The 72,089-nt window shown below is 35.0% G+C and overlaps 1 protein-coding gene, 1 long non-coding RNA gene, 1 other non-coding gene and 1 pseudogene across 3 annotated transcripts; 2 read left to right on the top strand and 2 right to left on the bottom strand.

The window, feature by feature from the left end:
• LOC120113492 overlaps positions 1-10,160 on the bottom strand; it is a 10,750-nt pseudogene extending 590 nt beyond the window's left edge.
• Positions 10,161-13,457: 3,297 nt separating this feature from the next.
• LOC120113537 lies at positions 13,458-38,636 on the bottom strand. The gene is made up of 3 exons (XR_005515318.1): positions 38,490-38,636; positions 16,457-16,464; positions 13,458-13,470 (listed from the first exon to the last, which is right to left on the bottom strand). It is a non-coding gene; the product is annotated as an uncharacterized LOC120113537 (long non-coding RNA).
• A 469-nt stretch (positions 38,637-39,105) lies between these two features.
• Positions 39,106-44,566, top strand: LOC120113536 (kinesin-like protein KIN-7F). The gene is made up of 12 exons (XM_039134668.1): positions 39,106-39,319; positions 39,715-39,804; positions 39,896-39,996; positions 40,068-40,181; positions 40,275-40,356; positions 40,448-40,515; positions 40,596-40,661; positions 40,811-40,935; positions 41,040-41,376; positions 41,681-43,066; positions 43,374-43,636; positions 44,193-44,566. Exons 1-12 carry the CDS (start codon positions 39,133-39,135, stop codon positions 44,509-44,511), a joined length of 3,138 nt encoding a protein of 1,045 aa, XP_038990599.1. The 5' UTR covers positions 39,106-39,132; the 3' UTR covers positions 44,512-44,566.
• Positions 44,567-45,380: 814 nt separating this feature from the next.
• TRNAE-UUC lies at positions 45,381-45,453 on the top strand. The gene has a single exon. It is a non-coding gene; the product is annotated as a tRNA-Glu (tRNA).
• Positions 45,454-72,089: the final 26,636 nt, after the last annotated feature.

Raw genomic sequence — 72,089 nt, 5'->3', positions numbered from 1 at the left:
AGCAAACTATTTGTTGAGGCATGGTCGGTGACTGGTGAGCGTGATTAATTTCGGGTAAGTGTGATGGTGTCCCACATTAATGATTCGGGGGAAAATGAGCAGGATGTTGGTTTTGGTGAACTGGCTGATTATGGTTCTGGTGAATAGGATGATAATGGTGTTTTGAAGGAGTCTGCTGCTGATTCTGCAATAATTGAAACAGTTTTTCAAAGCAGTGTTATCTCCAAGTCACTTTGATCCTTGAATACCATAGAACATGAGATGCTCAATTTAAACATAGACACGCTTCTTTTCAATGCAAGAACCCATAAATTGATTATCATATTTAATTACTAAATACTAATATTCTTCAACAAACTGAATGTCTAAATTCAAAGAAAATAAAGGTCCAAGAACAGAAACCCTAAATAGAAAAATCTTCTTATTCATAGGAGAGCTCTTAGTTCATTGACAGGGTGAAACCCTTGAGGATTAGACAACGCGGAACTATCTGCGCCGGTGTAAGCCTGCAAAATTTTAAAATGATTACATCGTATCTCATTACGGTGAGAGATGGAGGGAGAGAGGAGAGGGGGACTTACATACATGTAATCCTCAAATAGATAATGCACCATTATGATATGTACTAAGTGGTTATGGTTTTATGTCATATTTAGTAATATGGATTTACACACTCATAAACTCTTATGTGTTCTAAGGCATATTGGATATTAGATTTCAAGGAACATCCAACTAGAATTATTGTTCAAAGATAAAGAATCGAGTCAGAAAAGAGGGTATGGATCTTACAGGCAAGGAAGGGATGTTGGACACTGTCTTTGATGATACGCGCCTGTACTATTGCCTTGGAGAATAGAACTTATAGTCTTGAGCGGAGATAGCAACCTTCAGCAAATAGAAACATAGACAGAAGGCAGGATGCTTATGGAAAAAATCTCTCTCAAAGTCAAAATCCTCAAAGTCCAAATGCCATGACTTGTCAGCAGTTAAGAAAGTGTTTAAAACAAACTATAATGCATGGAAAAAATATTTCTGCACTAACTCATGTCATGAGAATCCGGCTAATAAATGGAAACATAGATACAACCAAGTGGGCAAACTTCTGTATTTTGAATTACACGAAAAGCATCAAACTGATTCTTATGCAACCTCTCTAAGGGGCATACACAATGCTCCTTAGGGGAAATCAATTGGCCAAATAAGCAAGAAATAGTACACACATGGCACTGATAAAGTAGTAAGAAAAAGGAGCCACGCTGATAAAGACCAGGACATATAATCAATCATATGTAAAGAAAATAAATCCATGTGAATAACTTACCACTCGGCATCCTCAACAGGCACATTATTTGGTCTCTCAATGATATCCAAACCATTAACCACAAAACGAACTCTCTTTTCTTCTTGTATAACTAATTCTGGAAACCTTGTCCTTGTTTCAAGAGAAGTTGCAAGTTCTCTTCTTTTATACATATAAGAACCTATAATCAATTAAAGGGGCCAGATTAATTTTGGGTAAAGTATAATAATGGTCACTAAACTTTTCTAAATCTTTCATTTAGGTCTCCCAACTTTTAAAACTTGCAATACAATCCCCCAACATTTAGTTTGTTTTCAATATGGTCCCCCAACATTTAGTTTGTTTGCAATATGGTCCCCGAATAACTGTTGGGGGACCATATTACAAACGGACTAAATGTTGGGGGATTGTATTGCAAGTTTTAAAAGTTGGAGGACCTAAATGAAAGTTTTAGAAAAGTTTAGTGACCATTACTATACTTTACCCTAAAATTTATGATTATAAAAAATATTTTTTATCTGCATATATACATACACAGTAAAAAAACATACGCATATGGTCCGATTAAAATAAATAAGAAAAAGCAAAAGATTATTTAAAAATTAACCCAATTTATTTACATCATAACTCAATCAAAATGGTGACCAAAGGAAACATACGACAAACTTTGAGGAATCCAAAGCATAAATAAGTCTATTTTGGGCATTTATTATACAAAAGGACTAAAACGTAACAACCATAAAAAATCAATAGATCAAAACACAAATTTAACCAAAGCATGTTAATAACCCTGAAGTGACTAAAATATAAATCATATAAAATAAAAGCTCGAAGCTTAAAAATGTAAACTTGTATTTAAGTGATCAAAATAAAATTTTACAAAATCAGAACTCCTCTTTACATAGTTAGACCACGCGTCAGTTTTGAGGAATCCCTAAGCCGAAAAATAACACCATTTTAGGGGGTTAAATACCCCTCTTTTATCATTTTTTTCCTGAAACCCTTCCCCATTTCATTTCAGCCGTTTTCACCCTTTCTTTACTCCCCCCTCTCATTTTCTTTCTATTAACCGAGAAGTTGAGAGACTTTCTCTCCGACCACTTCTCGGATGGCCCTGATGAAGGGTCGATAACTCCCCGTAGTCTCCTACTCTTCCATTTTTAAAACCCTAAACAAACCAAACTCCCAAGCTATAGACTCACCCCCTTTTCTCTTAAAACAAAACCCGAAATAAAGAAACTACCTTTAGTGTCTTAGGGATCTAACAATGCGGACGAAGCAGGGTGATTTGACTCCAAACGGTGAGGTTTCTTCCTTTCGTTTTTTTCTCTGTTCTCTTATTTTTTTCGCACTAATTTTTATTTCTTCCCCTTTTTTGATTTGCTCTTATTTTCTCCCTTTATAGTTGCCCTTCTTGCAGGTTGATTTGATGAAGATAGGATATGATTACCCTACCTCAAGCCTTGATAGTCCCAGGTTTGCTTTTGGATTTTATTTTGTACAAATAGATTTTATTATTTGTGTTTTCTGACTGATTTACGATGGAACACTAAAATGAAGGCAACGTCAGTGGCGACAACAAGTCTGACGACGCTGATAGAGGGCTAGCGTAGCAGTAGAATAGGGGCTAGGGTTTAAAAACCCTAATTTCCTTAGGCTGACACATGAGGGCTTGGTAATTGGGTCTGGTTTTGATTTGTAATCTGGCCTGTAAAATGTACTAATAATAATAATAATAATAATAATAATAATAATAATAATAATAATAAATAATAATAAAACGTAAAACGATTTCGACTCGAACAAAAATGGGTGTCTGCAGCTGCCCCTCTTCGCACATTCTTGTGTTAACAATAATAGGGCTAAGACGACAAGACGACGAGTTTTTTTCCAATTCCATCTTTTGCATTGAAATTTGAAATTTTCTAATAAGAGACTAAAAATGATCCGAAAATAATTTGGTGTTGAAGACAACACTGCTCATCCACATTGAAGAGATCTAGCCACTTTTTAGTAAATTGAAGATGACATTGTTCCTTCTCTCCGTGGACGTCAAGTCAATCTTGGAAATGACACTGCTAATCCGCTTTGAAGAGATCTAGTAGCTTTCGGGTAAATTGGAGATGACACTGCTCCTCTCTGAGGACGTTGGATCAATCTGGAGATAATTTGGTATTGATACTGTTCATTCTCTATGAGGCAATCGGGTCAATCTGAAGATAATTTGGTGTTGAAACTGTTCATTCTCTATGAGAAAATCGGGTTAATATGAAGATAATTTGGTGTTGACACTGTTCATTCTCTATGAGGAAATTACGTTAATCTAGAGATAATTTGGTGTTGATAATGTTATTTCTCTCTGAGGAAATCGGGTCAATCTAGAGACAACACTGCTTATCCGCATTGAAGAGATCTGGTCATTTTAGGGTGATTATATTGTTCCTTCATTCTGAGGACGTCGGGTCAATCTGGAGACGACATTGCTCATCTGCATTGAAGAGATCTAGGCACTTTCGCGTGATGACACTGTTTCTTATCTATAAGGACGTCGAGTCAATCTAGAAATAATTTGGTGTTGACACTGTTTCTTCTCTTTGAGGAAATCAGGTTAATCTGAAGATAATTTGGTGTTAACATTGTTCATTCTCTATGAGGAAATCAGGTCAATCTGGACACAATACTGCTCATCCATATTGAAGAGATCTGGATGTTTTAGGGTGATGATAGTGTTCCTTCTCTCTGAGGACGTCAGGTCAATCTAAATACGATATTGCTCATCTGCATTAAAGAGATCTGACCATCACAATTTTTCCTAAAAGACTTATACAAAGATATGCATGTATGAATGCAACTATGTTAAGTGTTCTCATGGTTGTCGAGATGAAATTCGTTTATTTGGATTTCTTTGGAAATGATTTTTTCAAAAACATTTATGAGATGAGAAGATGGTCTCATGAAAATCAAAATTTTAATTAAATTTAAAAAATCATCGGATGAGGGAAATCAAAATTCATCATGTTTGTATGAAATAATGAATGTATGATTCAGAGATGCAAATTCATGTAACATGTATGAATAAATGTTTTCTTGATCTGTGATAGGAATGGTTGCATGAGAAGTCTTCATTTTATCCCTGATTCGGTTGTCTTCACTCTTTGTTTGCACCAGCGTGTATCCTTGCAATTCTTGACTCGTGTAAATTTCTTCTTGCCCAAAATTTTTTTTACCCCTGATAAATTTGGCTTCCCCTGTCTGGACTTCTGTAGAAACCCAATAGAGCTTTCATCCTTGCTTTGAAAAGAGAATCCATCATTTCAAGATTTGGAGACTGTGTACGTGTTGTTACCTTGTGACGAAAAATCAATAGTCACTGTCTGGAGCTAGGCACCGCAGTAATCGATGAGACACCCACGTCTCTGACAAGCCCTACTATACATCCATGACAAGGATGGTAGTTGGAGCCATAGAGGCAATCAAAATCGAAATTGAAGGTGTTTGATCAATTGCTAACATCGAATTCAATACACCATGCAGAGTTCTTAACTCTTCCATTGACCAAAAAATCATAATTTTGTCATGAAAAATTAACATAATAACACAACTGAATGTTGTGATGGTGGACAAAACAATTATTTATAGTAAGCTCCACTGTCTCTGCTTCATCATTTTCAATCTTAACGCATTTCTGCTTCATTGAAAATAAATTTTTGCTCAATTCTTAGATCTTGTACTCCTGGCTTGATACATGTCTTCAATAATTCCACAAATTTATCATTTCTTGCTCCACTTCTGATTCTAAGCATGAACTTCTATGTTTGGGAGACATGTGTCAATTACCAAGATCTACTCTAGAGAGATTGTCTTGTTTGAAAATATTTTTCTTCCTCTTTCTCTTTTTCAAAAGTTTTGATGAAGAAATTTTGAAAAATGATGCCCCTTACTTTGGGTTCACAATTGAGACAAATTATAAAACAAGATTTAATTTGATATCAAAGAATTAATAACACTTTTAATCCTTCAAAAATTATAACTATATGACAAGTGTCAACATTAATGCTTACTTTGAGGTAGGGTTAAGTATGGAAAGATAATGTGTCTTAAATTGTCTTATTTGGTCAAGATATGTTATTTTTGATTCTCTGGTATTCGTTGATTTGATGAAATAGCTTCTATGTTTATATTTTAGAAATGCTCTTTGATTCTTAGCTCTTATGAGCGCATTCGGGTTGTACGGTTCCTTATCAAAATATTTAAGTTCGCCTTTGAGGAAGTCAAAATGGCTCTTAGAAAGATGGGAAGGGAGAAAGCTGTCGGTCCTGATCAAATTCCTATCACTGTGTGGTTAGCCCTAGGAGAAGATGGAGTTAAGTGGTTGACCAACATCTTTAATATTATTTTAGAGACTGCCAAGATGCCAGAGGAGTGGAGAGAGTCTACGGTGATACCAATCTATAAAAATAAAAGAGATCCCCAACGTTGTGGTAACTACAGAGGTATTAAACTACTCAGCCATACCATGAAACTATGGGAAAGGGTGATAGAGGCTAGGTTGAGACAAGTTACTAGGGTTTCGGAAAACCAATTTGGCTTTATGCCAAGCAGGTCTACCACGGAGGCGATTCATCTACTTCGACGGCTTATGGAGAAATATAGGGAAAAGTCTAGAGATCTTCACATGGCGTTCATTGACCTTGAGAAGGCTTATGATAGCGTTCCTCGCGATACGATCTGGAAGACTTTGGAAACGAGACGGATACCAACTGCTTATATCCGGGCGATTCGTGATATGTACTGTAGATCTACTACTTACGTCAGGACTACAGTTGGCGACACCGAGGCATTCCCGGTGGAAATCGGACTCCACCAGGGGTCGGCTCTTAGCCCTTACATCTTCGCCTTGATTATGGACGACATCTATTGTGCTACACCAGACGGTGTACCTTGGTGTATGCTTTTCGCTGACGACATTGTTCTAGTTGCTGAAACAAAATCTGAGTTGAATAGTAGATTGGCTACCTGGCAGACTGCTTTGGAAGAAAAAGGTTTAAGGATCAATATTGAAAAGACAGAGTATTTATGTTCAAACTTCAATGGGAACCAAACGATGAAGATGTAGAAGTATGCATAGAAGGACATGTTCTTCCCTCAAAGGATTGTTTCAAGTACTTAGGGTCTATGATACATAAAGATGGGGGTGTAGATGATGACGTTACACACCGTATAAAGGCGGGATGGCTAAAGTGGAGGGCCGCTACTGGAGTTTTGTGTGACAATAAGGTGCCTCTAAAACTTAAGGGAAATTTTTATAGAATGGCAATAAGACCAGCTCTGTTGTATGGATCAGAATGTTGGGCAACCAAGAAGGATCACGTTATGAGGATAGAGGCCGCAGAAATGAGAATGCTTCGATGGACATGTGGTAGGACTATGTGGGATATGACGACAAACTCTGCTATTAGGATGTCCTTAGGGGTGGTGTCTGTTTCCGAAAAATTGAGGGAGGGAAGACTACGGTGGTTAGGGCATGTCCTTAGGCGACTACCGTCGGATGCGGTCAGGAGGGTAGAGTCGATTACAGTCGACGGTGCCAGAAGGAAAGGATGACCAAGGAGGAAGTGGGAAGACTGCTTGAGATCTGATTTGATGGATTTAGGCCTTACCGAAGACATGACCTATGATAGGAAATTATGGAGGCTTAAGACTAGGGTAGTCGAGTAGTGTGGGTCACATCTATAGGGTGTATCATCTTTGTCTTCTTTTAAATGAATTTGTAGTAATTTCCATGACTTTTACTTTTTATACTTTTCTGTTATTGGTATTTATGAAAGATTAGAACTGGGCTTGCTATAATTGTCTTCTGTGTATCATTCTCGTCATGTTTCCTCTGTTAAATTTAGCCGGTCTTATGTTTCTGTCTATATGCAGAGATTCTTTCGCAGGGATTATTTTGCAGGGATTACTCCCCATTACAGAAGCACATATGATATTAATGACTGTATATGAATACTGTTTAGCTATGTATTTATGTAATTATTTATACATGCATTGCATTTTATCTATATTTTTAATTTTCTGACTGCCGGAGGTCTTTCACGGAAGCTATCCTCAACCTGGCGTTGGGGGCAGCCTACTACCCTACCTCCCCCTTACCCCATACATATGGGAATTGGGTTTTGTTGTTGTTGTTGTCTTATGGTACAGATACACAATATTCATATTCGAGCCAGCCTTTCAGGTTTTCAACTCGAATCATCCTTTGGTTTCAAGACATTATTCAAAATTTTACGTCTTGAACCCCCTTGTCATTTTTCTTTGTCATGCGTTAAAGATTTTAGAAATCATTTTGCAAATAAAAGATTAATCCTGAAAGATGGAATGAAATCTGAAGATAATCTCTTCTACTTAGAAATCCATGTATGATTATAAGGGACTTTTTAGGTACATGATTCATTAATGCAATGAAACTCTAGAACTTGAAGAACTGGCCTTGATCAATCTTATGGTTTGAAGCTTGATGCGTTATTTGACTTGAGGGACTTTTTACACGTGCTTCTTGTCTTCTTTTTTTGATGAGTTTAAGACTTCAATAGATTTGAATGCATTCTTGTTCTCTTTATTTCTTTTAGTTGGAACTTCATTCGTTGTTCTCGACTGAATTTGGTCTTTGAACACATTGTATTTGATCCACCTCAATGTACCTTATTATATCTCATTTTATTTCACAATGACATGAATTGATTATTTCCACTCCTGCAAGAAGATTTCCTTTACCTCTGCCCCTAGTGTGGAAGGTGATCCTTGGTTAGGGTTGAATCAGGAAAAAATAATTTAGGCTCAAATAGGGACAACAAAGGATATATATTTTCTCCTTTTGTGAAGGGATAATGAAAGAAGGTCGTTCATTATTTCATATATGGAAGTCCTTACAGAAGAGGTATCCCCAAGTGGATAGATTTTCAGGATTAAATTTTATTCACATGAAAACAATGTAATTAACGCATGATAATTATTTCAAACACTTTTTTCTTTTTCTTGCTTCAAGCATGCCCCAATTGATTTGGGATCATCTTCAAAACTTGATCCAGGATGCCCCATCTTGTTTCTTCTTGCATGAAGGGTCACGAACAAAAGAACATATTGCACTCAATAACTTTAAGTTTTATTTGGTAGAAAAATATTGGTTTTGTGTCTAAGAAGACAAGGGTGTGACTTTATTGTCTCAACGAAAGGTAAGGGTATGACTTTTTGTGTTTCGAAAAAAATATAAAGGCAATATTTCAAAGTTTCAAAGAAAGATAATGTCAAAATTTGATTATTTGGTAATGACCATGAATTATTCTGGGTAAAGAATTGAGTGATCTTATTTTTGGCTTTGGACGGGATAAGAAAGCTCTAATCTTGTAATATGTAAAAAATCTACAATTCTTGAAGAATTAAAAGATTCTATAATTCAATCGATATTCAAAGAACTACAAGATTAAAACTTGTTTCATTATTCATAACCTTAGAAGGTAGCATAAGTTCAATAATCAAACGACTCATAAAATATTTAAGCAAATATTAAAGAAAGAACAAAAACGAGTTTAAACAAAACAATGTTTTTAATGCAAGTGCAAGAAAGCCTCATGAAAAAACCTCTTTTTGATTGCATCAGAATGCCTAAATTCTTCAAATGTCCATGCTCCTGAATCAATCAAATTCTGGACCTTGCGCTTTAGTGCCCCACAATTCTTAGTAGAATGCCATGAACTTCCTATGTGATAACTGCATATGGAGTCAACATCGTATCCCTAAGGGTATGTGGCTCTTTTTCCTTAGACTGAAATGGAGTCACAAGATTATTCTCAACCAATATTGGAAGTAATTCCTCATAGGTCATTGGAATTGGATCAAATTGACTCTTGTCTCATATCATGCTATGAGGTTTGGCCTTGTGGCTAGCTGAATAGGATTTCATCATACTAATTTCAGCTTCTTCCTCGGTGTTAGTGTTGCTTGTGCTCCTCGGTTTACCATTATTGATGGCCTTTTCAATCATCTCTCTATACATGACGATGTCAGATAATTTCTTTGCTGCAACCCTTAGCATATTGTTAATATAGGGAGGTTTTAGCGTGTCTATGAACATAGTGATAAACTCCCTTTCAATCATTGGTGGATGCACTTGGGATACGACGCCCCTCCATCATTGTGTATATTGTCGGAAGCTCTCGTTATGCTTCATTTCAATATTTTGCAATGTTGTTCGATCAGGGGCCATATCCATCATGTGTTTATATTGACACAAAAATACATGAGCCAGATCCTTCCAGGAATGAATCTGAGTGCAGTTTAGCTTATTGTACTATTTAGAAGTGGGTCCAATCAAACTGTATTGAAAACAATGAATTAACATTTGATCATTGTTGGTGTATCCAGTCATCCTTCGAATAAACATCGTGAGATGGTCAGAAAGGAAACTAGTTCCATCGTATTTTTCAAATTCGAGCATTTTGAATTTGGGTGGGAGCGCCAAATCAGGAACTAAGGATAACTCACTTGCATTCATTTCATATTGGGAGCTTTGTTCCTTCATTCCTTTAAAGTATTCTTTGCACCAGTCTTTTAAGTTATTGGGTATCTCATTCTTACCTTTCTGATTATTGGGAAGCTTCTGAGGTGAAATAGTTAGCTGTGGAGCATGTACCATCACACGTTTAGAGGTTTTCATAGATGAAAAAGCATGCTCTTTGCCTTTTTCCTGTTTGAGCCCAACCAATTTCTTAACAATCTGATCGACCATGCAGGCATCAGTTTGCAAGATGTGGTTCATGGTAGCTTTTTGTGATTGCTCCAATTTAGCTACCCAATCTCGTTGCATTCTTTGTAAATTCTCTTGCAATTATTCCTTCAATTGTTCAAATCTTGCTTCTATTCTTAATGTTGTGTTATGTGATTAGAACCATTGCCACATAGTCTTCCATGAATTAATCCCCATGTTTTCATGATTAATGCATTCAAAAAATGTTTAAATAAATGTAATACAAGTGCAAAATATAAAGATGCAAATGCATATACAAAAAGTGTTGGTCCCAACGATGAATATCGTAGAATAATTTTTATCAGAGATAATAGTCTTTACATTACAAGATAGTCCATTTTAAAGACATGCTTTCGCTTGGATGCTGGGTCTAAAGTGGATCCATGCTTTGTTTCAAAGCGTCATCCTAAAAAACTATGCCCCTCAAGCATTCTATGGCCTATCTCGGTTATTACCCTTAAGGTGCTGAAGTCATGCGTCACTCCTTGATGATCAATTGTGGAACGATCGTAGATAAGAATTTATTACTACATCACTTCTCAGATCAAGGGATCAAATTTTAAATCATGAATGTTGTTCTATCAGTCAATTCAGGTGCGCTATCTTCAAATGACCCTCTTTCTCATTCTCTTTCATTAACCATCAGTGTATGTCTATGTATGCGACTGCTTGATTGAAAACTTTTGTCCCTACTTATAAAAAATTTCACTTAAATATTCCCTTGAAGATCAACACTTTTGCATTATGTCAGGTCGATGCAATGCAAAAAAAAGCGAAAATGACATTAAAAAAGAAATGAGTTAGAACAAGTAAGATAACCGATAAAATGTTATATTTAAAGATAAATATAATACCTACCCAATCATGGTATCTACCCGAACATGATTTTATTAACTAGAAATCTTACCCAAACATGCTTTCTATCTGGTACACTTTATTTTCAAGAAATTAATCATAATTGCATGAAATATAGTTCGCATACTATCATTCAAAAAAAATTATCTATGAATTTAAAGTGAAAAAAATGAAGTTTCATAATCGCTCTTCACTTGTGTATACTTATTTTGGTACCTACCAATGGACAGAGGTTTGACATGACTATACCTAGGGTGACCATTCTATGGTTAACTATATGCATTGTTTCGGCTATATGGAAAAGGTACTCGAATTTTCCTTGATGTTAGTTAGGGGTAAGCAACGAAACCGAGAAAACCGAAAAACCGACACGAACCGAGTAAAACGGTTCGGTTCGGTTTGGCTTTAAACGGTTCGATTTTTGGTTCGGTTTAAATGCTTTATTTTTTTGATTCGGTTCGGTTCGGGTTTTCCATATGGAACCCATTTGTTCCATATTGAACCGAATAGGCAATTTTTGTAAAAAAAATTATAGTTTCAAGTGATTTTTTCATTGAAAAACCGAAAAACCGAACCGAACCGAAAAACCCGAACCGTTAAAAAACCTAAACCGAACCGAAAAAACCGATTTCGGTTTTTTAACTATTCGGTTTCGGTTTCGGTTTAAATATTGAAAAACCGTTTATTTCGGTTCGGTTCAGTTTTTGGTAAAAAACCGAACCGAACCGAACCGAATACACCCCTAATGTTAGTGCCACCTTTGGTTGACAAACCCTCGATTCTCACCTATTACAGACTTCAAATGGAACATGTTCAATTCGAGGGGATCCATTTCCCTATACCCATACGCGGAAATAAATTCTCACAAAGGTATAAGGCATGTATCCTAGAGGTTAATTAATATAACTCATACGGGGAATAAATTCACCACGAAAGTATAGCGTTCACCCCTACTTAATTGGGACAGAGCTCATGTATAAAGCGTATGTCATGGAAAGCGCGTGGTGTGTGAGGAAGAGCATACGAACCTTTGCCCAAACAACCCCACCCATAATAAAAAAAATACCTTAAAAATGAATCTGAAATAAAAAAATATAAGAAATTAGTAAATTAATCATCAAAATAAAATATCCGAAATAAGTTAATAAACTTTAGATAAAAAGAATCATAAACTAATTAAAAATTCGAATTTATACTTTCCACCACTACAATAATGTATAAGTGATTGATGGTCCGACTCTCTAAAAATAGTTCTTAGTAGAGTCGCCAAGCTGTAATAACCATTTTAAAACGAAAAATTGAATTAAAATATAATTATGACTTTCTTTTGAAAATTTTGAATTTTTTGGTAAAATTTGATTTGGAGTCGCCATCGACCTTTAGATTAGGTAAGTCGAATACCTAAAAGAAATCTTTTAAACAATTTTAAGAAAAATTATTTTTTAAAAATAAAAATTGGTCTGTGTTACCAAAAATTCATTTTTGAGGATTCGAGAATCGATTATACGTGGGGAATGGTAAGCACCCCACATCGCCCGAAATTGGTACCTAATCATTTATATGTTGTCGTAATAGCGGAAACATATATTCGAGTTAGAAATTAAAGTATGATATTTTTATTAAAATTAACTAATTAATTACAAATTCATTTTTCGTTTGAATGTCGTCGAAATCGTACTTCTCCTATAGAGAGGTATTGTCATGCCCATTCTACGACGAGCATCCTTGACAATGTTCAAATAAACCTATTTCTAGCATATACTAACATACGAATATTTAAATAAATAAAAAATAAAATATATATACAGGAAAAAATAGCAATAACAGAATAATAATAAGCACAAAATAAATAAAATACACATATGTACCCGCTTTAAAAGTACAAGTAAAAAACTAATATGACATAAAAGAAACAATGATTAATAAAATTTATGATTATAAAAAAATATTTTTTTATCTACATATATACATACACAAACAAATATGCATATGGTCCTATTAAAATAAATAAGGAGAAGCAAAGGACTATTTAAACATTAACTCAATTTATTTACATCATAACTCAATCAAAATGGTGACCAAAGTAAACATACGACAAACCTTGAGGGATCCAAAGCATAAATAAGTATGTTTTGGGCATTTAATAAACAAAAGGATTAAAATGTAAAAATCTAAAAAATAATAGATCAAAACACAAATTTAACCAAAGCATGCTAATAACCCCGGAGTGACTGAAATATAAGTCAGATAAAATAAAAGCCCGAAGCATAAAAACGTAAACTTGTTTTAAGTGATCAAAACATAATTTTATAAAATCAGAACTCCTCCTTACATAGTTAGACCACACATTAGTTTTGAGGAAACCCTAGGCCCCAAAACGACGTCGTTTTGGGGGTTTAAATATCCCTCTTTTATCCTTTTCAGCTGAAACCCTTCCCCGTTTTCCTTTCATCCATTTTCACCATTTCTTTACTCCCCCTCTCTCATTTTCTTTCTATTAAATGAGTTAGAGAGACTTTCTCTCCGGCCACCGTCTCGGATAGCCCCTATGAAGGGCTGACGCCCTCCTCCTCCCCCAGGAGTCTCCTAGTCTCCCCTTTTTGAAACACTAAACAAACCAAACTCCCAAGCTATGGACTCAACCCCTCCCTTTCTCTTAAAACAAAACTCGAAATAAAGAAACTACCTTTAGTGTCTTAGGTATCCAACAACGCCGATGAAGCAGGGTGATTCGACTCCAAACGATGAGGTTTCTTACTTTTATTTTTTATTTTCTTTGTTATCTCATTTTTTGTACTGTTTTTTCTTTCTTCCCCTTTTTTGATTTTCTATTTTTTCTCCCTTTATAGTCGCTCTTCTCGCATGTTGATTTGATGAAGATAGGGCATGATTACCCTACCTCAAGCCTTGAAAGTCCCATATTTTCTTTGGGATTTTATTTTGTACAAATAGATTTTATTATTTGTTTTTTCTAACTGATCTATGATGGATGACTGAAACGGGGACGACGTCAAGCGGCGGTGTCAGTGGCGGCAACAAGTCTGGTGACGCTGACAGAGGGCTAGGGCTGCGGCAGAATAGGGGCTAGGTTTAGAAATCCTAATTTCCTTGGGTAGACACATGTGGACTTGATAATGGGGTTTGGTTTTGATTTGTAATCGGACCTGCAAAATATAATTAATAATAATAATAATAATAATAATAATAATAATAATAAAATGTAAAACGATTCCGACTCGGGTAAAAATGAGTGCCTACGATTTATATTAATTTTTTGAATAGATATTATGGATGCATATGGTTGTAATTAAATGTAATAATGGATAGAGTTGTTGATGGCATTGTAGGTGTCCTATTTGCAGCGAAGGATGTTAAATACCCTGGGAATAGCAAGTGGGTGTGTCGGTTCTATTTCTGGGGTAATTGATAAAGCTTATCCTATGTTCATTTTTAATGTTAAACTCTTCTGCCACCTGAGATCCTTTGTTCCCCATCCCATATTTTTATTCTATTTCTCTTCAGCTCACATCCCCTTTCTGCACGACACGCCTATATTTCTGGGCTTCATTCACCGCCCAAGTTAGAAATTTTCTCAAACCGGTCAAAATTAAAGTATAATTATTATAATATTTTTATTATATTAATTTATAATATTATATTTTTAGAAGAATTAAATCTAAAATTTATCATTGAAGAAGTAGAAATATAATTTACCATGTATTAATATGTACAATTATTTATATTCTTAAAAGGGGTTAATGAATAATCTCCCATTTTATGGGGAGCCATGGATCTATCACTGCCTCGATTTCGCCATGGCTCTCTCCCTTTGTCTTTAATAGACTGTAATATTTATAGCTCATTGCTCATTTACAGAAATATGCACTCATTTTTTTATTCTTAATTTGAACACTAATTAAATGTTTTTTAAAGAACACTAAAATTTTCATGTTATATATATATATAAGGTTATTTGTCAGATGTTGATAATTTATCTCTTTTAATTTGAGTGGAAAGTATTTTTAATGTTTTTGTGAAGAAAGATGATTCTTGAGGAGGGATATGAAGAAGACAAGGTAGAGGTGTAAAGGCTTCGATCCCTTATTCAATCATGATGAAGGATATTCATAGTGGTCATTTAAGTATGTGTTAATCATATGATAATCATGGCTATTTGCATATCTGCAGACTAGGTAGAACTGATAGTTAAACTTTGGATTTCATTCTAGCGCATCACATATGTTTGTTAGAGGTCTTGCCCACGCACTATAGTTGATTAGAAGTATGTATTTTGAGGATGTAGGCTAGTCAGAGATTCTAGTGGATGGAGAGATTTTCGGAGGTCATCTCTGAAGGCACAACAAATTCTCCCTTAGTCGGTGGGAATGTCACAAAGTGACTTGACTCGAGATTTCATGATAGAAGGTGTAATGTCATTTTCGTAGTTTCACTGGATTTTTATGGTTGAGAAAGAATTGATATCATTTATGATTTACTCTTTCTGATTTGGATGGAGAGTCGCGATCGGTAAGATCCTTATTGTGTTTGGCGAAGGCATCTTAACACTTATGCTTGGATAGAAGGTAGTGCCTTAGGTGGGCCGATGGGGGCTATGTTTATATGTTAATGTTGTATAATGGTGTGGATGATTTACTACTACTAAGGGAGCGTATTTTGATTCTTGCTTTAATATGTTATAGAGAGGTCGAGAACGTATTGATGCTAATAGGTAGAGGTGTATTCAGTTTGGTTCGATTTTCAACTAAAATATGAATCGAATCGTACTTTACAGGTTTTTTTAAAATGGAAATTGAATGGGCATAAAAACCATGATTTTCGGTTCAGGTTCGGTCGGTTTGACATTTTTTACAGTTCACTATTTTTCAAACACAACAAAAAAATGTGAAGGTTAAATCTAGTGTAATTATATAAATTTACATTTATAAAATTATTATTAATTTTAATATTTTATTTATTTAAATTTGTCTTATAATAAATTCAAAATTAATGTGTTTATGGATACTTATTTTCTTCATTTTTTTTATTTTGTTCAAACGGTTTCTATATGAAAAAACTAAAATTGAATCGAATTGTAACACCCCAAATTCTGAGCTGGTAGTTTTGAATTTACCCGAGAGGTATGTGGGCCTTATGGATTCTATAATTTAATTCGTTGAGCTTAATTAGGTTGGAATTGGGCCCAATTAACCATAAAAAGGAGATTTTTATTATAGGAAAGATGTGGGATGACCAAAAGTGTAATTATCCTATTTTTAAAAGATGGAGACTTTTTTTATCTCTTTTATCTCCATTCTTTCCTCATTTTCTTGCTTCATTCTCTCATTTCTTCTTCATGTGCCATAACAAGTCTTTAATACTATTTTTTACTACTTTTAAGCTCCATTTTCATTCCTAAACCCACTAACAACATCATTTTAATGGGTTATTACAAGAAAAGTGGGGTTTTGTCATCCAAGTCTTGGTGGAGAGTTATTTTTAACTAAAGGAGCTTTATTTTGGGATTTAAACATCAAGGTAGTGTATTTCTAATCCTTTGGAATGTTAAGGCTTTCATAAATATGATGAATTGCTAAGATTTGAATAGTTGAACAATTTAGGGTTTAAACTTGATTTTATGATTAAATGATGTTTTAGATGTAAATAAGGTTTTTTATGCCACTTTATAACCCCAAGTAACCAGCTAAAGCTTTCGCACATGAATAGGAACCAAACTAAGACCATTGGGATGATTTTCGGGTGATTCCCGAGCTTAAGTAAGATATTTCTATGTTTAAATATTGATACTGTATGAATTGGGATAAAATCTGAGTAATTTTAGCAGGGAGTATCAATACTAAGGGGAGGAGTATCGATATCAATCCTTTAGTATCGATACTGTGGGTTATAATATCGATATCGGATGCTCGATCTCGAGACCGCTGCTCTCCATACTGAAGGACTAGTCTCCATACTAGAGGATCAGTCTCCATATCGAAGGCTTGATATCAATACCTAAAGTGGTTGAGTGACTTCAAGATGTCAAATAGAATCAAGAGTGAGAAGTTTAATATCAGTTGTGATCAAACATCTAGCGTGGGTGCAGGAGGTTAATAAAATGCCTTTGAGAGGCAAAATTACTGAATTACACTTATAGACCTCGTATTAAATATCTAAGAATGAAGGGTCATTGTAGAGGGTGTAATGACAAGTAATATGATGAGATAATCAGATTAAGAAGCAGCAAGGTTGCATATAGGGCTGTAAATGAGACGAGACTGATCGCGAGCTATTAGAGATCAACTCGATCAAGGCTCGATAAATACTGGGATCAAATGGACTTGACTCGAGCTCGACTCGAGTTCTTAACGAGCCGAAATGAGCTACTTGATATTCCACTCAAAAAGCTCGTAAGTAGCTTGAAAATATAATATATTAAGATTTTTTTAGATAAATTATTAATAATATTAATATTTATGTATTGATTTTTTTAAAAATAAAGTAATATTTTCATGTATTTAAGTTTCAGGTTGGAGTTTGAGTTTGAGGCTTTAATCGAGTTAAGTTTTAGATTTTGTTTTATTTCTAGCATTTTTGAGCTGCTCACGAGCTTCAGCTCATGATTTCGAGTTCGAGTCGAGCTTAAAAATTTTAAGCTCGTGAGTTTTCGAGTCGAGTCGAGCTCCATTTCAGAGTTTTTGAGTCGAGTCGAGCTCAATAATACTCGAGCTCAATAATACTCGAGCTCAACTCGACTCATTTACACAACTAATTGCATATAGCAAGAATGTCAACGAATGGTGAATATATAGATGTCTCTTCAATTCGAGGACAAATTGAGGGAAAACGTAAAAAGAGTGATTAGAGTATCGCTACCTAGTATTGAACCTGAGTCAGGTATTGGGCTAGCTAATATCACAGTCAGTGAATAACAAACACAATAATCATCAAAAAACCACGAGCCGCATAGAGACTCCCCTAGAGGTAGAGAATGCCTAAACCATCCTCGAGTAATAAATGATCAAGATAGAGTCGCTTAATAAACCAAAAACAGTAATAGACTAATAAACCTTCTCTTAGTGTTCTAGATGAGAGAACAAGCAACATAACGGTTAGTGAGGGGTTGACTTGAGTTTAGTGTGTCAAGCTATATTAGGGTATAGTCAAACTACCTTAGTTGCCATAGAGGGGCATTGTTAGTGCGCGAGGAACTTTAGTAGATGACTAGGGCACAAGGCCTAAACACTCGTAAGGAGTGGGCTAGCGATGTTAGTGTTGTGTGACCTTTGGGCCTTAGATTTGTATGTACAGCTACATCAATCCAGTACAACATATATCCTTAAAGCTTAGCTTGACGGTGTTGTGAGACCGAGCCAATGCTTTAGTATAGTGAGAATTACTGATTGTTATTGATGCCTAGGTTCCCCCTTAATGATATACCTGATGGCTATGTGAGGACCATGTTATCATTATGCAATTAGTGGGAATTATATCGATGCTGTGTGACATTGGGTTCCATCTGTGAACTAGAATCTGATGACTATATGAGACAAAATATTATTCAGTATCGCATCAAGATAATACGTAGCAATTACAGTCGTTAAAGTTAAAGACTCTTTAGTGGTGTACTCATGGAAAGGCCCTCAGTAGAGGATTAAGGGAAGCGTGAGACCTTTACCTCAGTGATAGAATAGATAAGTCTTAAGTAGGTAGCACTTAATCTATATCATGGATGTACCTACTGCTTAGAACCATGTCTTTAGCATTCTTGCATTTATGAAACTTTTAATATTATTCTAGATTAGCGATTATATTGTTGGGCTTTGTAAGCTCAACCTTCGAATGTTTTATGTTGGCAGGTCAATAGGTGAGCAGTTCGTAGAGCACCGCCGCAGCATGACTTCCAACATCTCCTTTAGAGTATTGTACTGCAGCTTTAGTGGGTATGTGTATTCATGAAACCTTGTGTATTTGAGTTGTAAACCTTCAAGTTGTATTATTTTGATTTTAAATTATGTGTCACGGAGCTCCAGTTTATAAAATATTTTAATAACTATCTTGTATGTTTTTTATACCATTCAGAATGTTTGAAAATAAGAAAATATGTTTTGAAAATTAGGGGTTACTTCGGCGGCATAATGTGACACTTTCTGCTCGTTCGGGTTTAGGGTGTTATAATTAGTGGTATAAGAGTATGGTTGAGTCAGTCTTAGGACCCAATGGTCGGTTTTAGTTAGGTGTTAGTGAATACATGACCCTAGGTACTTAAAGTACATTATATGTCCGGAATCCTGTTGGTTTTTTCTTTCTTAATATTTATTGTAGAAAATTTTGATGGTCGATAGTTTTAAGCGTGGTCTTGAGGATCGGATGGAGTCGAGCCTCTTATCCTGACAGCTTTAGTAAGGAGTTCCTGCCTAGGGTAGATGATTAAGGGTTTTACTAGACACAAATATCACATAGGTGACATTCTTCAGAGGATTGACTTCCATACTCAGGGAGATAGTATACGCCATTCCTAGAGCGCAAACTATTCAGTCACCCACCCAAAACATGTTAGTGTCGATAGAGACCCCAATATAGTGACTGAGGAGTTAAAAGACATCTAAATTTTATGGATACAACGACGATGGCCCAATTTTGGCCAATCAGTGGTTGAGAGAGACAATGATGACATTGAGGCAGCTTCACCTTACCTCAGAGGGTAAGTTTGAGTGTATTATCGTTTTACTCAAGGGTGATGTTATAGACTGGTAGGGGACTATATAGATGGCTCTACATCTAGAGGTGTCTATGTGGGTTCAATACTTGAGTGAGTTCAGAGGTAAGTATATCAGCGAAACACACATAGATGGGTTGAGGATTCAGTTCTCTCGGTTAGTTTAGGGAAATCACTCGGTGTATGAGTATAAGAGATATTTTCTACGGTTAATTCATTATGCTCCAGAGTTAGTTGCAAACGAGTCCTTAAGGTGCAAGAGGTTACTCGAGGGACTTCATATTGGCATCCATGAGTAATTGGTGGTAGATCTGCCTAGGGTATTTTCAAGTTATCTCGTCATGCTAAGGCTTTGGAAAGGGTGTAGAATATGAAGAAGAGTTTACAGAAAGAATAAGACAACTCAAGTATGAGGACTTGTATACCTGTGAACCTACACAATCAGTGGCAGAGAGGGCCAGAGGTTCACACGAGAAGAGGAGAGTGACATCAGCCTTGTCACTCTAGTTCAGTCAGAGGTCAGATGTAAGGTCTCGTATGAGACCACCAGCTTCACCATCTATGGCGAGCTATAGGGGCTCTAATAGAGTTGTGAGGTATTCAGAGTGCGAGAATTATGGTAATAATTATCGAGCAAATTAATTTCAAAATTGAATTTTATTTTCAAAATCGATTTATCTTTAATTTTGAGTTTTGAAATTAATTTCGTATATTTGAAATTCATGGTCTCAAATCCCAAATACAACCTATTATAAGCATCTTGTAACTCATCAAAAGTAAATGAATTAAATTCATTTGGGTTAAAAGATACATCAAATTCTTCTTCGGTGGCCATGAGGCATAGGTTGACTACTTCATCTTCATCATTGGAATCATCTTCATCACTCCAAGATGCAATAGATGCCTTCTTCTTGCTTGACCCCTTTTTCTTTAGAAGAGGACATTCATGATTGACATGCCCCTTTCTTTGACAATTGAAGCAACCAGGGGACTTTTCTTCTTGGTTGATTCATGATTGACTTGAAGCAAATTATGCCCATTGGAAGAATGAGATGATGTTTTTTATTCGATCCTACAATCTAGGAGCTTGGAACTCAATCATGAAGGGTTACTCCACTCCACCCTATGAGATAGATGATTGGGATGATTGGGATGATTGGAGTAATGAAGAGAAGAAAAAGTACCAGCTCAATGTTAAGGCTATGCATATTCTCTTTTGTGCTTAGGCCCAGATGAATATGGAAGAATTTCATCTTGTTTAAGTGCTAAAGAGATTTTGGATAAGCTCCAAGTCACTCATGAAGAAACCGACGAAGTGAGGGAAACAAAGAAAAATCTTCTCAACGGTCTTAGGGGATTTGGAGAAGTAATCCCTAATGAGAAGCATGTGAGGAAGATGATCTACTCTCTTCCAATGTCGTGGCAATCGAAGAAGAAGACCATTATCGAAGCTAGAGAAATAAAGTCTCTCACTCTTGATGAGCTAATTGGTTCCATTCTCACTCATGAGATGATGTTGAAGGAAGAGAAAGAAGGTGAAAAGAAGAAAAACAAGGAGGTAGGCATTGTCTTCAAATCCACCAATGAAAGCTATCAAAATTCAAGTGATGAGGTGGATGAAGACGATGATGAACAAGAAGATGATATGGCCAAGCTCTTGAAGGAACTCAAGAGATTCATGATTTCCAAAGAAGTGAAACATGAATCAACCAAGAAGAAAAGTCCCCGGTTGCTTCAATTGTCAAGGAAAGGGGCATGTCAATCATGAATGTCCTCTTCTAAAGAAAAAGGGGTCAAGCAAGAAGAAGACATCTGTTGCATCTTGGAGTGATGAAGATGATTCCAATGATGAAGATAAAGTAGTCAACCTATGCCTCATGGCCACCAAAGAAGAATCGAGGTATCTTTTAACCCAAATGAATTTAATTCATTTACTTTTGATGAGTTACAAGATGCTTATAATAGGTTGCATTTGGGATTTGAGACCATGAATTTCAAATATACGAAATTAATTTCAAAACTCAAAATTAAAGATAAATCGATTTTGAAAATCAAAATGAAATTTTGAAAAATAATTTAGAGCTTTAAAAAATCAAAATAAATGATTTAGAAAAAAGAAATTTTTGATTTAATAGTTAAGCTTGAAAGCTTAACAAAAGAAAAAGAATTAATTTCTAAAAACGACCTATTGTGTTTAAAAATGAAAAAAATGCTCACATTGTCATTTTCATGGTCATAAGGAACATAGTTGTCCTTTGAAGAAAGGAAAACGTTTTAAAATTAGACAAGTGTGCGTTCCGAAAGGAACAAGGGACATTGAAACTAATGTTCAAGGATCTAAAGAAATTTGGATACCAAAATCTACTTAAATGTCTCTTGTAGGTGTGTGGGAGCAATGGTGATGAAAGTGATGATATTCAAGATGCTCTAGCCACACATGAAAAAGGAATGGGTAACATTTAAGCTTAATGCTTTTAATTTTGGTTATTTGGTTGCTCATTTAGGTTTGTACATGCATGAGTTTTTGGTTTAAATAATTTTGCATTGTTTTTAATCTCATATTTGTTGAAAAATGTTTTATGAAGAACATTTTAAAATTTTAAATTTTTTATAATTTTTATTTCATCATAAGGAATTTTGGTCAAAATTGGTTTTAAATGAAAATGATTTCTAGAATAGGAACAAGTTTTGGAATAGTCACACTTGTATAGCCCATATATTGTTTCTTGATATCTAGAGTAGACTATAATTAATGAATAATTTGTGATATCTCATATCAACTTATTCGAGCATGGCCATGTATTTTTAGTCTCACTCAATCAAGTGGCCTGTGATATATTTCCTATTATGAAGGAATGACAAATCCTATCTTAATCATATACACCCACTACATATATCGAGATATATTCAATAACATTCTTTATAGTGCAACCAATTGCAGAGCATGTTTAACTATATCAAAACATACAACAATATATGTTGGGATAACATTGATCTCAAGTCTGAGGATCATACATATAGTCATTACCATGAGCAATGTTATGACCGTTACATAATAATCCAAGACATATGCTCATGGTGGGTCAATCCAATATATTGTTCTCTAACAATATAATCATGTATAAATTCTGACATCTCTATGTCAATGGCAACTCGTCATCAATCAATAACATGTTAGTCTTAAGCGTATTATTATTGTCCATGCCCATAATAATACTTGACTATAGATCTTTTAATAATAATAATGTTATTATATTATTATCTTTCAGTTTATGTTAAACACATGCATATAACTTAAAATAGTAGTGAAAATGCCTTTATTCAATAACATCGGTAAATAAATGTATTATTACAATCATCATATGATTGGTCTTTGGGCATACTCTAACACTCGATCCATGGGAGCGACCCCAGTAGCTCAGTTTGGCAAAGAGCATACATAGAGAAGTGTTAGTTCTACGCTCAAACAAAAGTGTAGAGAAGTAGATCGACCAGTTCTTGATCCGACTATGTATGATCCAGCTTTTCATATTGTAGTGGGGGTAGAATCAGGACGTCGATGTCGTAGATGAGATGCCATGTATGTTTTCAGCTACATTAATTTTTTCATGTTGTTTCAATAGGCGTAAGTGCATGTATTTTTTTTCGTGTCTAGTGATCTAAGTAGGAGGTGTATTCGTGTATTAAATCTAAGAATGAAGATCCAAATGGCTAGTTAGTATACCTTAGTGAAATAGACCAATGTGACCTTAAATATTTTTTAAAGGTTTAGGGTTAAGCTCAATAGTCGACATGAAGGAAGTTGTTAGCATAAGCGTTACTTGGGTTTTGGATTTCTAATTTCAGAGGTGTGTGAGGGCCTTATGAGAGTAGTTGATTTTTCCTTGTTGAGTTGAAGATTAACTCAAAGAAAATGTTTTGCGGTAGAATCTTTCACCATTGTGTGTTTCCTAGGTGAATATTTATGTGGGTTGTCAGAGTTAGATATAAACTAGAAATATATCTTTGTATCGTCATTAGAGGGTTTATAAAATCGACCTACAGAGAATTAGTAATCTCATATTCTGGCTTAGAGGTAGAGATCTATATGAAAATGTTAAAAATACCAAAATTACCCTTACAAGTATAGTGATCAATTTGTTTCCATAAATATCAGGATATACCTCAGCTAGTGCCAAGGCACTTCAGTAGCTAACTAAGTGCAGATGCCCCAAGTATTCGCGAGGAGTATGCTAGCCAGATGTACATTTCGATGCAGCAGTTTTAGAATTTCACACTAGGTACTGAGTGTACCATAGGTATGTTAGTGAGTTATGAGTTTCAAGGTGTAGTGAACCCTTCGTCGTCACCAGGATGTCTTTTTGCATGAACAGTAGGTAAATCAGCTAAGTGAGCCTAACATCGTCAGTGGAGTCTTCATGTTGATATATGAGCACGAGTTATATCCAACACATAGCAGCATGTAGAGTCGTATAGTACTACAAATGTTAGTGCCTCAGAAAAAAAGAGATCAAGTACGTTAAGCTAAGTTTGACTAACATTAGTCGTCATCAAATAGTTCAGTGGTGGAAAGTAATAGTGTATGCTTAACTTAGAATCTTAGGATCCTTAAATCAAAATACATTGATGAGCGCTCTTCACTTTGTGAGTTGTGCTCTCTAGGAAAGCAAGATATTGCTAGTTTTGCTCTGCAAGTAGTCGATTTCTGAGTAGCGTGTAAGTAGACCCCAAGAAAAATAAGTAACAGTCAGGTAACGTGGATGAGTATTGAATCAGAGTTGCACAGCATAAGCGTAGAGCTTGAATTTAAGAAGTTAAGCATTATATTCCTATATTCATTAGCTGACGTCGAGACCATGTATGACAAGTTTTCGTAGGATCTCAGCGTGTAGTATGTTGAGTTACCTGATTTCAGTGAGCATCAGAGATTTATAGAATTGTGCATTAAGTTCACTCGTTTGAGTAAGTCTAGCTAGTAATGGATTTAGCGATAGTAGTTGAGTTGTGGGTAGAGTTTTCCTTGTGGAACGTTTTATGTATTTGGTGCCAAGATGACTAGATTAAGTTGTATTTCAATCCAATTAATTTCTAGGACGAAATTTCTTTTAAAGAGGAGAGTTGTAACACCTAAAATTTCGGGCTAGTGGTTTTGGGTTTACCCAAGAGATTTATGGGCCTTATGGATTTTATAATTTAAGTTATTGGGCTTAATTGGGTTGGAATTGGGACCAATTAACCATAAAAAGAATATTTTCGATTAGAGGAAAGATGTGGGATAACCAAAAGTGTAATTATCCCATTTTTAAAAGATAGAGACTTTTTATCTTTTTTATCTCCATCTTCTCCCCCATTTTCTTCCTTTCTTTTCTCATTTCTCCTCTAAGTGCCATAGCTAAAGGTGAGAATTTTGTACTTCTTTTAAGCTCCATTTTCATTCCTAAAACCACCAGCAACATCATTTTAATGTTTGAATTAATGTTTGAAAACCTTGGGGTTCTTTGGTTGCAATTAAAGTGGAGGGTTTTGTCATCCAAGTCTTGGTAGAGAGAGTGATTTCTAGCTAAATGAGCTTTATTTCGAGATTCAAACATCAAGTTAGTGTATTTCTAATCCTTTGGAGTGTTAAGACTTTTATAAATATGATAAATTGCTAAAACTTAAGTAGTCGGGCATTTTTGGGTTTAAACTTGATTTCATGATTAAATGATGTTTTAGATGTAGATAAGGTGTTTTTATTCCACTTTCCTAAGTAACCCCAAAAAGCTATAGCACATGATTTGGAACCAAACTAAGATCACTCAAATGATTTTTGGGTGTTTACCGAGCTAAGTAAGACATTTATTGGTTGGAGTATCGATATTGGATGAACAATATCGGTACTTACAAAATCTACTCATTTTTTAGAGTTTTAATGTCAACCCTCCATAAATGATAGAAATTACATAGGCCTTTTACTTTAAAAAAAAAAATCAACTTGGCCTTTAAATTTTTTTTCAGTCAATATGACTCTTAAACTTAGAAAAAGAATTTAATGTGATTCTTTGACCAACGATTTTCGTTGTTGACTGTTACGATGCTGACATGGTGTTGATGTGGTAGTCCACGATGGTTGGTGACGTGGTTGATAATGTGAGAGATAGGCTAAATTGTTTTTTTTTCAATGTAGAATAGAGAAGTATAACTCAAAGAATACTTTTTACTTGCTTTTTACTATCACAGTACATGCCTTTTATAAGAGAACTACAAGTTGCTATCGTTAGCTAACAATTCTAGATAACAAATTTTTACAACAGAATCTAACCACTCTACTGACTTAACCAACTCAGCACGAGCCTAACACCAGCTATACTCAATATTCTTTGTGCTTCTTCAATCCTTCGTTAATTGACTGCACCTGCAACTTCTCTATGAACACATCGAATAAACATTTAGACAACGGCTTTGTTAGTCTATTAGCAACCTGACGGCTACCAGGAACTTAGTTAACTTGTAGCTGCCCACTCTCACCTTCTCCCTAACAAAATGCACATCTAAGTCCATGTGTTTGGAGTGAACGTGATAGACCAGATTTGCACTCATTACAATTGCATTGGTGTTGTCACACCAAACAACGGAAACCTCCTGTTGACCCAAATCCATATCATCAAGAAAAGCACGTTTCCAAGATACTTCAGAAGCCACATAAACTACACTTAGGTACTCAGCTTCCATGGTGGAGCGAGAAACTTCTTAAAATTCCACAGCAGCAGATTTGGACCAAGGAAAACACAATTTTCGAACACAAATCGTATGTCATCCGAGCTACCACCCCAATCAGCGTCAGTAAAGGCTACCACACGTAAATAAGATGAGGCAACAATAAAAACTAAGCCATGATCAAGAGTTCCTGCCAAGTATCGGAGAATATGTCTAACAACAGCAAAGTGAAATTTGCACGGTGCATGTGTAAACTAGGAAACTTTATTGACACTAAATGCGATGTATGGGCGTGTGTAACAGACATACATCAGGGAACCAACGATGTTGCGATATTCACGGGCATCACACAATGATAGCATCACACCTTAGGTGTTGATGAGGGAATAGCATCCTACAATTTAGACTTAACCAATAACTCGATAATAAACTTCTTTTTGCTTAGTACAAACAACCTTAGCATCATTTCACCTCTATTCCAAGGAAATAATTCAACAACTCCTTTAACGAAAATGCCTCATTCAACTATTGCACCACACAATCAATTGCATCACTCGACTCATTTGTAATAATTATGTCATCGGCATATACAAACAAATATGTAAATACTCCTCCACACTCTTGTATAAACAATGAACATCAACCTTAGATTCCCTAAACCCCAGAGCACGTAGACACTCCTTCAACTTGTAGTGCTAATTCCTTGGGGCATGACACAGACCATATAGTGTCTTCTACAACTTGCACATGAGCTTGGTGCCATCAGGAGACTATCGTTCGAACCAGGCAGTTGCTGCATAAAGACATTCTGATCGAGTCCTCTATTGAGGAATGTGTTGTTAACGTCAACCTATTGTAACTCCCAATTTTTTGACATAGCCAGAGCCAAAACAACATACAACGTGGAGAACTTTTCTACCGGACTGAAGGTGTCCCTAAAACCTTGATCGGGCACCTGAGAGAAACCTGTTGCCACCAATCAAACTTTGTGTATAAGAATAGAGCCATCAGGATTTTTTTCAGTTTGAATAACTACTTATAGCCAACCATCGTTCTTCCTGCTGACAATTCAACAAGAGACCAAGTATCATTCCTTTGCGCTGCCTCAAATTCAACATTTATTGTTGTTGTCCAGCTTAGTAACTGTAAAGCTTCTTAAATGTTCGTTGGTTCCTTATCATCACTAATTGCTACAAAAGCCTTAGGCTAGAAAATACCACATTTACTTTTCGTGAGCATTGGGCACTTGTTCACCTGAAACCCCTCATCATTAATTTGCAGTTTAGACACATGAATATCAACTTGCTCAGTTTGCTCAACTATCACAATAGCATCAAGTGCTCCAATACTAACATTAGGCATATGAGGTTGACTATCCATCACCTCGTCATTGCTGGCAACTAGAACCAATGAGTTTAACTCCATACGCTCAGATATCGGGTGTTCACTCGCGTGTTACTATGCAACCAACACACTAGACTCGGACACATTACTATTGCGTTGCCATGCATGAACAGTGTAAAGTCTAAGAACATCTATCACGATTGTAAAAATATCTGACTTATGTGAATATAGACACGAAACTGATCCTCTTGATTCTGACTGCCCCTATCTGCAAAAGGAAAAATATGTTCATCAAACAATACATGTCTAGATACAATAACTCTCCCATCAACTGCAAGACGCTGAAATCCCTTGTGTTGAGGACTGTACCTAAAAACTTACACGGGTGAGACCTATAATCCATCTTATGAGTGTTGAACATACGTAGGTGCTGAAAATACCTACACCCAAATACTCTCATGCCATTATAATCTGGCCGTTTGGAAAACAACTTCTCCAAAGGGGACATCAATCAAATATACACCTGTCACAATAGCATAGGACCAAAAATGAAAGGGTAACGAGGCTTGAGAAAGTAACACCAAGGCTAGTTCAATCACATGCCTATGCTTCCTCTCAACAAGCCTGTTCTACTCAGAGCTATGAGGACAAATAACCCTATGCGTGATTCCTTCCTTCAGCAACACCGGTGACAAACTTCTATACTCAGTTCCCCAGTCGCTTTGCACCACTTTGATAGCCATTCCAAAATGAGTTACTACCATCCTTTGAAACAAACAAACGTCGCAGCAGCCTGTGATTCATCCTTTAAAAGATAGACCTATGCGTGTCAAGAATAAGCATCTACATATGATATGTAATACATATAGCCGTTAGAACTGATATGGGAAGTCCCAATAGGTCTGTATAAACAAGTTGAAACGAATCATCGTACACAATTTGTGAATCAAAGAAAGGAATTAGCTTATGGATTTTACCCATTTGACGAGCAACACAAGTATTATTCATAGAATTTGAAACATTTACATAAATTGATTTGCACACCTTAACAAGTGTATCACAATTTGGGTGGCCTAATCTCTTATGCCACAGCTCATAGGGATTTAAAGAGGCATGCACAGAATTAACCTCAACTTGGATGCCAGGCTTTACATCACTCTTATTAATATCAAACACGTACAAACCATCATTTTCCATGCCTTGAATAATCACATCCCCAAAATCTTCATCTCGAACATCGAACGAGTTGGCATAAAATTGAAAAACACCTTGCTATCCCTAACAAGATTTGACATTGAAATTAAATTTTTCATTATTTTTGCAGGTGAAGCAAGTCATTCAATATCAAAGCACGAGAGACAGAAGAATATGAGACAAAATAGCTCTACCAACCGTATGAACGCCATTAGAAACTCTGTTACCAACAATAAGTTTACTTGGACCCATGTAATCATCCTTGTGTGCAATGTTGACTGCATCAGGTGTCACATGGTGTGTAACACCTGAGTCAACAACCCATTGTTCATTAGCAGCAGAAGCTCGATGACGTGAGATGATCCAGACTTCATCTCAGTCACATATGCACGAGATCGACTAGAACATTATTCACAACCATGATAAATATCAATAAATCCAACATAGTTTACAGTATAATATTCTTCCTTTGCCCGAGACCATCCTTCAAAAGAGGTGAAGTAGATAAAATCCTGAACAAAATGGTGCCAACTTCTGTTCACTTGATGCCCGTTTTTACCGCATAACTAACACTGCAAGTGAATGCGACCTCCACCTCCACCTCTTAATTAAGAATAGGAAGACTGCTTGTACTATTTCTGGTCATGATTCGTGGATGCCTTAGAAGGATTATCGGATATCTCCAACGAGCCACATTAGCACTAATCGACAAACTATCAAACTGTTCATTGAATCCAACCAGTTGAGCTTCAGCATCCACCAGAACATTGCATACTCATTCCAAGGATGGCGGTTCACAAGAGGAAGTGAGAACAGCCATAAACGGATGATATTCTCTTGATAAACCTTTTAGAATACTTATAACATGCTCCATTTGAGACATCGGGTTCCCACAAGATGCTAAAGCATCACAAACTTCCTTGAAGCGAGTCAAGTAAACTCTTATGTTATTGTTGCGGAAGACGGCTATCGGATAGAGCAAAATCGCAACTGATAATTTGAGAAAATAAAAGAGACACAGAATTTACGTGGAAAACCCCTAAATAATATAGGGTAAAAAACCACGGGCAACGGTAGAAGAATTTCACTATGAGAAAATAGGAATTACAACTTCTCTCTATCTACCAAGGAGAAAACAATGATAATTCTCTCTTGATAAAAAGGAGAAAAATAACTCTCAAGAAACTCTCTAAATTCTCTAGTATTGGAAGAAAGCTAGAATGTTTTGGGATGATTTTGAAGCTAAATGAGCTAGGGTATTTATAGTTGAAACTTAAGGACTAATCTTATAAATACCCTAAATTACAATGACTAAAATTAATTATCCCATTACCCAATTTCAACAAAAATTAGGTGCCTAATTTTGACTTTGACAAAGCACCATTTGGTGCCTAATTTGGTGCCTAAATTATTTGACTTTTAACAATCTCCCACTTGAAGATTTGATTGGAATAATCATATCTTCTCACCATTCTTTCTACCTTTTACCTTCATGTTGCTTACGTTTCTGACAGGCAACAGGAGGATCGACACCAGGTAAATTTATCAGCATTGATTGCCTTCGTCATGAAATCTGCTATGTTGTCTTTGGTATGGATCTTCTGCATATCTACCGCTCTTTCTTTTACCTTTTCACGAATGAAATGGTACTGAACTCGTATGTGCTTTGTACTTGAATGAAATGTTGGATTCCTTGCTAGATGCAAGGCGCTTTGACTGTCACAAAACAGAGAGACATACTCTTGATTGTGTCCAAGCTCCTCCAATAGCATCTTCAACCAAATTGCTTCTTTACTGGCTTGTGTAGCTGCTACATATTCTGCCTCTGTTGTGGACGTAGCCACAACTGACTGCAATTTTGAAACCCAGCTTACAGCTCCACCAGCAATTTTAAACACATATCCTGTAGTAGATTTGCTTTTATCCTAATCCCCTGCATAGTCAGAATCTACATAACCATTGATTAGTAAGTTTGATCCTCCGTAACATAATGCAACATTTGAGGTCCCTTTGATGTATCTGAGGATCCTCTTTACAATATTTCAATGCTCTTTGCCTGGATTCGCCATGTACCGACTAACCACTCCCACTGCTTGTGCAATGTTTGGTCTTGTGCATATCATAGCGAACATTAAACTTCCCACTACTGATGCATACGGTACTCGAGACATCTCCATCCTCTCTTCTTCACTGCTAGGACTCATACTGGAGGATAATTTGAAGTTAATAGGAAGAGGGGTAGAAATTGGCTTACAATCTTGCATGTTGAATCGTGACAAGATCTTCTTCAAGTAATTCTTTTGTGAAAGCCAAATCTTCCTATTACTTCTGTCTCGGTGAATTTGCATCCCTAGAATCTTGTTTGCTGATCCCAAGTCCTTCATTTCAAATTCCCTAGCCAGTTGTGCCTTCAATTCTTCAATATAATCTTTATTGGGTCCTACAACCAACATGTCATCCACATACAACAACAATATAACAAAATCGTTATCACCAGACCTCTTAAAATAAGCACAAGGGTCTACATAAGTCTGTTGTATCCAAGGCACATAATGAAGGAATCAAATCTCTTATACCAATACCTCGGCGCCTGCTTTAGACTGTACAGAGATTTGTTCAACCTGCAAACCAAGTTCTTCTTTTTTTTTCTTCAAAACCTTCAGGCTGGAGCATGTAAATCTCTTCTTAATGATTTCCATGAAGAAAAGTTGTTTTAACATCTAGCTGCTCTAGATGTAAGTTCAATGTAGCACACATTGCCAAAACTACTCGAACTGTTATTAGTCGAACCACAGGAGAAAATATTTCATTGAAATCAATACTTTCTTTTTGAGCATATCCTTTGACTACCAGTCTTGCACGATACCTCTCAACTTGATCGTCACTATTTCGCTTGATTTTGAAGACCCATTTGTTACCAATTGGCTTCCTTCCTTGTGGTAGTGGCACAAGGTCCCATGTATTATTTTTATGAAGGGCTTCGATTTCTTCTTGCATCGCCATCATCCACAGTGAAGCATCTGAGCTGTTTATTGCCTCCTGGTATGTTGATGGCTCACCGTCCTCTGTTAAAAGGCAGTATGCAATATTACATTCTATTACATAATCTGAGTGCCAATTGGGACGTCTTCTCACACGATCTGATTGACGAGTTGTTGGAGCTTCAGAACTCTCTGGTTCTTGTTCATCATGTGTTGGTTCTGCTTCAGAAGAATCTCCTTCTTCAAACTTTTTTTCCACATGTATCTGAGTAGTCTCTGACTTTTCAGCACTATCACCGTCTTCTTTTCTTTGTAGTTTATCTTCTACAAAGATAACATCTCTACTAATGATCACTTTGTGGGCAGTGGGATCCCACAAGCGATACCCCTTGACTCCATCACCATACCCCAAGAATTTGCATTTCCTGGATTTTGGATACAGCTTTGAGATTTCTTGGGAGTTGTACATCACGTACACAATACTTCCAAATACATGGAGGTTTGAATAATCAGCTGGTTTACCAATCCACATCTCCATTGGTGTCTTCAGCTCTATTGTAGTTGATGGAGCTTGATTCACCAAATAACAGGTGGTATTGACTACTTCTGCCCAGAATGATTTTTCTAGGCCTGCATCCCTCAACATTGTCTTGTTCTTTCTAACAAGGTTCTGTTCATCTGCTCTGTCACTCCATTTTGTTGAGGAGTGTTCGCCACTGTGAACTGTCTTTTGATGCCTTCTTTCCTGCAAAAGTCATCAAATTCTTCGCTTGTGTATTCTCCTCCATTATCTGTTCTGAAACACTTGATCTTATTTCCAGAATCAAGTTCCACCCACGCTTTGAAGTTTTTGAAAGTGGAAAACACATCTGACTTCTTCTTAATAGGGTACACCCAACATCTCCTAGAGTAGTCATCAATAAATGAGACAAAGTATTTTGCTCCGCCTAGGGATGTTACTGGTGCTTGCCATACGTCAGAGTGTAACAATTCTAAACACTTTTGCCTCTAGAATTTGATGTGTTGAATTTCAACTGGCACTACTCACTTGTTATGCAATGCTCACACAAAGTAAGTGATACATTTGTTAAGCCTGGAATTAGCTTTTGCTCCACAAGGACTTTCATTCCTTGTTCTGACATGTGTCTAAGTTTCTTATCCCATAGCATTGCATAATCTGAACTACATGAGGCAACAGAGGCTTCTGCTTCTAGCAGTGTCTCTCCCTTCAGCATGTACAAGTTTGCAGCTATCTTTTCACCTTTCAGCACCACAAGCGCTCCACGAAACACCTTCATGATTTCTTTTCGTGTTTCAATCTTGCTAGCATTATTATCCAACAATCCGTAGGATAATAAATTTTTCTACAGACCTTTCACGTGCCGCACATCTCGGACAACTTTAATTGTTCCATCATACATCTTCAATTTGATGGTTCCCACGCCAACGATCTCTAAGGCATGGTCATTGCAACTATACACAGATCCTCCTGAGACAGGTTCATAATGATGGAACCATTCTCTTCTTGAGGTCATGTGATATATTGCTCCCGAATCAATGAGCCATATATCTGCAAATCGTTTTCTTCCTTCCACGGTGGTTGACGCTTCACAGCATAGAGCATCTCTATCATCTGAAGTGTTTGCGGTATTGCCTTGTGGATTGGAGTTTTTATTTAGACTCCAACAATCCTTCTTCAAGTGACCCTTCTTTCCACAGTTGTAACACTTTAAATTCTTCTTGCTTCTCGACTTCGATCTACCATGTTTGTGACTACTGTTTTGGCCACGTTATGTTAATCTCTCTCTCATCGTTGTCATCGTTGTCAACGCTTCTGCTTGTTGCAGATTTATTTGTCTGTCTTCCTTGTTCTTGCGCCGATTTTCTTCTTGTAGAACAGCAGCTGCAACGTCATCGAAGACTAGATTCGTGACATTACTATTTGTCAAGTTGATGATGAGTTGATCATACGAATCCGGTAGACTTTGAAGTAGAAGTTCAACACGTTCTTGTTCTTCTATTTTACAGCTTAAGGATGTAAGCTGAGAAAATAAAGTGTTCAGTGTATTTAAGTGCTCCGTCACTGAAGTAGATTCTGACATCCGGAGAGTGTACAATTTCCTCTTAAGGAAAATTTTATTGTGCAACGATTTGGCCTTGTACAATTTGGTGAGATGATCCCATATCTCCTTAGCTGTCTTTTTCTCCTCGATGCTTGACAATACTTTATCTGCTAATGCTAGATGAAAGTTTACCATAGCATTCCCGTCCATCTCGTTCCATTTGCTGTCATCTGTGAAATCCACCGGCCTTTCATTGATAGCCGCTAGACACCCGTCTTTTCTCAGGATGGCCTTCATCTTCAATTTCCACAATGAGAAATTTGTCCCATTGAATTTTTTAATATCAAATTTCGTTGCCATAGCTTCTATTACGGATAGCTCCCACTATTTCACTATCGTGAATAGTTCTCTAAAACCTCAAAGAATGGGTAATACCTTCTTATTTTCTTATATTAGAGGATCCACCTTTTGGTGGCAACCACAAAGACAATAAGCAGATATTACACACTCAAATCTGGGATTGTAACTTTTAGTGCAAACTTATTATAGCTGTCGTAAATTTGTTTGCAAAGAATTACAAAACCATACTCCACACCACGATAGTAATCTCTACTCCAACGAATTGAGAAAGAAGATGAGAACTTATCGTTACAGCAACCAATAAGCAAGAGTCTTATCTTGCGCCACAAATTCTTCGTACTCTCCATTCATTTTTGTAGTACCATTGCTATCTTCAATCGTTTCCGGTTACGGTTTCATCTTTCCGGTGAGAAGACGTTCGAGGCGGTAACTCCGTACAGTGAGAAACACTTGTTGCTTCTATAGGAAGAAATGCGTTTCATCAAAACAAAATTCACCTTCTTGTTAGTGGATGCTTTAACACTTCTTGAAGAGAATTCCACTGGAAGATCACCATAATCAGCACTGTGTTGGCCCAACGAACTATGCATCTTCGAGGAAAAGAGCAAACCCTACAGCTCTCCAGAACCTTCGGTGAACGATACCATGTAGAAAAGTAGAGAAATATAGCTCAAAGAGTACTTTTTACTGTCATAGTACATGTATTTTATAAAAGAAGTACAAGCTGCTATAGTCAACCAACAAATCTAGCTAACAACTCTAGATAACAAACTTTTATCAACAGGAGCAACTAAAAGAAAATATATTTGAAAAGAACTACGGGTAATAGGAGAAAAAGTCTCATGGCATAAATTGATATAATTTTCTCTTAACATTCATAAACACATCATGATTATATAGACGACACTTCTGAATAGTCTTCCAATTAAGGAGAAGCTTCTTAGAATGAGAATAATTACCGATGACACATGTATAATCTGTAATGAAATTACGGAGATTAAGGACCACCTGTTCAGTGAACGCTCTTTGACAATCGCTTTATGAAGGCCATCCTGAATCTCCAACTTGACCACCAATCTTTGTAATCGTTAGGATGTTGATCACCAATCTCCATTGTAAGTAGATTGTCCTTATCCCATTAATGGGATTTTTGTTGTAGCATAAAACTGCATTAGGTAATAAAATTAAAATTATCCAAAAATATATATATATATATATATGTTAAATCTTTTAGTCCTTTGATTTTTATTTTCAGCCCTTCTTAAAACTTGATTTTTTTCACTTAAGCATTTTGTTTTCATTATTGTTGGTATTAGTGTCATTATTTTAGAACACAAAATAATGTTAGGAAGTATGATAGAGCGTATATATTTTAGAATTGGTTTAAAATTTTGATATATCTAAAGAAAATTTTGGTATTAGTTTTTTATAATATTAAAAAAGATATTTATGAATTAATAAACTTGTGATTAAAATAATTTAAAAATAATTTAAATTTGATTGGATGAGAATTATTTGTAATGTAATATACATAATTATTGAGAACTTATTTTATCGATACTAGTGTGAAGATTTCATTCTTATTTTTAAATGATGTATTATTTATTCTCGTATATTTGATATTTTTTAACTTTTTACTCATGCTTAATTTTTCTTAATTTTATAGTAAATATTAATTAATTTTAATATTTTTATTTTGATATTTTTATTTAATAAATAATACTAATAATTAATGGTATTTAATATTTAACTTAATATCTTTATATTTTAAATTTAAAATATTTTTAAATCAAATAAGCCATTGAACTTTTTAAAAAATAAATTTGGCCCTCGAACTTAAAAAATAATTTAGCCCATTTGTCACTTTATCAATCACGTCACCAGCCACTGTGAATCACTCAATATCGTAATGGTCAATGACATAAATTATTGGTCAAAAAATTATATTAAGTTTTTTTTTTAAGTTTGAAGTTCACATGAAAATTTTTAAAAGTCAAATTTGTTTTTTAGAAAAGTACATAAGCCGCAGGTACTCATTTAACACTTTCAAAAAGATTTTAAAAGTTACTTTAATGTATAAAAATAACATTTTGGTAACCTATATTAATAAATTGTTCAAAGAGGGTTTCTCTTAATTATCTACAAAAACTGCAGACACAATGTTAAGATTTGTTCTTAACTATGCTTAAATTCTTATTTTGGTTCATATTTTTCTAAAACTAATTTATTCTTTAATATTTTAATTTTGTTAAAATGATTATTTTCCGGTGAAAATGATTACACTAATATTTTATTCTTTAATATTTTAATTTTGGTTCGTATTTTCTTAATATTTATTATTGATGTGACATGTATTTTAAAATTTATATTTACTTAAATTAGTTATATTTTTATTTAACAACTGTGTACAATATCTTTTGTCTGATCATTCGTATTGATTGAATAGGAGGTGTTATATGAAAGTTTAAGATAGATTAGGTATTCAATTTGTAATAAGGAATTCGTATTATGGCTATAACTTGATATAAAATATGATAACGTATAATCAATGAATGCATTAATAAATTGTTTGGTTATGTATTTGTTACGTTTAATTTGATATAATTTAGTTTTGATTGTTTTTATGAGACCTAATTTAAGAATGAGTCACAAAAGAACATAATATTTAATGTTTAGGTTATATGTTTATGTTGACATAATCTAATTTCGATAACTTATTATGATATCTTATCGGTTTTATAAGTAGAGGATGTCATACTTTTGATATTTTTTCTTTGACAACTTAAACTCTTAATTTTTATTATTTTTTTCCGAATATGTTTTTTAAATGATATGATATGATATGACAATCATTGTTTTTGTTGATATAGTATGACAACGTTAAGTGTGCAATTGAAAAAATAAATAAATAATGAGAATTCTTTTTCCAATTATGTCTTTTATTAATCTTACTCTATGCTCTTTTTTTAAAAAAAATGTGTGAGTTTATTTTGCATTATTATTTATATGAAATAATATTATTTGAATGATTATGAAATATGAAAATATAATTAAAATAAAAATCAAACTAAAAGAAGTACGAAATTATAAATAAGAAAATTAGAAATCGTAGTCGAATATTCTTTTAATTTTATTTTTACTGATAACAAACATTTTATTTATTTTCAAATATTATTGAACATATATTGATTAGCATGTAACCGATAAATAAGAGTTCAGAAGTAATAAATATTGGATTTTTTTTTTGGATAAGTAATAAATATTGGATTTCATTTCCCTCAAGATGTGGATGAAAAAGACTTTTAGAGTGTAATTAAAAGAAATGACAAACGATGAGAGTTTTTTTAATGTCATATAAAAATAGAGGGACTAAATTCAAAATTTTACTCTGAATATATAACTGGACCCCAAATATATGCATTAAAGAAATTAAACAAAAATCTCTGATGGGAGGATGGAGAGTCTAGGATGGGCATGGGTCGGGTGGGATCGGATTTTTTGTCATTCGACTCAATTCGAGAACAATGACTCCTTCACCTAATATCTGACTCGACCATCATAATATATACTCTCCACCCGATCCGAACCTGACCCGACTTTTTGAAATAAAATCTGAATCCACCCGACCCGACCCGAAATAATAATAAAAATATTATTTTTATTCAATAAAAACTGTGAATTAATTAAAAAAATAATATATAGAGGGGTATTATTGTAATTATTTTTAAATATATAAGGTGAAATTATATTTTTTTCCCGGGCCGGGTCGGGTCGAGTCGAGTATTTTTAACTCTAAATCCGAATTTGAAATTACTCGAATATCACCATTAAAAAAATCGAACCGACCCGATCCCGAATTGTTTTTTAAAAAAAACCCACCCGATCATATCGGTTCGAGTCTTATGCCCATCTCTAACGGAGACAGTGCTAATAAGAGGTGCTATGAAGGTCAAAACAATAATTGTCTATGTTTCTATTATAGTTAGAATTAGCGGTTAAATTTGAAAGGTGGGTGCCGTTCCCAGTCAGAAAGAGAAACGAAGGGGAAGAAAGAACAACGGCCGTTGCAATTTCGCGTTGGCCTTGGCTTTGGCCTTGCCATTGCCACTGCCATTGTCGATTTCTTCTTCTACTCCGTTTCTCTTCCCCCAAAACACACGGTTGCTCCAAAGAGAGAGACAGAAGGTTTTATTTTTTTAGTTGAGTTAACAATTTGTTTCTTTCTCTGTTTTTTTTCTTCTTCTCAGATTTCGCAGAATTTGATTCATCCATTTTTAGCTGTTTTCAGAACGTTTTTTTTATCACATTTGATAACCACAATTGTGTTCTTCTGTTTCAAAGAGAATTTAAAGTTTAGCAAACTCTCATTCCTTCTTCCCATTTTGCATCCTCTTTTTTAGTGAAAACTGTTGATTGATTTGAATTGAGAGCTGAGGCGTTTTCGTTGTAATTTCCCCCTTCAATTTCTTATGCTGGAATAGGAGCTCCAAGGTTAGAGGTTTGTTTAAATTGCATTAATTCCCTTTTTTTTGTTCTTTTTTTTAATTGCTTCTCATTCACCGTTAACATAGATGTTAATTTCTACGTGTTGATTTGGAAGGATCAATGGGGACATACTGAAATTTGTCCCGAGAGATGGAACTGCAGAGAAAAGGCTTCGAAGCGGAGGGAACGACATGATCTCTGGTTCTAATTAAAGGAAATTTTAGGGACGTCCAGCTAGTAGGAATGCTTTCCTCTTGAAACCAAGCAAACTTTGTTGATTTCTTTGTGAAAAAGAAAGATAAAAAATATAAGGGTTGGGTAAGAGAGAAACGGGAACAATGAATGAGGAAGCGGAAATTCAAGAACAAGGAGAGAAATTTTTTGTTTCCGTTAGATTAAGGCCATTGAACGATAAAGAGAGAGCACGGAACAGTATATCTGATTGGGAATGCATTAACAATGACACCATTGTTTTCAAAAACAGCTTGCCTGAACGTTCCATGTTCCCTGTTGCCTACTCATTTGGTAAGCATTTCCCTCTTCATCTCTTGTGTAACATAGTGAATAAGATTGATTGTGTTTATATTAAAACGTTACCACCAGGCCTGACCCGTTGCATCGTGTTGTGAAGGCATAATTAGGAATTGCTTTATTTTGAGTATTCGTAAGTTTGTCAATGTTAAACAATTGGTGTCCGTCATGTAGATTGTAGGGTGGATTCATGTGTGTGAGGACGTTGGGTCAAAATTCGTGGAGATGTATTTGAGGTTCAAAAACTTAAAATGATAATTTCAGATTATGCTTTCATGACAAGATTAAAGTCGGACTAGATTGTGACACAAACAATTATTCTTCTTCTTTTTTGGGAATTGAGATTGACTTCTAATCATTGTAATTCTCTCTTTTTCAATTGTGAATAGACAGAGTATTTGACTGTGACAGCCCTACAAGTCAAGTGTACGAGGAAGCAGCTAAAGACATAGCAGTTTCAGTACTAAATGGTATTAATTGTAAGTAATCTTCTTCCTTTTCCCATATTTCCGGGTACCTCTAACCATTATAATAATGCAAATGTTTTTACTGATTTTTTATTTTATTCAGCGAGCATATTTGCTTATGGGCAAACAAGCAGTGGAAAGACATATACGATGAGGGGGGTCACTGATTATGCAGTAGCGGATATATATGACTACATAGAAAGGGTAACGATAAATTTTGGATTACCTCTCTTATGTGGAATTGAAATGACATTCTGCTCTGATCAATATCTTAGCATCAAGAAAGAGAATTTTTCGTGAAATTCTCTGCCATGGAGATATATAATGAAGCTGTGAGAGACCTTCTTAGCTCGGATAGTACCCCACTCAGACTCCTAGATGATCCAGAGGTCAAAATTTCCCCCTTGTTTATCTTTCTGGTCGTCATTTTGCATGAGCATTAAACTTTTTATAGCGCTGTTTTGATGTTTTCACTTCAACAGAGGGGAACCGTTGTGGAGAGACTAACTGAGGAGACTCTAAGAGACAAGGAACATCTTCAGGAGCTCCTTTCAATCTGTGAAGGTGACGTGTTTATAAAACACCATTGGTCTATCTCATTTTCTTTGTTTCACTGGATGACACTTTATATGCATTTTGGCATATTTTTGCGCAGCTCAAAGGCAGATAGGAGAGACTGCTTTGAATGAAACTAGCTCGAGATCACATCAGATTTTGCGGCTGGTAAGCATACCTACTTAAGTAAAGTTTCTTTATATATACTGTGCTAGTCTTATAACTGCGTTCAATGATGTAATTTGCAGACAATTGAAAGTTTTGCTCGTGATTATGCTGAAGCCGGAAATTCAAGCGTTCTTGCAGCTTCAGTGGTATAAAATTGCTAACTTTTCTTAAAAGAAAAAGTACTTGTCTTTTTTTCAGATGGGAATCGATGAAATGAGATAGAACATTATTCAAATTTAAAATCGTAAGTGAAGTTGGACGACAAGGAAAGTCTAACTTGGTTTTTCTTATACAGAATTTTATTGATTTAGCTGGAAGCGAGCGTGCCTCTCAGACCTTATCTGCTGGTGCAAGACTGAAAGAAGGCTGCCACATAAATCGAAGTTTATTAACTCTTGGAACTGTGATTCGCAAACTAAGGTTGAATAACTGCTTTTTCACAAATATAATAGAGACTATATCCATAACTCATAAACATAGCATATATCGTTTATGGCCAATTTACATGGCAATATATTTTGCAGCAAAGGAAGAAATAGCCATGTACCTTATAGGGATTCTAAGCTAACGCGCATACTTCAGAATGCCTTAGGAGGCAATGCCAGAACAGCCATCATTTGCACTATGAGTCCTGACCGTAGTCATGTTGAACAATCGAGAAACACTCTCTTATTTGCAAGCTGTGCTAAAAAGGTAACAACCAATGCACAAGTCAATTTAGTTATGTCAGATAAGGCATTGGTAAAGCAATTGAAAAGAGAATTGGCTAGACTGGAGAACGAAATGAAGAGCGTCGGCTCAACACCAAACAAACTTGATACGGCTAGTATGATGAGAGAGAAAGAGCTACTCATTGAGCAGGTGATTACATGACTTCAGAAAGCCATTTTCCATTCATTTAAGCATGATATCTCGCATCTAAGAAAATTTAAAAGTAAATATCAGTATAAACCAGGGCCTTTTGTAGTTATCACTAGGTTTGTTGTTATTTGGATTCAGCACGTGGTTTTGGGAATTTGTAAGTTCAACTTCTATTATCCAAAAGAGAAAAAAAAAGAACTTGGGAAAATAAGATAACAAGTTGCAAGTTGCAAGTTGCAGCATGCACTCAGTTAAGCGATTTACTCATGTTTATCTTGCTTTTTTTTCTTTGGAGAATCTACAGATGGCCAAAGAGATAGAAGAATTGACTCGGCAACGTGATCTTGCTCAATCGCGAGTTGAGAATTTGCTACTCTCAGTTAGAGAAGTTCAAATGTTAACGAGTGCCAACTATTCATCATCAAATTCATCAGAAGTGATCAATGCTCCCTGTACGGTTGATTACTGCAAGCATATGGATACTGTTGCACCAAGAGTGCCTATGACCAACACCCAATATCTGGAACCTCTACCTCTAGAGATCTATGAAGAGGAACGTCATCTCCATAGAAACACTCTAATGTTGGCTGAACCTGAAGCAGGCAACGACTACAAGGAGGTTGCTCTAAAAATGGATGAAGAATTTGAAGATAACTGCAAGGAAGTTCGATGCATTGAATTTGAAGAGTCGAACATTAAGCTGAATGAAAAAGCTGATGTTTGCTCTTTGATTCCTGAGATCAATGAAGGAAAATTAACTGTCAACACTGATGAATTACCAATTGGTCCCGAGGAACAGGAAGGGAAACCAGCCATGACGGAATCCGTCATCAAGGAAATAGAAGCAGATAATTTATCAGTTATTCCTGCGGATGAGGAAGAAAAAGTATCCCTCACTGCTGCTGAGGATATAGAAGGAAAATTAACTGGGACAGAGTCACGTATTGAGAAGCAGGAAGGCGATGGCTTCTACTGTAATCCTGATGAAAATCAAGTAAAATTAACTGGGACAGAGGCAAGTATTGAGAAGCAGGAAGGTGATGGATTCTACTGTAATCCTGATGAAAATCAAGGAAAGTTAGACATGACTATAACCATGAAAGAAAATGTAGTATCATCCCCTCAAAAGGAAGATTTGCAATCATGTCATGTTAATAAAGATGAAACTTGCGAGGCACTGAAACAAAAAATACAGGAGTTGCACAAGACCATCAAATTTCTAGTCACTTTGGGCGATTCGCCTTCTGCATTAGATGGAAGTACTATTTCTGGTAGCCCTACCTTGAGCAGATGCAAAAGCTGCAGGGGGATTATTACAACCGTGCCATCTTCACCTGACTTTAAGAACCCACAACATAATGAAAGCACGCATCCTTCCACATCAGTTGAAAAGGACTTGTTTCAAAGGGAAAAAGCCCTCTCCTGTAAGCTTTCTGGACTGAAAGGCGACAACAGAAATGGAAAGATGTCCAGAGGTCATTCTCAAAATTCATTTAGCAGCGGCTGTGGGGAAGCACAAAGCGTGAAAGATATAGATGGGGAAGACAATTGTAGTGAAGCCAGTTTTGCTCCTCGGCCATGGAAGTTATATGGTAATAGTTCTATGAGAAGAACTTCCGTGTCCACTGATTTTTCTGAATGTAGCAGTGTGACAAAACGGCTACCCGAAAAACAAAATGATGAGGATCCGGTGATGAACCTCATTCCTTTCTTCATTTTTCTTATTTCTCACATGAAATGCATCCTTTATATTACCTGTTAGAATTTCATTGCTTACATTATATCAACTTCTGCTGATATGAGTTATGTTCCCATAAGTTATGTTCTTTAAAAATGAATACATGTGCATGAATGATAATACAGCATTCTTGGTACTCAAGCAACTCTTCATGATCCCAAAAAGTAAAATAAGACCTAGTATGATACATTTTTCACATATCTCTAGCTGGTGATTATTGGCTACTGACATTTTCCGTTCGAATGATTATGGATGCTAGGCACCTGAAACCGAGAATGCCGTGAAACTGCATGATAGTTGGCCCGCTGAATTCGAGAATTTGCAGAAAAAGATAATTGAACTTTGGGATGCATGCAATGTACCATTAATCCATAGAACCTATTTCATCATGCTTTTCAAAGGTGACCCTTCTGATTCTATTTATATGGAGGTAGAGTTCAGAAGATTGTCTTTTCTAAAGAACTCCATGCCATTGGGAAGCAAAGGTTTCAAAGATACTACATTTGACACAACAGCTTCAAGGTGAATTTAAGATTTCTTTAGTTGAACCGTACTTGTTAATTCTAATTCCTCAGCAAAAATATATATATATCACCAATTCGAACCTTATACCCGATTTAATCATAAAACGTTTGAATATCCCCAACCCAAATCCAAACTGATTTATTAAAAAATGGCCCAAACAAATTATCTGAAATGACCAAAACTCAAAACCACTTGCAATCATAATGACCCGACCTGAAAAACCAATCTTCAAACCTAAACTGTAAACAAGTTGAAGACATGATCCGAACCGATCAATATCTATAATGACCATATTTAAAATGGAGCCACAAACCAAAATGAAAAATGGGTCAAATCTGAAATGACAACCCAAAATAATAATCCAATCTAAATTGAGCCTCAAATTCAGATTGAAATGATTTAAACCTAAAATCATCTGAACCTTAAGACATCTAAATTTTAAAACCAGAAGTAAGCCTTGGGCAAGTCTGAGCCACAGGTATATGCAGGCTAGAAATAAGGAAGCTTTAGACCCGATTGAATTGAAACGAATTATTACTTTTGTGGTTGGCAGTGCAAAGGATTTGATACGTGAGAGGAAAATGTTGTGCAAGCAAATACAGAAGTTGTCGAAGAAGCAGAAAGAGGAAGTGTACAAGCAGTGGGGAATTGGGTTAAACACCAAGCAAAGGAGCGTACAACTGTCGCAACTTATATGGTCAAAGTCGCGGGACATGGGACATGTGAAAGAGAGTGCAGCTCTAGTGTCGAAGTTGCTGGGGTTTTTGGAATCGGGTCAAGCACCCAAGGAGGTAGTCGGACTCAGCATCTTGCCCCAATCCAGAACCCGAAGATCCACCAGATGGAACAACGTCCTTCCTCCTTTGTTATAGAAAAGGTAGAGAACAACACTATCTAGGTTCATACATTGTCATGTTTGCTGAAATCTTCTCAATTCTTTCTAACTCTTAATATAAAATCCGAAGTTGACCAGAATTTTAGTAATAGATTCAATTTGTAATATATAAAAAAAATATTTTATTATTAATTGTTGTCTTTTATGTGTTGACCGTCGACTGCCAAGCATAAAATAATGGCCTTGATACATGATGAACATCACTGAAATCAAGTAGGTTGCTTCTGCAACAGTTGCTTCCACTGCAGCACGTTGTACGTTGACTGAATAACACCTTGGATAGGCCTGTTTTAGTGGACCATATTCATATAACAAACGAAGCCCTGTAATTTCAGCTGCACCATCAGTCCCCTCATCATGCACCATTGATGATCTAAGAATGTAAAGTTTCGACAAAAAGCCATCTACTAAATGTGTTAAGCTGAAACTTATAAAATGACACTTGGAAAAATATCATAACCCTGGTTTCAGTCACTTTTCTATGCTCTAATTCGGAATTTGGTTCATTTACTTTATTTGCCATGATTTTATATATAAATAGTCATGGGCTGATTAATCTAAATAATTAACAATTTTGGTTAAAATAAGATTTGTTTGTGTTGAAACAAGTATTTTTAAGATAAAAATCTACTCCAACATTTTAACAGAAATATATAACTATTTGGAGTGGCGAAAGATGTAATAAATTCAAAAAAAATGATGACAAATTGAACTATAGGAACTGAATCCACAATTTTTGTATAGTAAATACCATAACTGAATTAGACAACCAGAAAGCACATAGTAGACAGGCCCTACTTATTTGATAATGACAATTGAAAGTTTTTAGAAAGCTTATGCCAACAATCCATTGTAGTCTAGTTGGTCAGGATATTTGGCTTTCACCCGAAAGACCCGGGTTCTAATCTCGGCAACGGAAATTTTTATATTAAAACCTTGTTATATAATTTAATTACAAACTTACGTGTGACTAATGCTAGGTCTGTTGCTAGACCTGTAAATGAACTGAACGTTCATGAACCGTGCGGAGGGAAGTTCGTTTATGTTTGTTTATTTATTAAATGAACTAACATGAACAAAATTTTACGTTCGTGAACGTTCGATTATATGTTTATTTGTGTTTGTTTATTTATGTTCATTTATATTCGAACAGAGGACAAGTTGAATATGTTACGAAGATTATTGAAGTTGTTTGGATTTCAAGAAGATTGTTTTGTTGAACAAATTAACTTTAAGACTTTTATTATGTTCATATAGCTTATTTATGATTTATGTATGTTTTTGTCGTATTCGAACAAATTAACTCTAAAGTTGCAGGTTATATTAATGAATTTTAAGTTGTTATTCTTGTTGTTTACTTTTTGTACACTCATTTGTTGTGTTCGAATAAGTTTGTTTTTTGTGTTTGTGTTGTTCATTTATTGTGTTTGTTTATGTTCGTTTATGTCCGTTCGTTTGTGTTCGTTTACGTTCATTTATGTTCGTTTTTCATTTAAATGAACGAACACGAACGAACATGAACAAGCTATATTCCTTAATGAATGAACATAAACAAAATAAATTTTGTTCGACTATGTTCATGTTCGTTTATTTAATAAATGAACGAACATGAACATACCTCCGTTTATGTGTGTTTGGTTCGTTTACAGGTCTATATGTTGCAGTCTTGTTGGTTAGGTAATTCGGCTCTCATCCGAAAACCCGGATTCAAGTCTCAGCAACGGAATCTTATAAAGCATTTTTTTCATTTCTTTTGTCCCCGCTGGGCCCGTCAACAATGATAAAGAAGATGAGAGAAACCAGTTGCCTTTGTCAAGCTGTTTTAGAGGAAATTTGGGCCGTGTGCATATGTATATGTCATTCCTTTACATCCCAAAGAATATTGCAATGTTCATCGATCCCACAATATTTATATGTTGTCTGCTTCTGACCACTCAACCCTATATTATACAAACATGCATTATTATTGATTTCACCTATTTCTAATTGACTTTGAATATTGTTATTTTCTTACCTTTTCTCATCTTTTTTGTTTTTTACCACTCTTCAATTTAAAATTTTCCAAATAATCTTTTAAAACTCATAAAATTAACACAAAAAGTCTATCGGTTTTATGGATTAAGAGTGTTTGATTGAAAATTCAAATAGTGAAAAACTTTCTTTCAAGAAAGGCTAATAACATACCTCAAAACTACTTTTATTCGATGATTGTAGAGAGAGATTGAAGTATTAGAACATTGAACTTTTAAAATGAGTTTTTATCGAATTTGTTGCAAAGGACAATTAATGACTATTGTGTAATGAACTTAGAGAATTATAAGATATAGACGAAAGGAATTTATAGAGAATAGAGAATAAATTTTATAAGGGAAACTTTCATTCAGCAAATTCATGTGGAAGGCCTTGCAGTGCATGGTTTTATTTCTTTACATAGTATTGAATTCTATAAAATTAGCCAGTTGACTGTCCTTGTTCCAACAACTTCAACAGTATGGAATAGGTGTCATTCTCTTGGTTTGGGCTTCACTCTTGGGCATGTTTCCTCCTTTAGCATATACAAACTTTGGGCTTCCTTGTTTAGTATCATTGTGCTTCTCACATGCTTCACTTTCAATTGTAGAAATCCCCAATTCGTTCTGTGAAATCCCTAACCCTTCCTTAATTCCCAATTTCATCTCGTTCGTTCTTCCTTCTTTTCCTCCAACTGTGAAAGTACCCTCCCTCGAAAGGATCATTGTCTCCAAGGATCGAAAGTAGGAAATTGAGCCTTTAGGCTGCGTTTGGTTTATGGAATGTAAGATTACCAGTAGGAATAAAAGATTACCAGGGAATATGATTACTGGGAATGTTGTATTTTGTGTTTGGTTGGTTTAGCAGGAATGTAAGATTACCGTGTTTGGTTAAAGGAATAAAATATTATTTGAATATATATTTGACCAAATTATCCTTATTATATATTTGTTTTTTTAACAAGTTGAAAATATTTATATATTTTCTTTAAAAAATTTAAATTCATAAAATTTATATAAATTTTTTACAAAATTGAAAATATAAAAAGGTTTAATGAAAGGGTAAAATTTTATTTTAACCCCTGAACTTCTTATAAAATTTTAATTATAAACTTTTTTTTGTAAATCTAATAATTTAAGGATAAATTTGTAATTTAACCTTCGTAGAATTTTTATTATTCAATGAAAGAAGAAATATATTTTTGAAAAAAAAAATTAAGGGCATTTTAGTCCAAAACGCCAGTAATCCAACAATACCTAAGTGAATGGGGTAATGACATTCCCGATAATATACCCAAAACAATCCACTATTGGTAATAAAACATTATCGGGAATGAGATTCCAGGCCAACCAAACGTGGGAATATGGATTCCATTCCCATGAGAATCTCACATTCCCCGAACCAAAAAGCCCTTTAGGGTAATAAAGTCTTCCTATAAGTCATGGCTACCATCGTGATTCGTCCAACGCACCAATAGTTGTGTAACATGTTTATCTTGATGCTTCACATTTCATTTATCTAAAATCATCGAATGAGAAATTTGGAAGTGTCCATCACCATCGATTGTAGGAGGAGCAGTAGATGGAACCACCTTGTCACCCATTTTCTTTTTGAGTAAGCTGACACGAAAGACGGGGTGGATTTGACAGTCCTTTAGTAAATCAAACATGTACGCTAATTCACCTATTTTTGCCGATACTTTGTATGGATCGTAGTTCCTTGCTGCTAATTTGAGATTCTTTCTGAGTGCAAGGAAGTTTAACGATACGACTGAAGTTTAAGGTAAGCTTCATCACCCACCTGAAGGGTTTTTTCTGTTATGTGTTTATCTGCCTGTTGTTTCATTGTATGTTGAGCCTCGTGTAATTGATGTTTGAAAATTAATTATAACTCTTCTCATTCTCTGAGTAGCTCATTTACAATATGTATCTGTAAGTCTGGTTGCCAAGCCATAGTTGGGGGTTTGTAGTCATAAAGGGCTTGAAAGGGGGTGATCTTCAATGTTGTGTGATAGTGGTATTGTACCACCACTCAGCGTGAGGCAGCCATCGAACCACTTCTTAAGTTTTAAGAAACACAAACCCCTTAGATATTGTTCTAGGTATTGATTTACTCTTTCAGTCTAGCTATCCGTTTCTGGGATGATAGGCAGTACTGTATAAGGTGCTTGTATCTAACTGCTTTATTAATTCTTTTCAAAAACTGTTGATGAATGTTTTTTCATGATCAGAAATAACAGTTGTTGGTTGACCATGTAGCTTGTACACATTACCGAGGTAAAGCTTAGCAATATCTAGGGTTGTATAAAGGTAAGATAGGGCTAAGAAGTGGGCATACTTTGTGAATTTCTCAACCACAACTAGAATATAGTCACAGTTCATAGACTTTGGCAAACCCTTAATAAAATCAATAGTTATCATCTTCCAAGCTTGATTAGGGACAAGAAGAGGCTGAAGAAGGCCTGGCTTGGCCATATGTTCTCTTTTTGTACGCCGACAGACATCGTAATGTAGAACATAGGTTGCAACCATGCTTTTTAACCTAAACCAGTAAAAATATCTCTTTACCTTTTGATAAGTAGCTTGCGTGCCCTAGTGACTGCCTTAAGGAGTGTCATGTAATGTCTGTAAGATTTGCAATCTAAGAATTACATATTCACATACATAAACTATGTTACAATACCTTAAAATTCCTAAAAAAAATGTTACAATACCTCAAAATTCCTTTAGTATACTTCCATTTTGCATCAGTAATAGGGTTGACTATTAGGGTACAAATCCAATCAGTCATAAGCGAATTATTTTTATAGCTATCTTATATCTCATGTACCCAACTAGGATGATGGTTGTAGCCCTTAGCATATTACAGTGGCCCTAGTCTTCGAATTACCTTGAAAGTGCATCTTCTACAATGTTTGTTTTGTCTTTCCTATACTTTATAGTGTAATCCAACATAAGCAATTTAGTTAGCCCCCATTTCTAAATTATTGTTGTAAGTGTATACTCCAAGAGGTACATCAAAGTTTTATGATCGGTTTTAATTATGAAAGGCCCAAACTCTACGTGATGTCTCTATTTCGAAATCGTTAATAAAATAGCCAAGTATTTACACTTGTATATAAAAAGATCAACTTGTCTTGGGCTCAAAACCTTGCTAAGAAAAGTGATGGACATGTCCTCCTGAGATAAAAAAATGTCCCAATACCCCGAGAACTCGCATCCATTTCCAAGTAAAAATTTTTGGAAAAATCAGGAAGTGCCAAGACTAGAGTAGATCACATAACCTCTTTTAGCTTCTCAAAAGCTTCCAAACCTTCAAGGGACCATTTAAATACATATTTCTTTAGCATTTGACTCAAGGGTCTACTGATTTCCCCATATCCCTTGATAAATCGCCTGTAATAACCTATCAACCCCAAGAAACCTCTAAGAGACTTAAGACGCTTAAGTATATGCCATTGTTTCATGGCAAGGACTTTTGTTGGATCGATTGATTTTCTAGCAACCAAGATAATGTGTCCTAAGTACTAAACTTTTGGTTGACCAAAACAACACTTAGATAATTTAGCATAGAGTTGATTTTCCTTTAATGTTTCCAACATCACTCTCAAATGTTGAAGATGTTCCATTAAAGTAGGGCTATAGATCAATATGTCATCAAATAAAATTAGAATAAATTTTCTAAGATGTTGATTAAAATGTAACAGGAGCATTGATAAAGCCAAATGGCATTACCTTGAATTCGAAATACCCATGGTGAGTCCTGAAGGTTGTTTTATGGATGCCCTTAGGTGTAATCAAAATCTACCAATATCCCAGTCTAGGTCTATTTTAGAAAAATAGAATGCACCATGTAGTTCATCCAAGAGATTCTCAACTACAGGGATATGGAACTTGTTCTTGATTGTTTGGTTGTTAAGCTAGCGATAGTCAACACAGAAAAGCTATGTGCCATCCTTTATATGTACCAACAAACATGGAGAGGTAAATAGGCTTTTACTAGATTGAATAATGGAATCAGATAACATTCTGGTAATTTGATTATCAACGTCAATTTTTTCATGATGAGGGAACCTGTATGGTCTTAGATTAACTGAGGTGGAACCTAGTTTTAGGGGAATGATGTATCATGTAACCTGCTGGGTGGAAGTCCTTTTGGCTCCTAAAAAATGTTGTTGTATTCTTGTTGAAAACATTTTGATATTTCTATATAACAAATTAAGTTAAATGAATTTTAAGATTTTCCAAAATGATTTTGTAAGTATATTCGATATAATTATTCGAATATCAAAACATTACTCAAAATATTTCAAAAATCATTTTTAATCCTTACTTAAGTGTAAAATTAAGTTTTAATCTTAAAACAATTTTAAAATAATCTTTCAAAGTATTTCGAACCATTTCAAAGCCAAAAATTCCAGATTGCTCAGAGGGAACCGATTCCCCCCCAAGGGGGTACCGATTCCCCCCTGAATGGTTTGGCTCCGAGATTTCCAGAATGCTCGGAGGGAACCGATTCCCCCATAGGGGGTACCGATTCCCCCCTGTTCAACGGTCGAAATATTTGAATTTTACACTTAGGGAACCGATTCCCCATAGGGGGTACCGATTCCCCCCACGCTCCAAACTGTTTTATTAATTGTTTTCACACTAAAACGGCTATATGATCTTCACTAATTATCCCCAACGTTCAAAAGAGATTCAAGGTGTATTTAAACAAGTTCTGAATCCCTTGATCAATAAGAAATCATAGAGAAACAAGAGAGAAAGCATCAAACACCAAGTTTGTGCAAATCAAGCCAATTTTCCTTTCAATATTCATTTTGCTTTCAAGAACACCATTTGTGCTCATTTGTAATTATCTTTGAGTGTTCTTTTCTTGTTCTAGAATTGTGCAAACATCTTACCTTGTGAGGTTTTCTTGTAAGTTTGCAAATTTGTAATCTTCTCTTTGGGAAAAAGAGTGTTCTCAAGAGTTGGGGTATACTCTTGAGGGATTTTGTAAGGTTATCTCTTTGGCCTCAAAAGAAAGAACAAATTAGTGAATTTGTTGGAAAATCCTTAGTGTGGATAGCTAAGGTAGTGGACGTAGACTTTGTTTGAGAAAGTCGAACCACTGTAAATCGCTGTGCAATTACTTTCAATTTTTCTGCAAAAGCTTCCACGAAATTTTTAATTGCCAATTCACCCCCTCTTGGTCGATTCCGTCGATCGATTAACTCAACAATTGGCATCAGAGCCTAACTCATTTGAAGGTTTAATCACCTCTTGAGTCGATTCAGGAAGAGTTATACCGATTATTAAAGTCATCAATGGCCTCCGCTTCAAACTTCGACTCCGGTCTCGATTCGATGCCCGTCAACAAGCCTCCTTTCTTCAATGGAGCTAACTATGCCTATTGGAAGAATATAATGATGTACTTCATTCAAGCAAGTGACATGGGAGCATGGAATGCTGTAGAAGAAGGATACATCAAACCTCTCACTCATCCAAGGTTGTGGAGTGAAGGAGAGACAAGAATGTTCCAGCTCAACTCCAAAGCCATCCATATTATTTTTTGTGCTCTTGGACCAGATGAATATGGAAGAGTTTCATCGTGTATAACCGCCAAAGAAATATGGGACAAGCTTCAAGTCACACATGAAGGTACAGATGAGGTAAAGAAATCAAAAATTAGTATTCTAACGCATAGCTATGAAAATTTCAGGATGAAACCAAATGAAGACATCAAAGCTATGATGGATAGATTTTCAACGATTGTCAATGGTCTCAAATCATATGGAGTGATCATCTCAAATGAAAAGCTTGTGAGGAAGTTAGTCTACTCCCTTCCAAAATCATGGCAATCAAAGAAGACGGCAATCATCGAGTCTAAGGACCTATCATCCTTAACTCTTGAAGAACTTATCGATTCACTCCTCACTCATGAGATGATGCTTGAAGATGAGGTGGACCTTGATAAAGTTGAAGAGACACCAAAGGAAAAGGAGAAGAAGAAAAATATTGGAGTTGCTCTCAAATCCACAAAAGATGAGAGTGATTCTAATAATGATGATGATGACGAGGAAATGGCATTGTTTGCCAAACGGTTCAGAAAAATGATGAGACCTTACCAAGGAAGAAAATTCAAATGAAACAAAGGCCTAAAAAATGAACCAAAAGAGAAGGACCCAATCATTTGCTATGAATGCAAAAAGCCGGGGCATGTCAAATATGATTGCCCACAATTGAAGAAAAAGGGTCAATCAAAGAATAAGCACAAGGCTCATGTGGCTACATGGAGCGATGAAGAAAGTTCCGATGAAGAGGAACAAGAAGTAGCAAACTTGTGCTTGATGGCATTTGGGGAAGATTCTAAGGTAACCTCTAACTCATCCGATTTTGATGATTTATCTTATGATGAGTTATTTGAGGAGTACAATGGGTTGCTTCGGATTATGAGAAATTGTTTTTAAAATATAAAAATGATGTTTCAAAATTGAAAAATGAAAACAAACTCATATCCAAAACTAACAACGATCTTGAAAGTAAAATCAAAGATTTGCAAATCAAACTAGAAGAGTTTGAAAAGAAAATTTAGATTTGCAAAATTTACTTTCAAAGATCAATGATAATCATCAAAAGAAAATTGATGATCTTAAAACTTCTTTTGATAAAGTTGGAACAAAACATTTTGAAAAAGGTGGAAATTCAAAATCCAACTTTGTTAAAAAAAGTTTTAGAAACTACAATCATAGAGGTCCCCAAAGAACCTCTAAAGGAAAAATCATTAGAAGTATGTGAGTTCCTAAAGAACTCATTACTACTAAAGATAAAAATATCCTACACAAATGGATACCTAAGGGGACTAGGATTTTGGAAACTAATGAATATGGACCCAAAAGAATTTGGGTACCAAAAATCAAAAATTAATCTATGTTTGTAGGGAAAGGAGCATTGCTACAAGGCACGGGAAACAAATTCAAATTCATGGTACCTTGATAGTGGATGCTCAAGACATATGACCGGAGACAAAAGCCGGTTCATTGAGCTTAACGCCAAAAATGGAGGAGAAGTGACTTTTGGAGATAATTCAAAAGGTCACATTGAAGGTATTGGTATAATAGGTAATACCTCTTCCATACAAATTAAGAATGTTTTATATGTGAATGGATTAAAGCATAATCTATTGAGTGTTAGTCAATTAAGCGATAAAGGATTCAATGTCTTATTTGAAATTAATGGTTGTAAAGTCATTGACATTGCATCTAATCAGATTATGCTTGTTGGTCATAGAATATGAAACATTTACATGGTGCATTTAGATTCTATTGATATGACTAATTTATGCCTAGTTGCTAAGGATGAGCATGATAGTTGGTTATGGCATAGGAGACTAGGTCATGCTAGTATGAGTGTTTTGCAACGGTTAATTCAAGGAGACTTAGTAAGAGGGTTACCTAAGCTTAAATTTAATAATGATAAAATCTGTGATGCATGAGCTAAAGGAAAACAAAAGCGAGTTTCTTTTAAATATATTAATGATGTATCAACTAGTAGAGTATTACAATTGATCCATTTAGATCTTTTTGGGCCAACTAGAACTACTAGCTTGGGAGGAAAACAATATGCATTTGTCTTGGTAGATGACTATTCTAGATACACTTGGGTTCTATTCTTAAGTACTAAAGATGAAGCATTAGAAAATTTCATCACATTTTCAAAAATAATCCAAAATGAAAAAGGTTACTCTATCACTAGTGTTAGAAGTGATCATGGAACTGAATTTGAAAATCTTGGATTTATTGAGTTTTGTAATTCTAATGGTATTAGCCATAATTTTTCAGCACCTAGAACCCCTCAACAAAATGGAGTTGTTGAGAGGAAAAATTGAACTTTAGAAGAAATGGCTAGAACCATGCTTTGTGAAAATAATTTGCCAAAATATTTTTGGGCGGAAGCCACAAATACCGCTTGTTATGTTGTAAATCGAGTAATGATTAGGCCAATTTTAAAGAAAACTCCATATGAAATTCTCAAAAATAAAAAGCCTAACATTAGCTATTTTCATCCTTTTGGATGTAAATGTTTTGTTTTAAACAACGGTAAAGAAAACCTTGGCAAATTTGATGCTAAAAGTGATGAAGGAATTTTTCTGGGTTATTCCTTAAATTCTAAAGCTTATCGTGTATTTAATAAAAGAAATTTAGTTGTAGAAGAGTCTATACATGTTGTTTTCGATGATAATCCCCTTCCGAGGAAGGATTCTTCTGTTAATGATGATGTAGGTATTGTACAAGCAAATGACGTTAGACATGACTTTGGAGAATCATCATCAAAGGAAGAAACAAAAGATGAGGAAACTCATGATCCCCTCGAGAATCCAACCAGTGAAGAAAGGGAAGTATCTTTTCCAAGAGAGTACAACTATGTCAAGGATGGTGAAATTATAGGTGATCCATCAAAAGGGGTAACTACTCGATCTTCTCTTAGAAATATCTGTAATTATGTTGCATTTATTTCATGCATAGAGCCTAACAACATCAAAGAAGCATTAAAATATGAACATTGGATTATGGCTATGCAAGAAGATATAAATCAATTTGAGAGAAGTAAAGTATGGACATTAGTTGAAAGGACTAGTAATAAATCTACTGTAGGTACTAGATGGGTTTTTAGAAATAAACTTGATGAAAGTGGTAATATAGTGAGGAAAAAGGATAGACTTGTTGCTCAAGGCTATACTCAAGAAGAGGGCATAGACTATGATGAAATATACGCTCCCGTAGCTAGGATGGAAGCAATTAGAATGTTATTAGCATTTGTATGTTTCAATGAATTTAAATTATATCAAATGGATGTTAAAAGTGCATTTTTAAATGGTTTTATAAAAGAAGAAGTGTACATGGAACAACCTCGAGGTTTTGAAGATTCAAATTTTCCGGATCATGTTTTAAAATTGACAAAAGCTCTTTATGGTTTAAAACAAGCTCCTAGAGCTTGGTATGAAAGATTGTCAAATTTTTTAATTGAAAAAGGTTTTTTAAAAGGAAAGGTTGACACTACATTGTTTTTAAAGAGAAAAGGTAAAGATTTATTAGTAGTTCAAATTTATGTTGATGATATAATATTTGGTTCTACTAATGATGTTCTTTGCCAAGAATTTTCTAAGCTAATGCAAAGTGAGTTTGAGATGAGCATGATGGGGGAGCTCTCATTTTTCTTGGGACTCCAAATCAAGCAAAGAAAAGATGGCATCTTCATTAATCAAGCTAAGTACGTCAAAGATATGCTCAAGAAGTTTGGACTGGAAATTGGGAAACCTCATAACACTCCAATGAGCTCTTCAACAAAGCTTGACTTAGATGAAGGAGGTAAATGTGTAGATGTTAAATTATATAGGTCAATGATTGGCTCTTTGCTTTATCTAACCGTAAGTAGACCGGATATTATGTTTAGTGTTTGCTTGTGTGCTAGGTTTCAATCATGTCCTAAAGAATCACATTTACTACCTGTTAAGAGAATCTTTAGATACCTTAAGGACACTCCTAGTTTAGGACTTTGGTATCCTAGAGACTCTAGCTTTAGCTTGCATGCCTTTTCTGATGCGGATTATGGAGGATGCAAATTAGATAGGAAAAGTACCTCCGGTACTTGCCAATTCCTTGGAAATATGCTGATTTCTTGGTTTTCAAAGAAACAAAATTGTGTTGCATTATATACCACTGAAGCGGAATACATTTCAGCCGGTAGTTGTTGTGCACAAGTTTTATGGATGAAACAACAACTTTTTGATTATGGAATTGAAGTAGGTACCATTCCTATCAAGTGTGACAATACTAGTGCTATTTGTCTCACTAAAAATCCCATCCAACACTCTAGAACTAAGCACATTGAAATAAGACATCACTTCATTAGAGACCATGTCACTAAGGAAGATGTAGTTCTAGAATATGTTGATACTTTGCATCAATTAGCGGATATCTTTACAAAACCCTTAGACAAGGAAAGGTTTTGGACACTTAGAAGAGAATTAGGTTTAACTAACCTATCTTCACTCAGTGTTTAAAATAATTTAGCACTTTTAATAAATACTGAAAAATGCTTATAATAATAATTTTTGATTGCATTCTTGCTATTAGTTAGGGGGAGTTTATGATTCTTAGTGAAAATTAATTTTATGTTCAAATAATGTTTAAAGATTAATTTAATTGTTTGAACATAATTATTTTTCAATATATGAGTTGCCTATACCACTAGAGAAGATTAATTTAGCATTTTATGTGCTTAAAAGTCAGATTTTAGCATTTTGGTGCAGAGGGAATCGATCCCCCCATGAGGGAACCGATTCCCCCTTTGAAGGGGAACCGATTCCCCCCACAGGGGAATCGATACCCCCTAGGGTTCTGTTAAAATCGGGCAAGAACACCCAAAACCCCAAAACCCCAAAACCTATTCCACCGTTTCTCTCCCTCAAATACTCAAATCTCCATTCTTGCCTCAAATCATTGATTTTAATCGGAAATCACTTCAAATATCATCTCCTAAACTTGCAATCATCATTAAAATCGTGCAAACAACATGTAAATCCCCTCAATCTTCATCTTTCAAGGTAAATTTTTCTAAACTCTCTATTTCATTATTTTTGAACATAGGATTAGTTTTAATTAGTTCTAGGTTGAAATAGTGATCGGGCATTGATTGTTTAGTGATTAGAAACTAGATGTTACAACTAATTTCATCAAAAACACAAGAATTTTCCAAATTTTTAAAATTTTGAAATTTAAAAAAAAATTTGTTGTTTTTCAAATCATTGTGTTTTGATTAAATTATGTTGTTGTTATGAAAACTATACATATATTATTTCTCAAAACCATATTTTTCAAAAGTTTTTCAAAAACTTTGCCCATTAGGATTGATTTAGAGAACCTTGAAATATTGAGGACTCAATTGAGTTTTGGGATTAATTAAATTGCATACATTTGATTTTAAAATTACAGGTTATCCAATCTATTCCGATTTCCTTCACCATGTCTAATTGTTGAGTTAATCGATCGACGGAATCGGCCAAGAGGGGGGTGAATTGGCAATTAAAAATTTCGTGGAAGCTTTTGCAGAAAAATTGAAAGTAATTGCACAGCGATTTACAGTGGTTCGACTTTCTCAAAGAAAGTCTACGTCCACTACCTTAGCTATCCACACTAAGGATTTTCCAACAAATTCACTAATTTGTTCTTTCTTTTGAGGCCAAAGAGATAACCTTACAAAATCCCTCAAGAGTATACCCCAACTCTTGAGAACACTCTTTTTCCCAAAGAGAAGATTACAAATTTGCAAACTTACAAGAAAACCTCACAAGGTAAGATGTTTGCACAATTCTAGAACAAGAAAAGAACACTCAAAGATAATTACAAATGAGCACAAATGGTGTTCTTGAAAGCAAAAAGAATATTGAAAGGAAAATTGGCTTGATTTGCACAAACTTGGTGTTTGATGCTTTCTCTCTTGTTTCTCTATATTTTCTTGTAGATCAAGGGCTTCAGAACTTGTTTAAATACACCTTGAATCTCTTCTGAACGTTGGGGATGATTAGTGAAGATCATATAGCCGTTTTAGTGTGAAAACAATTAATAAAACAGTTTAGAGCATGGGGGGAATCGGTACCCCCTATGGGGAATCGGTTCCCTAAGTGTAAAATTCAAATATTTCGACCGTTGAACAGGGGAGAATCGGTACCCCCTATGGGGGAATCGGTTCCCTCCGAGCATTATGGAAATCTCGGAGCCAAACCATTCAGGGGGGAATCGGTACCCCTTGGGGGGGGGAATCGGTTCCCTCTGAGCAATCTGGAATTTTTGGCTTTGAAATGGTTCGAAATACTTTGAAAGATTATTTTGAAATTGTTTTAAGATTAAAACTTAATTTTACACTTAAGTAAGGATTAAAAATGATTTTTGAAATATTTTGAGTAATGTTTTGATATTCGAATAATTATATCGAATATACTTAGAAAATCATTTTGGAAAAATCTTAAAATTCATTTAACTTAATTTGTTATATCGAAATATCAAAATGTTTTCAACAATCTCCCCCTTTTTGATATAACAAAACATTTTAGTAATTTTAAGATTTTGAAATCAAGTTTTGAAATTACTCCCCCTTACTTTAACACTTCTCCCATTTATCATTTTAAAAACACACTTAAAACACACTTCTCCCCCTTTTTGTTAAATCAAAAAGATTCAAATAAACGTGAAAACTATTAAGCCAATTGATTAGGTATATGTATGCATAAGCTGCTAAGATCACAATTAAGAGAAACGTTAGCCATTAGTTCCGTAATCAATATTCATAAATAATGTGATATGGCAAAATTGGTCATATTGTTAATAATGATGTAAATGATGCAATAATAAATAAATCACACCAAACATATAAGTTCAAACCATCCATAAATCCAAACAAATTCACAATCCTCAAATTCAAACATCCCAAAATATTCAAAATGTTAAAACAATAAGTTTGGAAAACAAAGTAAAACATTTAATCATATATCCGGATTTAGGAGGAGGAAAACGAGCTCGCATAGCGGCCATTTCGTTAGTGAGGTCATTAATACGTGCGTTGGTTGCTTCATTATTTGCACGCATTTCCCGAAGAATTTCTAATTGTTGAGCTCCCATTGTGGATAAATGGGACTCTATAGAAATAAAGCGTGAATCCATGGTCGCATATCGGTAATCAAATGTCTCCATAAAAGATTGAAAATATGGAGGCATTTGAGTCGATTATTGTTCTTGCTCTTCGGGCTGTTCCTCGTCCTACTCAGGTTTCAGCTTCAGCTTCATCGATGTCTCGCATTAGTTGCTCAAGCTTGAGATCTTCATCAGCTTCGGGTGGAGCTTGTGAAGAACTAGCTCCCGGAGTAGTTGCAGAAGATCGAACCCATTCCCCGGTTTCCTTATCCTTAATCCATCCCGCTCTCGTTAAGGAAAGAAGGTTAATTTGTTTCTTAAGAGGAAAAACGACATTTAGACCGACTCTAAGCCCAGCTTTGGAAAACAGATTACTCAAAATACAACCGTAAACAAGAGATGAACAAAGTTTTTTATTAGGAACAAGATTTACGGTTTCAACAATTTCAGCAAAAATAATATGAGGTAGGTTGATTTTAATATTGTTTTCGAAACAATGTAACCACCAAAGATCTAAGGCTCTAAGAGTAGAATAACAACCTCCAGATGGTCGAAACCACCAAGAAATCATTAGATGAAGAAAACGTTCATGAAGGTCTAGGACACTTGCACTATCCCTTCTTTTATAACGAGATCCTAAAACCTGTTTTTCATTTGAAATCCCTTCATTATCTAATCCGAATGTATTGGCTATGTAAGCCGAGTCAATATATAAGAATTGTCCTAGAAGGTAGGAACGAATTCCTATGGTTTCAGTTTTTAGTTTGGTCTTTAATACAAACGGCATTAGAATAGAAAATACGAACAAGTTGATGGTAAACGATGGGTTCAAGGTCAAAGAGTTTATCAAATTTCCACTCTTGTAAAAGAGGAAGATATTTAAAATTGATAGCTAACATAGCTTGACGAGAAGGAATACGTTCTTCCCGGATTTTGTAAGAGTCGAAATATTGATAATACCAAAAACGATGATTTCTAGGATCAGGATGATTGAAACACGAATTTTGGATAGTCAAATTAGGATCAACAGGATTAGGATTAGAAATTGGAATAGGTGGAGGATTTGGAGGTGGATTTGGTTGTCGGTGTGAACGACTAGATGAAGACCTAGCACGTTTAGGATTAGACATGGTGAAGGAAATCAGAATAGATTGGATAACCTGCAATTTTAAAAACAAATGTATGTAATTCAATTAATCCCAAAACTCAATTGAGTCCTCAATATTTCAAGGTTCTCTAAATCAATCCTAATGGGCAAAGATTTTGAAAAACTTTTAAAAAAATATGGTTTTGAGAAACAATATATGTATAGTTTTCATAATTTAATCAAAACACAATGATTTGAAAAACAACAATATTTTTTTTATTTTCGAAAATTTAAAATTTTTGAAAATTTTTTGTGTTTTTGATGAAATTAGTTGTAACATCTAGTTTCTAATCACTAAATAATCAATGCTCGATCACTATTTCAACCTAGAACTAATTAAAACTAATCCTAGTTCAAAAACAATGAAATAGAGAGTTTAGAAAAATTTACCTTGAAAGATGAAGATTGAGAGGATTTAGATGTTGTTTGCACGATTTTAATGATGATTGCAAGTTTAGGAGATGATATTTGAAGTGATTTCCAATTAATATCGTTGATTTGAGGCAAGAATGGAGATAGGGAAAAGAGTTGAGAGGGAACGGCGGCAAGAAGAGAGGATTTTGGGGTTTTGGGGTGTTCTGCCCGATTTTAACAGAACCCCAGGGGGGTATCGATTCCCATGTGGGGGGAATCGGTTCCCCTTCAAAGGGGGAATCGGTTCCCTCATGGGGGGATCGATTCCCTCTACACCAAAATGCTAAAATCCGACTTTTAAGCACATAAAATGCTAAATTAATCTTCTCTAGTGGTATAGGCAACTCATATATTGAAAAATAATTATGTTCAAACAATTAAATTAATCTTTAAACATTATTTGAACATAAAATTAATTTTTACTAAGAATCATAAACTCCCCCTAACTAATAGCAAGAATGCAATCAAAAATTATTATTATAAGCATTTTTCAGTATTTATTAAAAGTGCTAAATTATTTTAAACACTAAGTGAAGATAGGTTAGTTAAACCTAATTCTCTTCTAAGTGTCCAAAACCTTTCCTTGTCTAAGGGTTTTGTAAAGATATCCGCTAATTGATGCAAAGTATCAACATATTCTAGAACTACATCTTCCTTAGTGACATGGTCTCTAATGAAGTGATGTCTTATTTCAATGTGCTTAGTTCTAGAGTGTTGGATGGGATTTTTAGTGAGACAAATAGCACTAGTATTGTCACACTTGATAGGAATGGTACCTACGTCAATTCCATAATCAAAAAGTTGTTGTTTCATCCATAAAACTTATGCACAACAACTACCGGCTGAAATGTATTCCACTTCAGTGGTAGATAATGCAACACAATTTTGTTTCTTTGAAAACCAAGAAATCAGCATATTTCCAAGGAATTGGCAAGTACCGGAGGTGCTTTTCCTATCTAATTTGAATCCTCCATAATCCACATCAGAAAAGGCATGCAAGCTAAAGCTAGAGTATCTAGGATACCAAAGTCCTAAACTAGGAGTGTCCTTAAGGTATCTAAAGATTCTCTTAACAGCTAGTAAATGTGATTCTTTAGGACATGATTGAAACCTAGCACACAAGCAAACACTAAACATAATATCCGGTCTACTTGTGGTTAGATAAAGCAAAGAGCCAATCATTGACCTATATAATTTAACATCTACACATTTACCTCCTTCATCTAAGTCAAGCTTTATTGAAGAGCTCATTGAAGTATCATGAGGTTTCCCATTTTCCAGTCCAAACTTCTTGAGCATATCTTTGACGTACTTAGCTTGATTAATGAAGATGCCATCTTTTCTTTGCTTGATTTGGAGTCCCAAGAAAAAATGAGAGCTCCCCCATCATGCTCATCTCGAACTCACTTTGCATTAGCTTAGAAAATTCTTGGCAAAGAACATCATTAGTAGAACCAAATATTATATCATCAACATAAATTTGAAATACTAATAAATCTTTACCTTTTCTCTTTAAAAACAATGTAGTGTCAACCTTTCCTTTTGAGAAACCTTTTTCAATTAAAAAATTTGACAATCTTTCATACCAAGCTCTAGGAGCTTGTTTTAAACCATAAAGAGCTTTTTTCAATTTTAAAACATGATCCGGAAAATTTGAATCTTCAAAACCTGGAGGTTGTTCCACGTACACTTCTTCCTTTATAAAACCATTTAAAAATGCACTTTTAACATCCATTTGATATAATTTAAATTCATTGAAACATGCAAATGCTAATAACATTCTAATTGCTTCCATCCTAGCTACGGGAGCGTATGTTTCATTATAGTCTATGCCTTTCTTCTTGAGTGTAGCCTTGAGCAACAAGTCTAGCCTTGTTCATCACTATATTACCACTTTCATCAAGTTTATTTCTAAAAACCCATCTAGTAACTACAGTAGATTTATTACTAGGCCTTTCAACTAATGTCCATACTTTACTTCTCTCAAATTGATTTAATTCTTCTTGCATAGCCATAATCCAATGTTCATCTTTTAGTGCTTCTTTGATGTTCTTAGGCTCTATGCATGAAATAAATGCAACATAATTACAGATATTTCTAAGAGAAGATTGAGTAGTTACCCCTTTTGATGGATCACCTATAATTTCACCATCCTTGACATAGTTGTACTCTCTTGGAAAAGATACTTCCCTTTCTTCAATGGTTGGATTCTCGAGGGGATCATGAGTTTCCTCATCTTTTGTTTCTTCCTTTGATGATGATTCTACAACGTCATGTCTAACGTCATTTGCTTGTACAATACCTACATCATCATTAACAGAAGAATCCTTCCTCGGAAGGGGATTATCATCGAAAACAACATGTATAGACTCTTCTATAACTAAAGTTCTTTTATTAAATACACGATAAGCTTTAGAATTTAAGGAATAACCCAGAAAAATTCCTTCATCACTTTTAGCATCAAATTTGCCAAGGTTTTCTTTACCGTTGTTTAAAACAAAACATTTACATCCAAAAGGATGAAAATAGCTAATGTTAGGCTTTTTATTTTTGAGAATTTCATATGGAGTTTTCTTTAAAATTGGCCTAATCATTACTCGATTTACAACATAACAAGCGGTATTTGTGGCTTCCGCCCAAAAATATTTTTGGCAAATTATTTTCACAAAGCATGGTTCTAGCCATTTCTTCTAAAGTTCGATTTTTCCTCTCAACAACTCCATTTTGTTGAGGAGTTCTAGGTGCTGAAAAATTATGGCTAATACCATTAGAATTACAAAACTAAAAAAATCCAAGATTTTCAAATTCAGTTCCATGATCACTCCTAACACTAGTTATAGAGTAACCTTTTTCATTTTGGATTATTTTTGAAAATGTGATGAAATGTTCTAATGCTTCATCTTTAGTACTTAAGAATAGAACCCAAGTGTATCTAGAATAGTCATCTACCAAGACAAATGCATATTGTTTTCCTCCCAAGCTAGTAGTTCTAGTTGGCCCAAAAAGATTTAAATGGATCAGTTGTAATACTCTACTAGTTGATACATCATTAATAGATTTAAAAGAGACTCGTTTTTGTTTTCCTTTAGCACAAGCATCACAGATTTTATCATTATCAAATTTAAGCTTAGGCAACCCTCTTACTAAGTCTCCTTGAATTAAGCGTTGCAAAACACTCATACTAGCATGACCTAGTCTCCTATGCCATAACCAACTATCATGCTCATCCTTAGCAACTAGGCATAAATTAGTCATATCAATAGAATCTAAATGCACCATGTAAATGTTTCCTATTCTATGACCAACAAGCATAATCCGATTAGATGCAATGCCAATGACTTTACAACCATTAATTTCAAATAAGACATTGAATCCTTTATCACATAATTGACTAATACTCAATAGATTATGCTTTAATCCATTCACATATAAAACATTCTTAATTTGTATGGAAGAGGTATTACCTATTGTACCAATACCTCCAATGTGACCTTTTGAATTGTCTCCAAAAGTCACTTCTCCTCCATTTTTAGCGTTAAGCTCAATGAACCGGCTTTTGTCTCCGGTCATATATCTTGAGCATCCACTATCAAGGTACCATGAATTTGAATTTTTTTCCCGTGCCTTGTAGCAATGCTCCTTTCCCTACAAACATAGATTAATTTTTGATTTTTGGTACCCAAATTCTTTTGGGTCCATATTCATTAGTTTCCAAAATCCTAGTCCCCTTAGGTATCCATTTGTGTAGGATATTTTTATCTTTAGTAGTAATGAGTTCTTTAGGAACCCACATACTTCTAATGATTTTTTCCATTAGAGGTTCTTTTCTATGATTGTAGTTTCTAAAACTTTTTCTAAAAAAGTTGGATTTTGAATTTCCACCTTTTTCAAAATGTTTTGTTCTAACTTTATCAAAAGAAGTTTTAAGATCATCAATTTTCTTTTGATGATCATCATTGATCTTTGAAAGTAAATTTTGCAAATCTAAATTTTTCTTTTCAAACTCTTCTAGTTTGATTTGCAAATCTTTGATTTTACTTTCAAGATCGTTGTTGGTTTTGGATATGAGTTTGTTTTCATTTTTCAATTTTGAAACATCATTTTTATATTTTAAAAACAATTTCTCATAATCCGAAGCCAACCCATTGTACTCCTCAAATAACTCATCATAAGATAAATCATCAAAATCGGAGGAGTTAGAGGTTACCTTAGAATCTTCCCCGAATGCCATCAAGCACAAGTTTGCTACTTCTTGTTCCTCTTCATCGAAACTTTCTTCATCGCTCCATGTAGCCACATGAGCCTTGTGCTTATTCTTTGATTGACCCTTTTTCTTCAATTATTGGCAATCATATTTGACATGCCCCGGCTTTTTGCATTCATAGCAAATGATTGGGTCCTTCTCTTTTGGTTCATTTTTGAGGCTTTCGTTTCGTTTGAATTTTCTTCGTTGGTAAGGTCTCATCATTTTTCTGAACCGTTTGGCAAACAATGCCATTTCCTCGTCATCATCATCATTATTAGAATCACTCTCATCTTTTGTGGATTTGAGAGCAACTCCAATATTTTTCTTCTTCTCCTTTTCCTTTGGTGTCTCTTCAACTTTATCAAGGTCCACCTCATCTTCAAGCATCATCTAATGAGTGAGGAGTGAACCGATAAGTTCTTCAAGAGTTAAGGACGATAGGTCCTTAGACTCGATGATTGCCGTCTTCTTTGATTGCCATGATTTTGGAAGGGAGTAGACTAACTTCCTCACAAGCTTTTCATTTGAGATGATCTCTCCATATGATTTGAGACCATTGACAATCGTTGAAAATCTATCCGTCATAGCTTTGATGTCTTCATTTGGTTTCATCCTAAAATTTTCATAGCTATGCGTTAGAATACTAATTTTTGATTTCTTTACCTCATCTGTACCTTCATGTGTGACTTGAAGCTTGTCCCATATTTCTTTGGCAGTTGTACACGATGAAACTCTTCCGTATTCATCTGGTCCAAGAGCACAAAAAATAATATGGATGGCTTTGGAGTTGAGCTGGACATTCTTGTCTCTCCTTCACTCCTTAACCTTGGATGAGTGAGAGGTTTGATGTATCCTTCTTCTACAGCATTCCATGCTCCCATGTCACTTGCTTGAATGAAATACATCATTCTATTCTTCCAATAGGTATAGTTAGCTCCATTGAAGAAAGGAGGCTTGTTGACGGGCATCGAATCGAGACCGGAGTCGAAGTTTAAAGCGGAGGCCATTGATGACTTTAATAATCGATATAACTCTTCCCGAATCGACTCAAGAGGCGATTAAACCTTCAAATGAGTTAGGCTCTGATACCAATTGTTGAGTTAATCGATCGACGGAATCGGCCAAGAGGGGGTGAATTGGCAATTAAAATTTCGTGGAAGCTTTTGCAGAAAAATTGAAAGTAATTGCACAGCGATTTACAGTGGTTCGACTTTCTCAAACAAAGTCTACGTCCACTACCTTAGTTATCCACACTAAGGATTTTCCAACAAATTCACTAATTTGTTCTTTCTTTTGAGGCCAAAGAGATAACCTTACAAAATCCCTCAAGAGTATACCCCAACTCTTGAGAACACTCTTTTTCCCAAAGAGAAGATTACAAATTTGCAAACTTACAAGAAAACCTCACAAGGTAAGATGTTTGCACAATTCTAGAACAAGAAAAGAACACTCAAAGATAATTACAAATGAGCACAAATGGTGTTCTTGAAAGCAAAAAGAATATTGAAAGGAAAATTGGCTTGATTTGCACAAACTTGGTGTTTGATGCTTTCTCTCTTGTTTCTCTATATTTTCTTGTAGATCAAGGGCTTCATAACTTGTTTAAATATACCTTGAATCTCTTCTGAATGTTGGGGATGATTAGTGAAGATCATATAGCCGTTTTAGTGTGAAAATAATTAATAAAACAGTTTGGAGCGTGGGGGGAATCGGTACCCCCTATGGGGAATCGGTTCCCTAAGTGTAAAATTCAAATATTTCGACCGTTGAACAGGGGGGAATCGGTACCCCCTATGGGGGAATCGGTTCCCTCCGAGCATTCTGGAAATCTCGGAGCCAAACCATTTAGGGGGAATCGGTACCCCTTGGGGGGGGGAATCGGTTCCCTCTGAGCAATCTGGAATTTTTGGCTTTGAAATGGTTCGAAATACTTTAAAGATTATTTTGAAATTGTTTTAAGATTAAAACTTAATTTTACACTTAAGTAAGGATTAAAAATGATTTTTGAAATATTTTGAGTAATGTTTTGATATTCGAATAATTATATCGAATATACTTAGAAAATCATTTTGGAAAAATCTTAAAATTCATTTAACTTAATTTGTTATATCGAAATATCAAAATGTTTTCAACACTAATCCTAAACGTGCTAGGTCTTCATCTAGTCGTTCACACCGACAACCAAATCCACCTCCAAATCCTCCACCTATTCCAATTTCTAATCCTAATCCTATTGATCCTAATTTGACTATCCAAAATTCGTGTTTCAATCATCCTGGTCCTAGAAATCATCGTTTTTGGTATTATCAATATTTTGACTCTTACAAAATCCGGGAAAAATGGCTGCTATGCGAGCTCGTTTTCCTCCTCCTAATCCGGATATATGATTAAATGTTTTACTTTGTTTTCCAAACTTATTGTTTTAACATTTTGAATATTTTGGGATGTTTGAATTTGAGGATTATGAATTTGTTTGGATTTATGGATGGTTTGAACTTATATGTTTGGTGTGATTTATTTATTATTGCATCATTTACATCATTATTAGCAATATGACCAATTTTGCCATATCACATTATTTATGAATATTGATTACGGAACTAATGGCTAACGTTTCTCTTAATTGTGATCTTAGCAGCTTATGCATACATATACCTAATCAATTGGCTTAATATTTTTCACGTTTATTTGAATCTTTTTGATTTAACAAAAAGGGGGAGAAGTGCGTTTTAAGTGTGTTTTTAAAATGATAAATGGGAGAAGTGTTAAAGTAAGGGGGAGTAATTTCAAAACTTGATTTCAAAATCTTAAAATTACTAAAATGTTTTGTTATATCAAAAAGGGGGAGATTGTTGAAAACATTTTGATATTTCGATATAACAAATTAAGTTAAATGAATTTTAAGATTTTCCAAAATGATTTTCTAAGTATATTCGATATAATTATTCGAATATCAAAACATTACTCAAAATATTTCAAAAATCATTTTTAATCCTTACTTAAGTGTAAAATTAAGTTTTAATCTTAAAACAATTTCAAAATAATCTTTCAAAGTATTTTGAACCATTTCAAAGCCAAAAATTCCAGATTGTTCAGAGGGAACCGATTCCCCCCCAAGGGGGTACCGATTCCCCCCTGAATGGTTTGGCTCCGAGATTTCCAGAATGCTCGGAGGGAACCGATTCCCCCATAGGGGTACCGATTCCCCCCTGTTCAACGTCAAATATTTGAATTTTACACTTAGGGAACCGATTCCCCATAGGGGGTACCGATTCCCCCCACGCTCCAAACTATTTTTTTAATTGTTTTCACACTAAAACGGCTATATGATCTTCACTAATTATCCCCAACGTTCAGAATAGATTCAAGGTGTATTTAAACAAGTTCTGAAGCCCTTGATCAACAAGAAATCATAGAGAAACAAGAGAGAAAGCATCAAACACCAAGTTTGTGCAAATCAAGCCAATTTTCCTTTCAATATTCATTTTTCTTTCAAGAACACCATTTGTGCTCATTTGTAATTATCTTTGAGTGTTCTTTTCTTGTTCTAGAATTGTGCAAACATCTTACCTTGTGAGGTTTTCTTGTAAGTTTGCAAATTTGTAATCTTCTCTTAGGGAAAAAGAGTGTTCTCAAGAGTTGGGGTATACTCTTGAGGGATTTTGTAAGGTTATCTCTTTGGCCTCAAAAGAAAGAACAAATTAGTGAATTTGTTGGAAAATCCTTAGTGTGGATAGCTAAGGTAGTGGACGTAGACTTTGTTTGAGAAAGTCGAACCACTGTAAATCGTTGTGCAATTACTTTCAATTTTTCTGCAAAAGCTTCCACGAAATTTTTAATTGCCAATTCACCCCCCTCTTGGCCGATTTCGTCGATCGATTAACTCAACAATTCTGCTAGCAGGGATTCTAACTCCTTAAGAATATAATTAGTAGTATTTTCCACTGCAAAATAATAAATTTCTCCAACTAAGTTAGAGTCCTTAGCTGTCATTTTCTCTACTTGAGTATCGTTGCAGTTTGTAACAGAATAGGACTATGTTGACCCTAAATGAAAATTGGTTTACCATCTTTATCAAAATTCAATGTCATGTTGTTAAATTCCATAAGATAGGACAAAAACACTTTAACCAATCAACATTGATAACCATGTCACCGCACCTAGGTTTAAAATATTGAAATCATGAGTAAAAGAGTGTCCATACATCACCCATGTAACTTGTTTAGATTTAGACGAGTTGAACAATTTCTGATCATTAGCAACTGTGATGGTTAATGGATGAGTAATCAACATTTCAACCATTTCCTTAGCCCAACAAGGAGTGGAGAAATTATGGGTAATCCCAATGTCTATTAAGATACTCAATGGTTTGCCTTTAATCATCCCTTGAATTCTTAAGGTGTTATGTTATGTGCTTTATGATAGAGTATTAACTAAAATTTCCAATTGTTCTTCTGAATGTCGAACAGAATCCTCCATTTCTTGCATATGTGTCTCTTCCCTTGTCTGAGCATGTTCTTCCTCCATCAGATGTAATTGTCTAGTTTTGCATTGGTGGTCAGAAGAAAAATTTTCACCACACTTAAAACATAGGTTATTCATCCGTCTATAATCAATAAGGTAATGATTTTTTTTTGTAGTTTTTAGATTGGTTTTCTATGGTACAATATAAGGTAAGGATTTGGAATGAGTGTGTTGGTTTGGGTAGGGTGGGTTTTTGTAGGTGGGTTTTTTCCTCTTACTTTCAAATTCAATAGACAACTCAAAATTTAGCTTGTTTACTTACCTCTACCAGGACTCTCAGATTTAGGGCTTTCACTCAATGTTTAATGTCTTCTTTCAATCCACTTATAAATAGTGGAAAAAAAAATTCTACTCCGAGTGCAGGATTATGTAACAACAACAACAACAAAACCCAATTCCCATATGCAATGGGGTAAGGGGGAGGTAGGGTAGTAGGCTGCCCCCAATGCCAGGTTGAGAGTAGCTTCCGTGGAAGACCTCCGGCAGTCAGAAAATTAAAAATATAGATAAAATGCAATGCATGTATAAATAAATACATAAATAAATAGTTGAACAGTATTCATATGCAGTCATTAATATCATTAATATCATATGCGCGTCTGTATTGGGCAGATATCCCTGCAAAAAAAAAAATCCCTGCGAAAAAATCTCTGTATATAGACAGAAACGTAAGACCCGACTAAATTTAAAAGTGGAGAGAATGATACACAGAAGTCAAACGATAGCAAGCCCAGTTCTAAGCCTTCATAAATACCAATAACATAAACGAATAAAAAATAGAAGTCATGGAAATTACTACAAAGGCATTAAAAGAAGACATAGATGATACACCCTTGAGATAATTTAGTTCCAATATTATCCCCTATTTGCATATTTAGTTTCTGGTTTTTTTGGTTTCGATTTGAATATTCCAAGCTCATCAGGTTAGTAAGAAAAGCGTGACTTTTCGTTTATAACGATCACATCTACTGGTTTCTTACTAGTAACTTTAGAAGGTTTAGGGGTTTTACATGGTTACTGTCAGGGTTGTTTGGCTCTCGTCTATCATTCCTCCTAGATAGAATGCTTAGTATTTGTTCAACATAGCCCTGGTTCGTATTCATCCTTAATTTCATGCTTTGGATTATATCTTTCTCTGCTTCCTACCACTGTGGAGGTTTGGATTCATCGATTGCCTACTTCACCAACTATGCCAAATCCTCGATGTGCTTTTATATCGTAGAAAGATCAGTGATATATGTCATTTTTTGTTTTTCTTTGGCATACCAGTCAACAAATTACTAGGAAGTTTGGCTCTGGATACCAGTTGTAATAAACTTAGAGAATTATAAAAGATAGATGAAAAGAATTTAGAGAAAATAGATTTTAGAAGGGAAACTTTCATTTAGCAAATTCATGTGGAATGCCTTGCAGTACATGGTTTTATTTCTCTACATAGTACTGAATTCTATAAAATTAGCAAGCTGGTTGTCCTTGCTCCAACAACTTCAACGATTTGGAACATGTCATTATCTTGGTTTGGGCTCTACTCTTGGGCCTGTTTCCTCATTCAACATATACAAACATTGGGTTTCCTTGTCTAGTATCCCAAGGCTTCTCACGTGCTTCACTTTCATTTGCAAAAATTCCCAATTTGTTCTGTGAAATATCTAGCCCTTCCTTAATTCCAATTTCATCTCGTCTGTTCTTCCTTCTCCTCCAACTATAATAGATTGATGGACAATGACTGTCAAAGGAATTAACGATTATCTGTACAAAATAAAATGATATGTAATATAAAGTTTAGTTTTAAAATTTAATGATAATTGGTGTAGTTGACTCAAAATCTAAAATAGGGAACTTTCGACTGGATGTGAGATTGATAGACGAGGCACCTTTGAAGGAATTCTGGCAACAAATAAGTGGGCCACCTCCTTAGGGTAAGCCGTCAAAAATAACATATGAAGGGGTATATCAATTCCCAACCTCATCGGTATTTATTTGATGAGTGATTTATTTTGTGACTATTTTTTCATTAATTACTTCTTGTTATCTCTTTGATATTGTTGATTTTGAATTTTTTATTCAATTATGTGCAGGACTTTAATTTCTAGGAAAATAGTGTTTAAAGAAAAAGTTCTGCAATTTTTTTTAGTCAAGGCTGGACAAATTGATATGATTTGGGGCATGATGATGTCCGACGTGACATGATCTAATAGTCTAGTCAGTAACAGTTTCTAGAAAGTGATCCAATCAACATCATCTAGAAAAACAGGCAGATGGAAATGTCTTAGGACAGAAGGATAATTTATTTGACAATATACGAAACTTGTCATTATCCCTAACATGTTTTACATAAATTAATGATCTTCCATTATTGCATTTTTTTTGTTACAATAAAGGACTGCAAAGCATTATTTTAAACTAAATGGCCGAAAGTCATGTCTTTAGAAAGAAGACTTTGAATTTCAACATGAGGGTAGTCTAAGAGAGTGAGTCCCAAATCTTTAATGTGACCTAGATGTGCTAATGCATCAGCCACGCCATTTATCTCTCTTTGTG

The sequence above is a fragment of the Hibiscus syriacus genome, unplaced genomic scaffold (genome assembly GCF_006381635.1).
Source record: "Hibiscus syriacus cultivar Baekdansim isolate YM2019G1 unplaced genomic scaffold, ASM638163v2 tig00110209_pilon, whole genome shotgun sequence".
Lineage (NCBI taxonomy): Eukaryota > Viridiplantae > Streptophyta > Magnoliopsida > Malvales > Malvaceae > Hibiscus > Hibiscus syriacus.
The sequence above is the reverse complement of the archived record's forward strand: the minus strand, read 5'-3'. Positions and strand labels throughout refer to the sequence as shown.

What these genes read in the sequence shown, in the direction of transcription:
- LOC120113536 (XM_039134668.1), top strand. Translation starts at nt 39,133, where the DNA reads ATGAATGAGGAAGCGGAAATTCAAGAACAAGGAGAGAAATTTTTTGTT. An exon ending in GACTCCTAGATGATCCAGAG is followed by an intron (nt 40,182 to 40,274) that starts GTCAAAATTTCC and finishes TCACTTCAACAG; the next exon opens with AGGGGAACCGTTGTGGAGAG. An exon ending in GCTCCTTTCAATCTGTGAAG is followed by an intron (nt 40,357 to 40,447) that starts GTGACGTGTTTA and finishes ATTTTTGCGCAG; the next exon opens with CTCAAAGGCAGATAGGAGAG.